This window comes from Pundamilia nyererei, unplaced genomic scaffold (genome assembly GCF_000239375.1).
Source record: "Pundamilia nyererei isolate P.nyererei 1_Seehausen unplaced genomic scaffold, PunNye1.0 scaffold00024, whole genome shotgun sequence".
NCBI classification, from domain to species: Eukaryota; Metazoa; Chordata; class Actinopteri; order Cichliformes; family Cichlidae; genus Pundamilia; species Pundamilia nyererei.
Window position 1 is genome coordinate 5,119,223 of NW_005187425.1, and position 70,464 is coordinate 5,189,686.

Consider the following 70,464-nt stretch of genomic DNA (forward strand, 5'->3'; position numbering starts at 1 on the left):
TCCACTTAGCATGGCCCCAGAAAGTAGACGATTCCCTCTAAGGACCTTCTTGCTGTAAGGCAAGAGTGCTAATCACACTTTATTTATTTTTGGCCCAGTTGATCTAAAGTTGCTAATACTTCTTAGCTTAGCTTGTTTTGGTTCATGCAGTTTGTTTTGTAGACTATTACACTTAGAGCATTTACTTATCTCTTATAACTGTGCAATTGACACTGCTGTCTCTTCCAAAGAGGAGCTTAAATGAAAGTGAATGATATTTAATAGATTTAACATGCACTAGCTTAATCTACAATGGACACTAAAGGTCCCCTAAAGGTCAACACTATAAAGATAGCTTGCTATTTAGAAGAGCAAATCCTTTAATGCTTAACTGTCCTTGTAATGTTTAGCTGAAATTGCCCATATAGAGTGGCTCTTGTGACCACAGTGATTTTGACACAGACATTATCAACATTTAAAAAGCCTTTTAATCAGCGGCCATTTTTCCAGGTGCATTGCTGATGGTGACAACGGATACAAGGTTAGGTGGCCAACCGACCTTTGTCAATATTAACTTGGGAATCAGGTTTATATTGACAAATCCTTGTAGGTGCAAGAGGTACTGTGCCCAGTATGTAATAAAGTAGGACAAATGCCATTATGGAAATGCCAGAAAACATTAAATATGTCCTATAGTTATAATAGGTCCAGGCAGCACGACTATTTTTTTAGGTTGTATGTAAAACACCCATAGGCCTGAAAGGTGAAACTAATGTCGATATGCCTTAGACTTCTGTTCTTTGTAATGACCAGTATGAAAAAGTTTTTCTGGCTGAATGTGTATACAGCACTATGCAGCAGTTTTGAGTGACTACTAATTTCTTCATATTTTGCTAGGAAAATAGGGGAAAGGAAAATTTATTGAAATGTGCAAAGACATCTAAAAAAAAAGACAAAAACAGAATCTGTACAATTCAAACAAGCTTGAAAATCAGCATTGAAAATGGCCACTTTATTCTTCAATATCACCTAAATTGGCTCAGGCAAGCTTTCTTATCATTTCTTTAAGAAGTCTTCAGAAAAAATTCTCTGAGCTTACTGAATGACTTCTTTGGATGCTGACTTTTGTTCTGTTCTCTGTCAAGATGATCACACACTACTCCAATAATGTTGAGGTCAAAGCTCTGGGGGAGACTATATTGTGTGTTTGTCTATCTAGGCATGCTTTTACTGCACTGGCTCCATGTGTCATATCATTGTTATACTAAAATTAAGCCTTTGCCTTTCAGAAGCTTTAAAAAAGGTATTGCATGGTGGATCAGTAGCTGATGGCACTTTCTGTGTTTGTAATTCCATCAGTTTTGACAAGATCCCCAACCACTGGGTGAAAAACAGTTCCAAACCATGACAGAACATCCACTGTCTGTTTCTGGTGAGCAGTATATGTATCAATTGAAGAGTCAGATGCATCTCTCAGATCTTAGTCTGGTCCTTGTTGTTTTTTTCTTTTTCTTAAGGTCGTGGCTTTTAGTGGCTCTCCCTCTGCTGTAGATAGTCATTTTTAGATCGCCCACCTCTTCTATTGTCCTCCACTTGTCTGTTTTTCTCAATTTTTTAGGGACACTGCACACCATGCTGAGATATCCTGAGTGGTCACTTAATGGGACCTTCTTCTAAAAATAGTATTTCATGTCTGTCAAACTCTTTGTCTTTGTTAGCTTTGTTATTTTTCATATATTCTACTAATGAAATGGGAGAAAATGATGTGTTTTTAACACAGGCTGCTAGTAAGAACTTATTCCTGAGAATGGTCAGGTTCAAGAACTGGGCCGAAAATGAGTGAAAAAGCATAGTTCAAAGAAATAACTTCACAATGCCACGTTTTTCTTTTATGACATCAGCAGATACTTTCCTGTGTTTTGGGTTATAGTCACTTGTTTCAACTCTTATTTAACATAATACTTTAATTTTGTAAAGTCTGATAGCTTTTTAAATAAAGTCTATTTAGAAAAAAAGCATGGTATGTTTTAGGATATGGTTATCTTGATTGACAAGTCACTACCCTTTGAGTGTACATTATCCTCAGATTTCTCAATCAGATTCTTATGTGACATTTACTACAAAAATCCAAGATGCCAACAGCAAAAATGCTCAAATCCAGCCTTCAAAACATGACTTCACAAAGCAGTGAGTTAAATCACAGAGGCTACATCCATCTTTTATATACAGACAGTAGGGTTACCAGGGTGACGAGTTCCACCCCATCTAATATCAGATTGTTTCCTTTACAAGAAATGTCAGTAGAAAAGAAAGGCCAAAAATAGCAAATACACATCAATCACTTATTGTTGTTAAATGTCACAAACTTAAATAATAACATAACATTTAGCTACATGGAAATGTAATTTTTAAGGAGCCGTGCTGGCTATTTCACACTTTTCAGCTCTTCTTGGTATCATTCACTGTACATCTCTACATACCCACAGGACCGATAAAAGTACCCATATGCATTATTTATACCAACTCAGAAAATATACGGGAGTATAAGGTTTGTACTCACTCTCACAGTTGGAGGAATAGCACATTAAGTATTCATTATAGCCCTTGTGCGTCAGTGTGGTGGTTACCAACATGACCAAAAATAAATCTCACTAAACTTTATTCTCTATCAAACAAATTTACTTGGATGCTGGAAGGCTGCCAAGGAAGATATTGTCTTTTAGCCCCTCACTGCTTCTATGTCTATAAATGAAAACAAGCTGTGAAGTATTCCAATCTTTAATATTTAAAACTTTCGCTGTGATAAAGAATACATTCAATAATAGCACAGGCAACTGAGGGACACATAGAAAAAAATGCAGCATGGTAAACAAAAATAGCCTTTGTTTCCAGTTTCTTATAGTTTATTACCATCAGGAAATATAACATGTACTGTTCTACAAATAAGCATGCAATATATTGATTGTTGTAGCGGAAATGATGAAAAGAATGTATCTTTACACTCAGCAGACATGGAAATATGTCTTTGTTGGGTTATTCAGTTGTTAAAATGAACTTTGCTCAATGTTCAATACTTAGATATACTTAAATGGCATGGAATTTGTAATTTCATGGAATTTATAAAATGTGCACTTATACACACACACACACACACACACACACACACACATATACACACAGTAAAAATGGTATTTGGTATTTTAAAATTGGTGTCAACACTTATTTGATTTTGTTCAGAACTTATACAAGTAATACCAAGATAAGCATTTTGGATGGGGCAGTTAGGGCAGCAGCAGCTATTATTCACATGTTTTCAGTGTAATATAGTGTATACAGATGAGACAATAATCTACAATGCACAGTTAATACCCACAGTATGAACAGCACAACGATCACATTCTCATAATGCAGAAATACTGTAGGTATTTGGAATATATATGGAACTGCCTAATGGCCCAGTAGTCAGTTCAGTGGTTCCGTGCGGTTCGTGAAGCTTGGACAGTTTCCATAATCTGAGCACAAGATTTGATGTCCAAATCTCAGCAGTCTACTACAGAGACCCAAATGTCAGTAATATTTAGTTTGACAATTTTTCTCTTCACCTTAGGTGAATGCATTCAATTTCCTCTGTTACTGGCAAGGAGGAAGTTCTCACATCCATCTCCTCGACAGTCTTACTAGGGGTATAAGTTGACTTCCAGCGCAACAGTACAATCTTCTTCAGGTACTTAACTGTGTTGTTCTTGACACTAACAAAACAGAAGGTATTTATCATGCTATTGCTCATGGCAATACACTCAATAATGTAAAAAGCCACCAGTGAGTTCTTCTGGCGGGAGATAAGTGTCGGGTGGAAGTCTCTCAGAATGGTGAATCCAAAATACGGTGCCCAGCACAGGATGTATGCGGTCAAGATTCCGATCAGGACCATCACTGTCTTACGGCGACAGCGCAGCCTCTTCCGTATTTGCTCTGTCTGAAAACCTGGGACATTTTTGAACCACAGCTCGCGGGAAATTCGGGCATAACACATTGCCATGGCAATCACAGGGCCAACAAATTCCACAGCAAAGACAAACAGGAAATATGACTGGTAGTACACTTGCTGGTCCACAGGCCATATTTGGGCACAAAAGACTTTGTGAGTGTTTGAGGTGGCGCCTCCATGAGGGTACATGGTCTCAGAGGCAAAATAGGCAGAGGGAATTGATATCAGAATGGGAACAATCCAGACTCCTGTTATCAGACAGTAGGCAGTTTGGTACTTCATACGAGGCCTCAGAGGATGGACTATGGCCATATACCTGGAAGAAAAACAAGACAACTGTTATGCAATATTAAACAGCATATTTAGCAATCTGAGTGTTATGGAAGTGCCATAGTTACAAAGAATTATATCTAAAATTGTATGAAAATATAAAATTATATTGGCAGAAGTCATTTTAGTATGGAAACACAGATAAAAGAAATATGTATGTCCATATGTAAAGGAAGACAGAGGCAGTAAAATGTTTATTGCTACAAATAATTACTTTTTAAAAATAATTTATATTATAATTATTCCTCTAGACACAGCTAAAAGTTTAATATTTACACATTTAAATAAAAAATGCTTATATATTGATGTATGACAGCCCTGGTTTTACATCAAACAGATGATGAAGACCCAAAAATTGTGCTACCCCTTGTCCCCGATGTGAACGAGAGCATTATCAGTATGGTGACCACTATTACATCACAGAAATGTTGCATCATACATTAAAGGTGATTTCAGGGAAACTTTGTATTGATTAACGGCGATCCTTCCCTCATAGTGGAAAAGTAGATAAAAACCATGATGGCAATATGGCCCCACGGCTTTAACAGCGCCACCAGCTTCCCTTAGGCCAACCACCAATTAAAGTATGTAATCATATTGCAATAGTTTTAAGGATGGGTAAATTTTGTGTGTGTCTGTTTGTGTTATTTCCAAGGGCCTTTTTAACATGAAAATGGAAAAAAAAACCCTTTTCACTGCAGCTGTTCTGATACGACAAAATAAGAGACATTTAGTATGGTTCTGTTGTGTTCTGACCTACTGAGGGACCACAAATGGAACGGTCCCTATATGGCACTTTCCTGTTTGACCACTTCATACAACATGCCTCATTCACCCATTCAGGACACCTAAATGCTTTCTATCTAACAGCCACACACATTCATACTCTGACGAACACATCGGAAAGCAAATTGGGGTTCAGTATGTTGCTCAGTGATACTTTGGCAAACAGACTTAAGCTGCCAGTTATCAAACCAACAACCTTCTGATTAGTAGGTGCCCTGCTCTACGTCATGAGCTACAGTCACCACAATGCAACCCTGAAATAAAAGCAGCTAAATGAAATTCATTCGTCATTATTTTTTATTTCTTACACCTGTGCTTTCCCACACGTCAAATTCATTATCTGCTATAAAAAAAAGGCTTTTAAACAGCTTCTGTTTAATTGAGCACTCACAATGATTGCACCTGTGGCCTAATAGCGTATTCTTAAAAGCCCCTCAAGCATATAAGTCTGAAGGGGACAGAAATGGCTACACTTTGCATCCTCCAGAGAGGTTTTTTTTGTCCTTTCCTATTTACTCACCAAATATAATATTGCTGATATGCTCACTTGCCATGTTTCATGTTATTCTTTTTTACATTTGAAGACGGTCTTTACCTAACATTTACCAAATACCTTATATTTAACTTAAAGATGGCCCCTTTGGGACCGTGGAGAGTTACAAATATCTCTGAAGTTAATATACATCATTTTTCAGATGTTATAGGGATGAGAATTGTCAATTATTTAGAAACAAGTTTATCATCATACCAGTAAGATGAATATTGAGTTTCTTTAAGCACGGCTCCTGTTTTTTACTTAAAAATTTTCCAGCTGCTATGTAACATATCTCGTGCCTTCATTGCCAAATATTTTATTATGTTCACCAGTTAGTCACTTACGGCATCTGCTGATGATGCAAGGAAGATATATTGCTATCTGAAAATACTATTGATATCTACTTTAAGATAAAGTACTGCTAGTGAGAGACTGATCTACTTGACTACTAGTCAAAAATGTTCATGTTTTGAAATGCATTTTTTAGTAGGATGACCTTTCTGCTGAGCCAATGTTGAATGTTTGATATGTAAGTATTTCCTGCTCATTTCATTTGTATGCTGTAGTATAGCATGCGTATGATGTGCCAGAAAACTGAATAGATAATATCACTAGGACAGATGGAGATGGACATGAAAAAGATTCATCATAGCAGAATATCTACCTGCTGCATGCTAAACAGAATATTAAGCGGATCTGTTTATACTGAGCTTCTTCAGATAATGAGCAGTCAAAAATGAATTAACCAATGTTACTAATGTGCTCTTTAAAGCACTAGTGATAGAGTGAACAAATATTTTTTCCTTATTGACAATGTACTACCACTTGAAAATAAATCTGAGCCATGGTTAACTTTTGCACAAAGGTACAAGACTATACTATATAGAGCAGTGTTTCCCAACCTCTGCACATAGGTGTGCCGTGGAAGATTATCTGGTTACACCTGCTGCATCCGGCCTGAGTAACGGGCAGAACAATTACATTCTCTTCCACTAGAGGGCAGTACAACTACCTGCTCTAATTAAATGGTTTGCAAACTGCCCAGTAAAACAGAAGAAGAGGAAGAAGAAATTAAATAATAGCCATGCTTTGAGTGAGACAAGCAGCAATAGCAATGGATAAATATTTGAAAAGAAGAAGTAGTCAATCTGACCTGTGTCCTGGAGAGAATTCCGACCTAGATGACCCTAGCATGAGTAGTGGTCAGAAGAGAGCAAAAAAGGCATACTGGGCACATACTGAGTCAATTCCGCTATGCCTGGTGCGCAGGGAAAAATTATCAATATGCTTTTTGTGACATTTATTTTGGTGGTCTGACAATCTGATAATGTTAACCAAATTGTCAGTTTGGTCAAGAACCAAATAGCATGCAACAACGTGCCTGATACCGTCAAAGCACAACCCACATGACACACATACTCACTGAACGCCTTCTTCAGATCTAAAAAACACATATAGACTGGCTAAGCAAACTTCTGTGTTCCTTCAAAAATGGGTGGTCTACTGTTTAATGGCTAGGGAGGGAACAACATTGTTCCTCTTAAATCCAGCAGTTGGACTTTGCTCTCCTGTAGGAGGTCAAAGTGTTTCTCAGGAAGTCTGAAGCACGTGATTCCCCTGAAGTGGAAACCCACCATCTACCTGATGTTGCAGAGGCAACCAGGGTACCCCCCGCAATGTCCAGATCCTAAAGGAAACTGGCTTTTGACTTGTCTGATGGTTTGACAGAATCATTTTGAAGCCAACCAAAGGCCTGACCAAACCATGACCTCTACAAACACCTCCCACAGTTCTTCAGCAAATGCCAGATGTGTGTTCCTTTTGCCTTAAGGGCTAAACAAGCGAACCAAACTTAATAGGATCATTACTTCAACTTGACAGTTCCTTCCATAATGTCACAGTTCTGGGTCAGTTTCGACCCAGTATTTTGAGTTTTGATTGTTAGTTTATTTTTGGATGATTGTTGTGGTTTTGGGCGCTATGAGTATTATTATTATAATGATGATTATTATTAGAATTCTATGTTTCTGTTTATTCATGTTAAGGATTTGTTCTCGGTTGTATCTCACGTTTAGTTTAGTTCAGGTTCCATGTGTCATTCTCTGTCTGTCTGTCTCTCAGTGTCAGGTCTGCGTCTTGGTGTAGTGTTCTCGTTTCCTGTTTTATTGTGAAGGTCTGTGTCTCATGTGAGTGTGTCCAGTTTTACCTCTGTCTTGTCTTGTTGATTATTCCCAGCTGTGTCCACCACCTGTGTGTAATTCCCCCTGTGTTTTTCTGTGTGTATTTAAGTCGTGTCCTCTGTCATTGTAGGTGCTGGTCCGTCTGTGTATTCACCATGTTTCATCCATGTGTTCCCTGCTGTCTACCATTGTCTGCCTCTGCTCGCCCTCCTTCTTGTTCGTGTTCTGGTTTCTGCGCTGTAGTTCAGTTGTTTTCCAGTATAGTTTAGTTTGTCTTCATTTGCCATTTTTCCTTTGCCATTTATTCAATAAACCACCTTCACACCTTCACGACTGCCTGCGCTTGGATCCTCCTTCATTTCTTCCACACGGCTCTTCTCACTCGCCGTGACACATAATTTGGTTTGAGAATTGCCACTAGGAAGCAACAGCCACAATTCCTTGCAGTGGAGGAGCAGAACATGATTCATTGAGACGGTGTCCCTAGCCTACATCAGAATGCTGCCCAAGTTCTGCCAGAGGTGAAGATTTCCCACCTCTGCAACAGATGAGATAAAGATCTCCCACCTATGAGCTCCAAGATGGCCAAGGTCTCTGAACTGCCATTTGATTTGTGAGCACAAACAAAAGCTGGGATCTGTTCCCCTGTCCAAAGGCAGAAGAAAGCAACTCTGAGGAATACTGCACTGAGCAGGGTGGGATATAAGTATACTGGCTTGGCTCATTGCCCTCCCCACTCTGGACAGCTCCAGAGTTCAGCTTCTCTGCAGGAGACTAGCTCCAGAACCCAAGCTGCTCATTGAGGCAAGCATGGCAATATATCGGTGGTAACACCTCAATCACTAGCTCAGGTTACTTCCCCACCACAGCAATAACATTCCATATCCCAAGAACCTGTTTCAACAACTGGGGATGAGACCAAGCCTCTGCCTTTGACTACCTGATTCACATGGCCAGATTTGGTAGTCTTAGAATCTCATATCTGCCTTTTGCAAATTATGTCTTTCTGTTGGCTTCATCAAATGATGGCCTGCAGCTTACATTGAGGTGGTTGAGAAGTGAAACTAAACTAGCTAATACCTCCAAATCTGAGGACATGGTTTTCTGGCAGAAAAAGGCTGCATGCCCACTCCATGTTGGGAATGAGTTGCTGCCCAAAGTGAAGTTCAAGTATCGTGAGGCCTTGTTCAAGAATGAAGAAAGGAGAGAGCCAGGGAATGAGACATGTATTGGTGCAGCATCTGAAGTAATGTAGATGCTGTACCTGTCTGTGATAATGAAGAGAACATGAAAGCAAAGCTGTATATTAACTGTCCATCCACATTTCCACCATCACCCATAGTCACTTGCTGTGGTTAGTGAATGGAAGAAAAAGATCACAGTTGCAAAACTAAAAAAATGCTTCCTGTGAAGGGTGGCTGACTCTACCTTAGATATAGGATGAGAAGCTTGGTCATTTGCAAGGAGCTCAAAGTAAACCTGCTACTCTTCCAAATAGGGACCAACTGGTGTGATTCAGGCAACTTACTGATCCTTGTTTTTGTATTTATGCTTTTTCCCTGTTGGATTATGCTTGCAGACTTCTTTAAACAGCCCAATAAAGACTCTCATTTTTTGTTATTAAGCATATCTGTATTTTTCTTTTGGGTTGATACCTCTGCATTCAAACACTCATCATAAGCTCTTGGCTCTATCACTCAGAGAAACATACTATGTTGTTTTCAAGTGAAGTAAAGACCTCAAGTTCAAAAGACAAAGACAAAGAATTGCACAGAGTTTTCATATATCCCATTACAGCTGAATAAAGCAGTGTACAGTTTTCAAAGTTTTCCAAGTTATATAATCTCTATACACTTTATACACAAAAATGAAATATTTTTTTCAAATAAAAAGAACTGAATCTAATTGCACACCCATGCAGACTCACTCACAGACATACAGACAAATGAAAAGATTGAGAAACTCACCTGTCAACTGCAATGGCAAGCAATGCGTTTGTCGACACGTAGAGTGACACAGTACGGAGATAGTTCACAGAGGCACAGAGCACCAATCCATGATCCCAGGAAAGCTGCTTAACCACGTAGTAGTCCACCAAGAATGGGCAACAAACGACTGCCACAATGAAGTCGGAGATGGCCAAATTAGCAATGAGCAGGTTGGTTAGATTTCTGAGTTTTTTGTATCTTGTCAGTGTGGCAATGAATATGAAGTTTCCCAATCCACAAACAAGCATGATGCAGACAAGGACCACACCGATAACAATGGTGGCAACAAAGAAGGCTTGACCCTGTGTGGTATCGGGGATCTCATCTGGAGGGATGCCATAGTCCATGTCATAGTTGTCCATGTAATGATCCAGCTTGCCTTCTCTGACATTTTCCTGCATCTCTCTAGAAGGTCCTACCACAAGGCTGATATTTGACTCCCCCATATCTTAGCAGAAAATCCTTCTTTCTTTGGGTTTGTTTGGTTTTTAAATTGAGAACAACTTGATCCAATAAATTAGGTATTAAATGTTCATACTTTGTGGTACATAATGCATTCCAGAGCTAAGATGTTTGCGTGAAGATAAAGTATTTCAGCATGCTGCGTCTTCTTTGGAAACAAAAGGACATCTTCACCTGGAAAAGACATTTCCCAACTCAGCATTACTCATGCAGGGTCACATTCATGGCAACAAGATATGATCACAACAAATTACATGATCGCAATGTTTCACGCTTAATCGTGTTGGCAAGTGTGACATGTCTTTGATTTTTTCCTGATGAATATGTGTGTGGGTAAAGACATCTACTCGGTGATTTTATGTGATTTATTAGGACCTTGTCACTTTACTGCAAACCAACATAACAGACAAGGCTGATCCTGATGACAGTGCCCTTTATTTCTTGCAAAATTTATCACTTTAATGCCCCTGCACATGAGGTAAGAAACACTAAATATGGCAACCCATCGCAGGAAAAAGGGCACATTTTAACAGGATAAAAACGGATTTGTAGTGATAAGCTAGTGCAATGCAATTAACCCGACTGACCCAAAACAGCGCACAATATAATGTGAGAGAAAGCAGGGAGAATGATACAAAAAAGTAGAATGAAATTTTTTTCTAATAAGAACCATACAAATCAATTCATAGGAGCGTTACTTATTGCTGTCATTGGAAAAAAAAGAGCCCCCCCCCCCCCCCCCCCCGAAAAAAGCAGAAATATATAGATGAAATTCAGCGTGAAATTGAAATAATATTTCAGGCACTTACCAGCAAACATTGATAAATGTTCCGTGTTTTTAAAGTTTAGGATAAAAGAATAAATAAACAAAGTTTAATTACCCGCTCTTAGTGAGGTGTGAGCGCAAGCTGAAAGTGGTTGTTAACGGACAATCCAGCCGGTGGAGACGCAAGGTCTCAGCTTTGCTGCTCACTGATTAAACTGTGCGTGCTGATGTGACGACTGCTTCTCTGTCCTTCGGCACTTCTTCACAAGGAAAAGTTGCGTCTGGTTCTCCTCAGCTCCAAGTGATAAATCTGACGAGGAGGCGCAGTGAGGAAACCACACTCGTCTTTCGGGCGGAGTGAAAAAAGGGGGTGGGTGTCAGTGTATGTATGTGTGAATTATACCTGAAAGTTTACCAGTTTAATAGACGTCCATAAATGCGCAGCTTGGCATAGATAGGATGTTTATCTAAGCTAACATTTAATATAAGACTAAATGGTTAAAAAAGAAAATAGATACGGTGAGGCTTTAGGCATCACACCATACAGAACAGAGAGTCCCTTCACCTTTTGTGTGTTGTGTTGTTCATCGCGCCACACTGTGGTTTATACAGATGATTAACTCCCGACTGAATCTCACTCAAAATGCGTGATTTTCCTCCCGTGGGAGGAAGGGTTAGCTCATGCATATTTAGTAAGTTGGAAAAATAATTGTAGTGAACTTGTCTGCAAACAGTTGCTACATACACATCCAGTATGACTTTCCTTTTCTGGTGCTGCTGCTCTAGGGTGGATACCAGTTAATTAGTTAATTTGGTGCAAGATTGGTTTTATGCAACAGTTTATTCTTCTTCCTTTTCTTTTTCTTTTCTGGCTGGCAGGGTTTTAGGCACGCAAGTCAGTGACACCACACAGAACAGAGCCATTATATTAGATAAAGAGAGTAGCTATGTGGTTTTCTGCTCAGAGTTTGGCTTTGACCCTATGCTGACCTTTTGAAAGCAAAGCCCACCACCTTTGACACTTCTAACCCACAGCAAATTTATATATTTATTTATTTGGTTATGAACATGTTCTTTCCCAAGTCTCGGGTGTGGTGACATCATGTCTACTTATCTTCAAATCACATCACCAATTTATGACATTGTTGCAAGCTGCATTTTAATTTGCATGTATTGTAATATAGAGGAAGAACAGAGAAAAGAAGGGATTCCAGAAAATAAAATAATAATGCTTTGCTTTGCAGAAAGGATTTAAATTCAGCTAACCTAAAGTTTAGCTAAAGACTAGCCTACAGCCTTTTTTTTTGTCAGTTTTTCAACAACATATTGCAAATTTATGCTGTGCACCACTCGCTGGGTCTTACTTGCAACAGTGTAAATTTAAAGCTTGATTTAAAATAGCTGCTTCACTTCTAACCTTATAGTAGTATATCACAATATATTGGTTAATACTAAGTTGCTCCATAAAATGTAATAAGCTGTCATTGTCTGTCTTTCTCAGAATGCTTATGCAATACCTAGTATTCTTCCAGTGTAGAGCTATGCTGTGTTCTCATTTCCATAGTTCTTTCATCCACACAGCTGGTCCAGTATTAATTTTTCTTTTCTGCATTTCAGTAAAAGTAAATTGTTCAAGATTAAATAGCTCATAGTCTATAATGATTAGTTCAGATTTACTTGTGATGGCAGCACAATGCACAAATCATACACAAGCACAAATAAACTCTATGATGCTTCCCATTATGGTGAAGGCTCTGTAGGTATTCAGTGCAGGACCAAAAAAACTTCCATACAGAATGGAAGAAAAATTAATGTTGCTTATCTCTTAACTCCAAGAATTAGACAACTCTAGTGTTCTGGCAGTTAGCATTGCTCATTAAATGTTCACAAATCCCACCATTATTCTGATGCATGGTATTGTCTTTGTGATATAGCAGAACCTAGAAAAATTCACTGAAAGCACTTTTGAAATATTCTGATTGGTCTGTTCATTAACAAGTATGCAGATGAGTCAGGGTATCTGTAATAGCAGCACGTTTTGGTTTTGTGTTATTGCTTTGCTGCTTGTGTTAAAGACCGTGTTTCACTTGTAGTGTTGTCAAATTTTTTGAGGGGTCGAGAGAAGCTATAAATATGATTCGAACCTTATATAAACAGTCTGATTAGACTGTATGACGTTTCTGATTAATTCTATGTATGATCTGCTTTGTAGAATGTCAATACCTGAAAACGTTCACTGAACACACTATTCCGCTATTTGACTGATGAAACTCTGCCTTCTTCTGTGCAGTTGTACACACACACACACACACACACGCACGCACACACACCTACAAACACAATTCATGTTTTGCATTCAATCACATGTTTACTATTGACAATAACAACTTGGTACAGTTTGGGAAACCAGACACAAACACAAACACACAAACAGACAAACAATACTTTGAGCACTGTTTGTCTGTGATCAGCCATCCTGAACTCAGATGAATACACGCAGACAGCAGCACTGTTGACTTTTAAGGCTCAAGGCTGCTGTTGCTTACAATACCTCTGACAATCATATTTCCGTAGCCTCAAAATGCCTTTTGGTATCCTCTCCCACTGAACGTAGCCAGTTGGCAACTACAAGTGCATTTTAAACCTAAGAATGGATAACAAAGACACAAGTGAAACAGCAGACACCTACTCCTGTTATAGACTTTTCTTTTTTTGAACAACACTACATCTACACTCCTGTTCACCTGAGATGAAAGAACTGTCTTTGCATGTTCCTATTAGTTTTTATTACCCTCTAAATATTAGCCACTTGCTCTGCCTTGCTGTGTAACCCAGGAGGCTTGACCAGCAGGATAAACACCAAGCTTTCATTTCCAGCTAAGGGCAGCTCTATAATCTCACCCAGGCCCCAGATTTATTGCTTCTCGTAACCAGAGAAAATAGATAGAAAAGAGAACAAGGAGAACCTGCTTTTCTCTCCTCAGCCATGAATAATATGCACAAGACCTTTAATCTGTGGTTTCTACATGTAGGTGGACGGATTGGAAATAATCTTTATTGGTTACAGTGTTTTCAGGGAATAAACAGCAAATGAATCAGAATGCATATAAATATATTTCAGGGGTTTTGAATTGGAACAGAAGCTGTTTGTTAAAAATGTTGGTTCTGTCAAGGACAACGGAACACATTTACAAGTCCCTTCATTGGCCTGGCATAGGTAGTTTTCTGTTTCCTTCTCAGTCATTCATTATCTCTATGTGTGAAGTTGTGTGTAAACAAGTTATTAGATGTCCAGTTGTCTTTCTTTGCTTATGCAGGAAACAGGTTGTATTGATCTGCTAGTAGGAGTCCCTCTTACAATGCTGATTGTAGGAAAGAAACAAACTTTCTAAATGAGGTCTAAATGAGCTTTGTTTAACAGGCAACATGTTAGGGTGCCCTTTAATGTCAGTGAACATTTGTTGTAGTGCTACAGTTCAGTATGTGGAAAAGACAATTTCACAATCTAATCTCAGTGACTTTTGTTTGAAAGAGAAAAAATATATATATATATATATTTATATATGTTGACATATGCAATAGTCTTTTCTACATTATGTATGAAGACCCTGATGAAGACCCTGGAGCAGCTGGTCCTGGCTCAGCTTCGGCACCTGGTGAGCTCATCATTGGACCCACTTCAGTTTGCCTACCAGCCTGGCATTGGTGCGGATGATGCCGTCATTCACCTCGTGCGTCATTCCCTCGCTCACCTGGAGACCACTGGAAGCACTATGAGAATCGTGTTCTTTGATTTCACCAGTGCCTTCAACACTATTCTTCCCACAGTCCTGAAGGACAAGCTGGAGAACTCTGGAGTGGACCATCACCTCACTACCTGGATTTTGGACTACCTCACCGACCGACCACAGTATGTGAGAACTCAGGGCTGTGTGTCGGACAGGGTCGTCTGCAGTACGGGGGCCCCACAGGGAACGGTTCTGGCTCCATTCCTTTTCACCATCTACACTGCAGACTTCTCCCACAACTCCACCCAGTGCTTCCTGCAGAAGTTATCTGATGACTCTGCAATAGTCGGCCTATTCACTGATGGGGACGACAAGGAGTACAGAGAACTGACACAAGACTTTGTGGACTGGTGCCAGCTGAACTACCTCCAGATTAACACCAGTAAAATCAAGGAGCTGGTGGTAGACTTTTGCAGGCACAAACATCCTCCACTGCAACCATTGAACATCCAAGGTATGGACACTGAGGCTGTGGACAGCTACAGGTACCTTGGTGTTCATCTGAACAACAAACTGGACTGGTCTCATAATTCAGACGCCCTCTACAGGAAGGGTCAGAGCAGGCTGTACCTGCTGCGGAGACTCAGATCTTTTGGAATGGAGGGCCCACTCCTGAAGACCTTCTATGACTCTGTTGTGGCCTCAGCCATCTTTTATGGTGTGGTCTGCTGGGGTGGCAGCATCTCTGCTGGGAACAGGAAGAGACTGAACAGGCTGATCCGCAGGGCCAGCTCTGTTCTAGGATGCCCTCTGAACCCAGTGGAGGTGATGAGTGACAGGAGAATGGTGGCTAAGTTGTCATCCCTGTTGGACAACATCTCCCACCCCATGCAGCAGACTCTGACAGCACTGAGCAGCTTCTTTAGTGGCAGGCTGCGGCACCCACGGTGTGGGACGGAGAGATTTCGCAGGTCTTTCCTCCCTACTGCTGTCAGACTCTACAACAAAAACGTCAACTGATCAAACACACACAAACCCACACATGTGCAATAAAACTAAGTGCAATATTCTTTTCTGACAAAGTTGTATTTTTACTCAGTTGTATATAGAATTTGTATTCTATTTTTATCCTATTGTATATTTTATTCTATTTTATTCTACTGTATATAGTAGGCCTATTTTATTTTATTCTATTCTGTACAGTTGTGTACTGTATTTATTCTTATTATATTCTAATTTTTTGCTATATAACTTTTGCACTGTCCACTTCCTGCTGTGACAAAACAAATTTCCCACGTGTGGGACTAATAAAGGTTATCTTATCTATCTTATCTATCTTATCTTATCTTATCTTATGTAGTGATGTAATGTAAAAAAATAAATAAAAAGGAAATTGCTTTAAAAAAAACATTTCTTTGAAACGCTGCCTACAGATAAAGATGGAATACTAAAACAGATCATACATAAAACCGACATACTGTAGTCATGTTTATCATGTCAAATTGTAATCAGTGAAATAAAACCCCTGGAGTCAAAGGGAGTGGAAAATATTGAAATAAGTCACCCTATTGTCAATCATTTGATGCAAACAATAAATCTCTAAGAACACTGCAAGTATTTCTTGCAGCACAAATTGCACAAATTTAACTTCCAAGAGAAATGTGCCCGGCAAAGCTTCTGCTGTCCGAAAGAAAGCCAGAGGAAAACTAATGTGTTTGAGTGAACATAAAAGCAAACACTATGCCTTCAAGAAACATTTATTCTGGACATCTGAATCCTTTTATTGCTTGCTTATAATAGCAGTAGACATGGTTGACTAAAGACTGCTTCCCAGGAGAACTCACAGCAAGTGTGAAATATGGTGGCTGAAGTTTTCAGACTTTAGTCTTTGGTTGAGGTTACTCTCAGCCTAAACCTCTCAGCTACATGGAAGCTTCCAGAGTGCTTGGCATATGCTTGTTGTAAGCATATGTTTGTTAAGGTTATTACAAGAGACTGGACAATTTTCTGCATTGTGTTTGAGAATAAAATAACGCTGTCTTTATAGCTAGAGTTGTACCTTTCAGCAGGATGGTGATCCTAAGCACATGGCTGAAATTTACATACTGATGCCAGCATGCTAGAATGGTGTACTATGAAGTAAAGGTGAAATGAAACAACAACAAAGGTGAAGCCAAAAAACAACCACTGGTGATAATAGGTATCACAACAGTGATTATCAACTGTCTTTGCCGACCAAGACTTTCTGCTTGAGGCAAAAATGATGAATTTTCTGCTTCATTTGATTTGTTTTTTGGTGAAAATGGATCAATTGAGTGCCACCTGCTACTGCCAGAGACAATATGAGACACAGGTGTTAGAGACACATAAAGAATATAAAAAATATAACAAAAGGCAACCATTGTTGCTGCAAATATGGAATGGGAGAACTGCATCACAAAATCATCAGTCTTGTGAATTCATACGTTAGTATATTGATTTATCCGCTCAGTAAGCTCTTAGCTCTGCCATTCATTTCTAAAAAAAAGCAGATATGACACAAAAACGAATTCAATTAAATTATTAATTTTCCAGATTATTTGGGGACAAAACTGAATTACCTCGTAATCTACATCTCCAGAACAAATATTTTGCACAGTCTTTACGAGGTTTTGATAATGCTTTAAAAACTCAAATATGCTTGAGCAGCCTTTACCCCTGGGACTATTACTGGATGTCGTGTATGGGAAATTAAACGTTTCCTCAACATTTTGGTGAAAAAGAATTTATAATAATAATTTATGTAGTTAATATTAATTATTATAAGAGATTGAGTGATTGATTGGTTGATCATTTATTTGGATCATATGTATACATGTATACAAAATATACATATGTACATATATACATATATATAAAATAGACTGGGGGCCCACTACTGACCCTTAGGGGACTCCACAAGCAATTTCCATGTACCCAAATCTAAATTCTCTGTGTGACACAAATTGTCACACATACTGTGTGACAATATGTGTGAATAGAAGAGTGATGATACAGGAAAGAGTAATAAACTAGAGACTTTAATTTGTATTACTAAAACCTTGGACGAATTTTCCTGGAGAGACTCTATATATCAGGTATCATAGTTTTCAGCGTTCTCTGTTAAGCCAGGCTTTCTGTGTGTATCTCTGTGTGTGTATTCAGATGAAGGGGGGGATTCATGCCTCATATGACTCATCTTGTGCACAATGTGATGCTTTTGAGCGCTGCCTACTCCACTAGAGACATTATCACATCACAATGGTAAAATGGCGATAAAAGTCTATAAAGACCATTTGCAACACTGTTGCAAATAAGACAGGAAATAATACTGTCGAAAAATTATTAATTTGGGGATTTAGCGCACAGAGAGGAAAAATAAACATTTTAATTTGAGTTATTTTATTGCTGAGTGCATTCTCAGTGCTGCTGTTTATTTCTGCCACAATGGATGCACATTAGAGCTCTGAAAGTTTAAACTGCACGCATTTAAACATTAAATGTTACCGTCTCATAGCCTAACAGAGACATGGAAATCACTTTAGTTTGTCAGCAGATCATAGTGAAATTATACTGAACGAATAAGAATTCTTGGGGTGTGTTTGCAATTGCGGCACTTTAATTAAAACAAACTTAGCAGCAGATTAGAATCAAATATAAAAACAACCAACATTTTCCACATTACCAAATTAACACATGCATGTTTCAGTGACAATGAAATGCACAGTTTGCACTGCTGTAATTTTACAATTGTGGTTCACTGGCGAAGTACAACTTACTGTAACAAGTTGGACATAAAAAGCTCTGCTAAATATCACAATAAGTGCATGAGAAAGAATCGAATTTTAAAGCGGACAGGGGCTTTCATTTCATTAATAGCAAATTGTCATGTTTCTGCTTCAGAGCCATCTTTTCAGCAAAACACAGAGATTCTACTTTACTTTTCACTTGACTGAGCTCTGCAATTTGATTTGAAGTTAAAACAAATAACACAATGTGCAAGTACAACATTAAAAGAAAAGTTGTATGTGGTTAGGTCAGGACTTATTTCAGTTATGTCATGGTTCTTGTATTTATTGCTTCTATTGGAAATTAATAAAAACCCATTATTAACAACCTTTTGCGAGGAACCTAGGAGTGATTTTTGACTCTAATCTAACGTTTGACAAACAGATTAATGCTGTAATCAAGACCAGTTTCCTTAACCGTTGGCTACTTGCTAAAGTGAAGCCATTTCTCTATTTTAGAGACTTTGAAAGAGCTATCCATGGCTTCATTTCATCTCGCCTCGACTACTGTAATAGTCTTCACTCTGAAGTTAGTCTGTCATCAATTAGCCATCTGCATCATGATTACTAACTGGCACATGCAAGCGAGGCCACATATCCCCCATACTGGCATCATTACACTGGCTGCCAGTTAGTTTTAGAATTAATTTTAAGATTTTATTATTTATTTTTAAGGCGTTGCACGGGTTAGCACCCTCATACCTTTCTGATCTTTTAAATTGGTACACTCCAATGTAGCTTGCCATCACCAATGTGTGAATGTGTGCGTGAATGGGTGAATGACTGAATGTAGTGTAAAGCACTTTGGGGTCCTTAGGGACTAAGTAAAGTGTTATACAAATAAAGGCCAATTACTCCTGCAAGATCACTGAGGTCTGCGGATCAATTGCTCCTGCCTGTCCCGAGGTCCAGATTTAAGCACAGAGGAGATCGGGCCTTTGCTGCTCCTAAATTGCGGAACAAACTTCCCCTTCACATCAGGACCTCACCAACATTGGACACTTTTAAAACCTGTCTGAAAACCCACTTTTACTCCATGACTTTTAAATCAGAATAAGTTTGTATTACTTTTATTTATCTTACTTCTTACTCAAATCTTTTAATTTTATGATTCTTTTTCTTAACTTTTATCATGTCTGTGTATGTTTTTATTTCTTTTGATTATCTTAATTGTACAGCACCTTGGTCAACATTTGTTGTTTTAAATGTGCTATATAAATAAATTTGACTTTGACTTTGAACAATTGACTATACTGGATATCTCTGTATCTACTCACATGGCTGCTGTAATTGCGTGAATGTTAATACATTTGTTGTGCAATACCTTTGAGGTTATAAACAAAAACAGAATCAATACCAACTTGTAAATATAAACATAAGCAGAATGAGTATCAACAAGTAGCCACTTTCGGCAGGAATTGTTCTCCACACCTCCCACAAACTGCACTACATGAAATTTCCCCTGTGTCCTGTGGTGTGCCAATATCCACGCTGCCAGGGATCTAGAAAGCAGCTGACTAAGAACCAAAACAATGGTATGTGACATCCCAGTGCTTTCGTGGGCTGGCCATTTGTGTTTTCTTTGTGGTTTTGCTTTGTCATCAACAGTATTGCTTTTCTACTTTCTGCCACAAAGGCAACAATAATCTCTGGAAGCCCCCAGGATCAAAGCATGCATGGCAACAGCCAGAGGGTGGTTTGGGGGGCTATTTCGCCATCAGCCACTACTGTGCAGCGCTCAGTCTAGCATGAGACAGCCAAGGGTGAGCAACCAAGTTTTCACACATTAAAGGTGCTAAGGTGGACCAAGCACTCCGGGAATACCACCAGCCCACGGGAGAGAAGCGTGCCATCATGTTTAAGACAAGCTACCGGCATGAGGTGCACAAGGAAAAGTATGAGCGCTCGGATATCTTTGAGGATGATGCTGAAGAATCTGCAGGTATCTCAGCCATCCAGGGCTGGGAGAGCCTCCAGGAGCTCAACAGCCGTTTTGCCCGGTACATCAACAGGGCAAGAGTCTTAGAGCAGCGCAATGCCGTGTTCCGCAAGCAGCTGGAGACACTGCAGCGAATGGAAGAGGCCAGCGGCTTGGAGGAAGCCTTCACAGAGCAGATTGAAGTCAACAGGCAGCGCATTCGAGAGCTGTTCTCCGACCATGCCAAGCTGCAGCGGGAGCTGAAGGATGCTTGCCGCATGCTGGATGAATATACCAACAAGTAAGAGAGTGGGTAGTGGCTGGTGTTTTATGTGCGTAAGGAGTCAAACTTCTTCCTCAGATATGGAGTAATGAGAAAAATGTCGTTACTATAGAAATGTCATTAAAATGCTAATGAACCCAATACTAAGATGATGATGACAATTGTTGCAAGAAGCGTGGCATTTTAAAAAAAAGCCTTCAAATGATCCTATTCTATAAGCAAGAATTGGAATACGGCAGTCAGGAAAATTTGTTATAAATGGTTTAAATCATATGTGCTATACTGTGTCACTAGTAATTATAAAACACAATGTTAGACATTAAATTGTGATAATGCCGCGAACTGTATAAAGGAATCAGATTATATACTTTTATATACTTTTTTTCTTTTACCCATAACAAAAAAGCAACACAAGCAAATATCCATCCACCCATTTTCTAATGCTTATCCACTCCAGGGTCATAAGGAAAAGTCTCAAATGTTTGTGAAGTAAAGCCCGAAGTATATCCATGGCTCCAGTATACTATTAGGAAAACAAGGGGGAGGGAGAGAGCGAGATATTTCTTTTGTAAATAAGGTGAATCAGTTGATTAATTGGAACTGTCTAGAAAGGCCTTGTAATCATTTATCTGCAGGCAGTCTTGCTGCATTATGGATCAGTTAAGAATAACATTAACCAGCTTTGGTTGAATTAGCAGATAAAGGCAGGTGGATTTCAGCATGTATAATCGGGATTTTTTTACTCTGAAACATTACAAATACAACAGAGTTTGTTCAGCTATCCCTTCTCACTGTGAGCTTACCATGTCAGCAGGGCATTATATATAAATAATGTGGTGGTATATAGTGTAATCACTGCACTCTGGCTTTATATGAACACATAAATGAGTTCTTTTGTCATTCAGATACAGAAATGAATGTGATTATCAGGAGCAGCTTCGAGGCACACTGGAACAGTTAAACAAGGTAATATCTATAGTTAAAGCTATGTTTGTTTAAGCACCCCTACAAAAGGACATTTATGACTGCGTTTCAGTAAATGTGCACTGTTACTCTCTAACATTTAAGTGTGGAGCATGTGTAAGTAAAAATATAAAAACCTTCGCTGATGATATTTTGGAAAAATTAAAGTTTGCCTTTTTTCCAATGCATTCTTCTGTATTTTAAAAATTGACGAAAAGCAGAACCACAATGAAAAGATATTTCATCTGAAAAAAAAAATCAGTATAAAGGATCAGATATAATTCATTTAGATTGAAAATACCAGAGCGCTACCACTATGACACTTTGTGGGACAGTAGAGAATTTTCTTCATTGTTATTTGAATGCAGTCTGCCACTGATGTTTTTGTTAAAGAAAAAAAAATAACATTGTGGCACTCAATTATTTTTTCCTCTCTTGGGTCCTTTTACCTGCAGGAGGCTGACAGCGCTCTGCTGAGAAACCTGGAGTACCAGATCCAGTCTCAGTTTCTGCAGGATGACATCAGTTCCACCAGAGACAGACACAAGAAGGTCAGTACTCTAATGGAAAATGATCAAAGTTAACATAAACCAAAAAAAGGAAATTACTTATTGAGCTTTGCTAACTACTAATCCTCTTAAGATCTTATTTAATCATACATGAAGTATTCTCAGCAAGAAGGCAGTAAGAGCTCACTGAGATCTGACTTCTATCCTGGCAGTGAATAGTATTAACAGCCATCATAGCGACATAGCAATGAAGCATGTTTGCCTAAGTCACCAAGATTACTATATTCTATTTCATATTTATCTCCTTTTTTATATACATGGCAATATCTTTTCTAGACAGATCTTGATTGAATACTATGATTGCTACTTGAAAGATTTACAGCGCACCAGATTCTCCTGAGGCTAAATGTAGTCTGCAAAAGCACTACTTTATTAAACATTACTAGAATAACATGGACTTTTTTCTGCATATTTACACGAGATTATCATGACCTAACTCGTGTTTAGGGTTCATAATTAGCAATGCTAATACTTTAGTTGCTATCAGCAGATATTATACTGCTGAAAAAAAGAAAACGTAGAAAAAAGGCAAAGTCATTGTTGTGCTTTGTGCAAGTTTCCTTCAAAACTCATTTGCAGTAACAAATTATGCAAATTCAAAGGGAAAATAAGCAAATGCTGTAATGACGTGGATTAGAGGTTTCTCTAAAAATGCTCTGCTTGTTTATGCCATGTGTCTTTAAAACATCGATTAAAATGGTTAAAACTCTATAAAACACAATTTTTTTTATCAACTACAAACAAAGAGCGCTCACATAATAACCCCCTTTCAGTGTTTAATTACGCTCTGGCATCTTGAAATTGTTTTTTGACAACATAAATAAACTCAAGAGAGTTTTTTTGGTCTCGATTTATTGCCTATTCCCCACTCAGTCCTGTTCCTTTTGACCAGGCAGCCCACCTCAGGCTGCAACTCTTTGTTGTGACTCAAATCCTTGAAATTATTGCCAGTGGATATATTATGATGTTCCTGGGGATTTGTGAATTTACTGTCGGTGATGTGAGCGCGGAAAGTATTGCTCAGAAAATGCTCATCATATGACTGCAAAGCACATAGAAAAAATAAAAATAGACCCTCTTTTGTGATGTAGCAATAGCTAGAAGGTCCAAAACAATGGGTGCAAAAACACTGAAACAAAACAAAACAGCATACTTTGCACAGAATTTCATGCCTAAGCATTTTCTCTCCTTTTTACTTTCACCCAGTTTGGTAATGAATTAATACATGACTCTGCAATACTGAGATCATGAGCAGATCAATGGGCACTACTGTCAGTGTATTATGTCAGAAATAATAGAGTCCTCTCACATGAATATTGGGCTTGTGGTCTCGAGCTTTGAAGTATCCTTGTGGAAAGACTCTGAGCTCAGCCTATTACAAAAGGATTTGGACAGAAAGTCTCGGCCATGCTCGAAGTAAATGTTGTGCCATTTATAAATACATTTCAGCTAAATGAAAGCCTTTTATCAAAAATTTCATTTTCAGCTGATTTTCAATAGATTGTGATAAAGAAAAGAGAAAGGTTTGTTAGCTGAAGATTTTAGTCTACAAAATGGAAGAGTTACAGATTTATTATTTTTATTTTCATTCTACTTTTGCATAGTTTTCTTACTAAAACTTTCCTTTTATATTGTCTTTCTCTCCATAGAACCTCGCAGAGATCCAAACCTATGTAAACATTTTAAAGCAAATCAACCAGACGCTCCCCCTTGTTCCCAATGTGTCAGTTGGCATCTCCGAGGTGAGGTCACTAATGCTGTCATTGTGTGTGTGTGTGTGAGTGTGCATGGCCCTCCCTGGGGGAGAAGATGGTGTTTGCATGTGTGCCAGCCCCGGCTACATGTCTGGGGTTGATGAGGTTACTGGCTTCTCTGTCCAATTGGTTGCCTGTGACTGCATCTGTTTTTGTATACGTGTGTGAGTGCATGTGCAGAAAGCACAGGAGAGAGACAGTCACAGTGCCATCCAGACACATTGACAAGCCTGCAGTATGAGAGTGTCAGGGCACATAATGAAGCAAATGCTGTGAAGAACGGCTGTGCATGCTAATTTTCTAGTAGCGGCGCCACAGTGACAAGCGTTTGTGTGGCAAATTGGAGATTTATTTATATAAACATTTCTCAGAGGCATGTTGACTCTAAATGCAGAAATTGTTTAATTGGTTGGATTAAGTCTCTGCGGGTACTAACAAAGAGCCACAACTCTTGGCTCTGCTGTGCTGAGCTGACATCCAGTGGAAAATAAAGTGTAAGCAAGTGGGCATGACTTGTGCATGTGTGGCAGTTCCAGATGTTTCCACAAAAGACAAAGGAGGACACTGATTGCTGATGAAAATGGAAACTGTGTGGCCTTTGGAATTGACAGACCACTTTGAATTGCTAGATATAATTTTGTTGCACATGTACAATGACAATAAAGGGGTGTTTTATTTTATTCTACACTCTAGTCTAGTCTATTATATTTAACTGGGTTGAAATGGGGGTATTCTTTCTTCTGAAAAAGATAAATGAGGGTATTCTTTGGGGTATAGTCACCCTACAGGGAGGTTTCAAGAACATCAAATACATATATACTGCAGATTACTGAAACTACCAGTTTGCCCAGTAAGACTTTAATATGTCACATTGTATTTATGTTGTCTTTCATGTCATCTTGAGCTCTAGAACTCAAAGCATGTCTTTTCAGAGAAATATTTGCATGGCCATTTTTTGAGAAAATTGTGAGACATCACTTCTCCTCAACAAAACTTTAATAATATTTATTGGTAGCAGTAATTAGTTTAAAGTACATGTGAAGTGTTTTGTATGTTTCTTGGTTTCTTTTTAGTTGTTTTGAATGGAAAAAATGAAATAAACGTATTTCTCTAAACCTTTAAGCTATATAATAACAATTAAGCTATTTCAGTCTTATAAATGGATGCCTTTTAAAGGACAGAGAAGCACACCAGCTTGTGACTTCAGTGATGCAGATGTGACTGTCTCTATCTTTCAGGCAAGATTAAAAAAAAAAACCCATTCTGGGCACATTGTGAGCCAAGCTGATCTCTGTATACTGTATTTGACTAACTGACCTGCCAGCTGTTTGAATGCCTTGCCATGAATGTAATGTGAGTAACTATGAACATTTATCAGATCCCAATTTATCTTTATTTCTACTTGCAGCCTTTAGTTTAAGATGACCTAAAAAGTGTAAATTTCAGAAACGTCCTCTTAGCTTAACCTTTTATTGACAGCAGAACAGCCGTACGTATTACAGATTGTCAGAGTAGTACAGACTTTTACTGCAGTAGCTGATGATACGTTTCAAGTATGGATTGGAAAAAAATGTACAAATGTTAATAATGTCACTTTCAACGACAACAGCAGAAAAGCCAGTAAGTATTGAAAATTACAAACTGTTAGATCTAAAAGGAATGCATTTCAAATTAACATAAAAAGCCACAAAATTTATTGAAAATTCCTTACTTCGGGAAGAGAGACCTTACTGCTGGCTAAGTATGTGTGGTATTACCTTCATTTTGTAGAGACACACTGCATTTGTCTGCATGTCTTCACTGATTTGTGCTCCATGTGTGAAGGAGCAGGAGAAGCTGCTGGCCCAAAAAAAAGTACCAGTGCTACAGAGTCAGCTGGAGGAATACAAGAGTGCCCTCTGCCAGCTGCAGGCCCAGAAACAGCGACTACAGACTGAGGTGGGTCACCATGACAACAGGAGGTTTCGCCTTAATTACATCATGTTTTTTCTTTTTTCTTTTATTTCCTTTGCTCTTTTTTTTTATTGCCAAGCTGATATTTATAGAAGCACACAAAAGGATTTCTCAAAGGAGCCAAGAGTGTTTTTATTAGAGGAAAACTATATTCCACAAAGACCAGTCCAAACTCCCAGTGGCTGCTGTAACTAAGCTCACTTTTAGAGTTAACTGATGATTCATTTGGTCTAATTCTGCAAACATTATTCAGTTGCAAAATACACATCTGAAAGACTACAATATCACACTGCTCATTATTTGATTTTTCTCAGACCAAAATTCCAAAATCAGAATTTATTCTGATATCTTTGCACATTTGAAAAGCTGCATTTTGTGTGCTTTTGTGCTGCGTATGTATTTCCTTGTCTAATTAATCAATCCTTTCCATTCTAATGCATAGAGTGGGCTGTTATACAATTTATTTACAATAGTTTGCATTTTTCAGTATATATATATCAATCCACTGTTCTATAAATTGTGTTTCAGTCTTTTTTTTTCTAGACTTGGATCTGTAAGATATCCATATCAGTGGACATCCTTAGATATACATACAACTCTCGCTTTAAGTGCAAAATGAGAAATTTTGCACTGAGAAATAAGGATCCTTTAAAGCTATTCTAGTAAAATTCAAAAGTTGAAACACGAAGCTTGAAATGGAGGTAACAGGTTCCCTTTAAATAGGTTTTCACCTAACAGCATCATTATGTCACAGCAAAAGATGCCGCAAATGTGCCAGTAGGTGTCAGCAACGGCCCTGCTATGGAAGATTAATAAGCTAAAAGGTAGAGTTTTGTCAAAGTAGTGTGTCCTTTCATGAAAGAGAAACACAGCAGTGCTTTATTTCAATAGCACAGATAACTCAAAAATAAATATATTGTCTGCACTGATTTCAAAGCACATGTTCTTTCATCTGGCTGCATTGCTTTTGATATAAAACCTCTGCTATATGCACAAATAACAATCTTCAGTCAGCTTTCGTTATGCACTTTACATACCTGTCTATTTGATCCTGCAGGTATAATAAAGATGCATACAGTGGCATTTAGTTCATTCTCAATATTTCTTAGACACATTGCATTACCGCCATTAACGTGAATTTCTCCTTGAAATCACCCTTGTCTATTCTTCTCTGCCTCTTTCTATTCTATCAGAGTACAATGTTGGAGCAAGCCATCAAAAACACCCAGGAGAGCTATGACGATGAGATCCAAATGTACAATGAGAAAATCGAATCTCTGCGGAAAGAGATTGAGGAAACTGAGAGGTCCTTGGAGAAGTACACCAACGAATGTCGCCACCTGGCAATGTATCAGACATCCCTTGAGAATGAGCTGGAGAGGTACAAGAGGATCATTGAGAATGAAGATAACAGGTAAGCTAACACCACTTTGCTTCTATTACACCTAAAGACACACTCGCACACACCTGAATGAGAACATTAGTTGCTCACTTCACTGAGTGATCACTAACAGGAATGTCACATACTGCTGGCGCCCAGTAAATCTGATACAGAGCAGTAAATTCATTTAAACGAACAAATTATCACATGGCTAAAAAGGTTTAATCACACAGTCAGCGTGAGCATAGTCTTGCAGCAGCTAAAATAAATGTAATTTTAAAAAATAATAATAAATTTAAAAAATAAATTAATTTTCTGAGATCAGCATAGATTCAGGCAGTGCACACTTCTGTAAATATGATCTCTCTTAGGACCCTACAATAATAGAGAGAAACAATCAGAGAGCCCTCTATGAGAAAGCCTTTGGCAATGGAGCTGTTTTTATTAACAGGCTGAGAAGTGATGGGAAAAAGAAAAGAAAAAATAGAACACATTCAAAACATAACAAAATTGATGTACATCTTGCAAAATATCCTTTTAATTGTGTGTAAAAACTTCAAAATGTAAAACATTAATACTGTCATGGGTAATTTGTAATTGGACAAGTATTTTTATGTATCACCTTTGTGGCTTTTTTGACACTTAAAGCCAAAACTGCCAGCATAACTTCCAGGGTCACTTTCTTGAAAGACCTTTGGTCACTTGGCCTAAGGCGTCGAAGGAGGTTAGATTTGCTCCTTGTGACACTCAGTAGGTTTATTTTCTCTGCACAATCCACCAACAGATGGCACCGTGTGACAACAAATGTGTCCTTCCTTACCAGCTCAAGGCTTTTTGTTTTCATGTAAGATTGCCTATATTTAGGTCATTTTATGTGTTATGTGTTATTTCATACTTTGAATCATATGAATGATCAGGTTCCTCTGCACAGGAAAACTGTTCAGAACATCACTGTGTAACAATTTACTGCTCCCTTTCCTGTAGGTTGAATTCAGCAATAATTGGCACTCCCATTACCCTGCTTACCCCTAATTACCGCTACACTCCCAGATCTACTGCATCAAGCAGAGGGAGAGGTAAGATCACCAAGAACATAAAACATAAAACAGCTAGTTTCAGTCGCAGTCGTTATAGTTGAGACACCAACATGTGTCCAATTTCCTTATAATATTTAGAATGAACAAAGATTTAATAGTGCTGGTGTATACATTTTAAAATTTTATTTATTTATATCTAGTTGACCTAAACCTCATTTGTGTCTAGATATCACACAGGCTATTCAGGAGATCACCAGTATCAAGCCACGACAGAAGATAATGGTTAAGAAGGGCCTGAAGAAGAAGGATCTGACCCCAAAAGATGTGATGGATAGTGGCCAGGAGGAAGAAAACAGAGCCAGTGGAGAGGGTCCAAATGAAGAAACGAAGGGGGTCAAGTCTGAGGAGGTGCAAGAGGAGGGGGTGAAGAGAGAAGAGCAGAGACCTGCTTTCAGTGGAGTGTCTCCACAGGATGTTCCAGATGGAGCTCAGATTAGCAAAGCCTTTGACACTCTCTGTAACATTGTCAGAGAAAGAATGAGGAAATACAAGAAGCCTGAACCAATCGCTGATTTCTACACCAAGGGTCGTTATGTGCTTGTCACCGGTGACGGAAGCTACCTAGATCCCTGCTTCTACACCTCCACACCATCAGCTGGCCACATCTTTGTTACTATCAGAGATGGAATGATGGCTCCCTATGAACCTTATGGGCGTGACACACCATCCCCTCCACCTCCTCAACCCATGATAGATCCAAGGCCTCTCAGTCCAACCGTGCCCACCTCTGGAGGAGAAGGAAAGGAGGATAAAAAGGGTGGAATACAAAAGGATAACGGAGAAAAAGGTAAAGACAACAATAGAGAGCCTCAACCTCACTCAAAGGAGCCAAGACCAGTATCTCCACCCTCTGGCCCAAGCTCTGGCCCCAAAGATCCCACCCCAGGTGCTAAACATCCCAAGAAAACTAGGGATGACAACGGTCCAAGCGGGCCCACTCCAAAGCCTGCACCTCGTGGTGCCAGCACCAGCTCCAGTTCAAGTTCCAGCACTAGCACCAGCACCAGCTCGACTAGCTTTACTCCAGATGCCATGACTTACGAGAAGGTGGAGGTTGTGGAGTCTGTGGAAAAGTTCGCCAATGGCCGCAAGATTAAAGGTTATGAGGAAACTTCCGTGGTGGTGGAGACCATGATTGAGAAGTCCAGCAAGAAGAAACACTGAAACCATGTCACCTGACATAAAGGGTCAGAAAACCAGGACCCTACATGAGACAGGTTCTCTAGCTGGAAGATAATATTGATACACTCGGACTTCATAACCACCACTGTTTCTAAAACTACTGTTTTAACTCTAATGTTCTTGTCTCTTAGGGAGACCATCCACACATAAAGAGCAACTAGACATTCCTGCTTTGATAAACATTGCTCTTCCATTTGCTTGCAGTCTCTGGTCTTGCGTCCAGAATATGTTTTGCTGGTTCCATAAGTACTGCTGTTGTTGTTCGAGATATTCACCCATACTCATGCTGAGTCCTTTACTGTCTGAAAACTTGGAACAATGAAAAAAAACAAAGCGCCACCTATAAAAAGAGAGAAAAAACACAAAAAACTGAAAACAAAATGCTGGGCCACCCTTTTTCAAACTATGTCTTAGAACTCTGACCTTCCCCTTTTTAGCTCAATTGTTCAATTGGATGCCACTGCCTGCCCTCAGCACAATTTTGCTGTGTATTAATTTGCTTTGATATATTTAATAATAAAAAAGACCCAAACATCAATTGATACATTGTTGTATTTGCCTTCACATAACCAACATGTAGCAAGCACCTTATACGTTCTATTAATATATGATAAAAGTCTTTTTTACTGGACATTGTAGGTGCCTTTGAACATTTACAAGTGGCTTAGAAGGTCTTACTGCAAAGGCTGCAGCAAAAAGAATAATAATGGGATTTTTTCTAATGTGACCTTACCTTGTTCATAATGTAAGACAATTGTAGGAGACAAATATGATACAGAGTATGTAAAACACTTCAGAGAAGATTTCTAAGACGTATTTGAACAGATTAGTCTGAAATCTCACTTTATAAAAATTTATATATTACTTGGATTACTGCTATTAATTGTGCTAACTTATTTGAGTAAGATTGAATAATGGCTGAGATAATTAAAAGTCTCCATGCTAGTAATGGTCTTTTTCCACATTCTCTCCTCATACATGAACACTGATTAAAATTTCTGCCCAACAGAGGAAGTGGAAGTAAGCTGTAAAAGCAATTTACTGACATTAGATTTTAAGAGCAACAGTTGCTTACTTACATACCGAACTGCACACTGAAATTAGCACAGGCATTAGCATTCATTTTGGATTATGAGGCAGCCTGATGAATGCATATCTGATATTCACATTGCTTTTAGTTCGGGTTGCATCTGGGTAGCTAGTTCAGACAATTGCTAACTTTCTGCTCTTTGCTGCTGCTCATTTTTCATCCTGAAAGAGTTTGTTTTGTAGGAAAGTAAGTGTTTTAGCTCTCTTTAGACGATCCTTATTTACATCCTAAAACATATGTCCAGAAAACACTTTATTTACTGAGTGAAGCCTCTTTGTTTTAAATAGTTACAGTCAATAGGCTGTAAATAATTTATATGACAGTGATTTATTGGTGCTACATTTTGCTTCTATAAATAAAGGAAGTGTCTATAGTACCTAGGCAAGGAGCCTTTTAGGGGGGTTATTCTGTTTATTGAACAGCACAATACAGAATGAAAGAAGCCTGGGAAAGATTAGACGATTTCACTTGTTGATGTGTTTTACAGTAGGGTGACTGCTATCCCACGGTGATCCTGCCTGTGCTCCAGTTTTAGTGGAGCACAGGCAGCATCATGTAACCGAGAATGGCTGGTTTTCTACATGCATTCACTGTATTTCAAATCACTCAAGTGCTTTAATAAACAGCTGAATAGATTTATTATAGTCCATCAAAGATTATGAAATATGAACTGATGACTACAGGCTGCAAAATGAATTACACATTCTTTCCATGTTTATATAAACAGTGCATGTCACAAAAATATAAACAGAAAGAAATAGCACTGCTCTGTTTGCAAGATATTAAACTTTAAGTAGAATGGCACAGAAAATCATTTACAGTCACAAACTGTACAACATTTGGCAGAAGAGAGGTGTAGGGCAGTTAAAGCAAGAGCATGAAAGAGTGGCTTGTGTTTGCTTTATGTACAGTTCTGTAGAGTGTAAAAACCCAAGTGATATAGTTTGTTTTCTCTCTATAGAATAGATTATTGAAGGTTACACTTTTATCATGACTGGATTACAAGAAACATTCATCGAAGGGGCTAATTTTAACATCTGATAACAAAAATCAGAGACAGGAGAGGAACGGAGGTAGACCAAAGGGAGGATAACAAGGGACTTAGGAGAACTTAAGAGATGCAGTGAAATTTTAGAGAAGGACAGAGCGAGACTGCAGAAGGAAGATAGGTGATAGGTGAGCTGGCAACATGCAGATGGGATTCTAGTTGTTTTTACTGAGCAAACTCTTCAGACTTCTCTCTACAGCCTCATCCAGCTCCTCCTCCAGCTCCTCCTTTTTGGACATGGCCAGTTTGGACTGATAATCACGTACTATCTGGTCTATATAAGGGGCACTTTGTGTTCCGTGCAGCATGAGAGTCCACTCCTTCAGGACCCCTCGCTGTGGCTCGTCACCCTGAAAGCCCACCTCAAGGACCCAGGTCCCACGGGGGTCCTCTCCCCAGGTATGCGTGGTCATGAAGGGCCACTTGTCAAAGCCCACCTTGGAGTCATCATCACGGGGCCTTCGGCTCAACAGTATGGATTTTGTGCCCATTGGTGAGGTCATGTTGATGTTGAGGTCACCACGGCGGCTGGCATTGACAGTGACTACAGTCTGAACATGCTCCAGGTAGCGGACAAAGTTGTCCTTTCCCTGACAGGCTTCAGTGGTTATGGCCAGCACCAGCTTGTTACCAGACTGGATTTTACTGGGGAAGAAGAATCAGATTGGAGAAATGAAAACTACATGTTAGAGAAACATAGCAAAGTAACATAACAGCTATAAAAGAGAATGATGAAACAAGACCATGTAGTATGTGTAGTAAGTATTATATGGCCCTGGACAATGGCACTGGGAATCCCTGAATGTAATCGTGAGAGAACAGGTGAAAGAACCGTTACCTTTTACCTGCTCTTATTTTAATGTTCCAGTAAATACAGCACCTGACCTATTTTTTCAAGAGAACCAGCCAACCCTGGCAAAAAAAGGAAGCGCCTTTTTTTCTTGTTCCCTCATTGCACAAAAGCATTCATGACTGTCATGTCTGATTAATTTACTCTGTACTTTTTTTGTTGCAGTGAGAATAATATGCTCTTTGGTCAACACTAAAAGACCACATACTTGATATTCTAGAAGTAACCAGTTTGCAATGAGTCTAAAGCTTGTTTTCCAAAATTTAAAGCACAGATGTGATAATTTCTTCTTACTCAGTAATTTCACAGGTGTTCCCTATTTGCTAAATTGACTGGTAGTTGCATAGCACCTTTTTACTACAAGTCTCACACAGTGCTTTTATTCTAATAGACGTCTATTATTGCATATGATCAAAATTTCTACTGATTTCTAGGCTCATCGTGAGATTTGCTGTTTGCTATGATAGCTGGTTTCTCAAGTGTTGTCGCTTTTTGGTTGGTAAGACATACTTTTATAACTCCCTGGGTGATGGGAAGAAAGAGTGGGAACACAGCAGGGTAGGGGTGGTGGCCAAAGGCTGTGAAGAGGCTTAATAACATTATTAGAGGCTAAGGCCACATCACAGCAGTGGGAAATGGGCCTGGTTTAGGGGGTGAAGAGAGGGAAGCAGAGAAGAAACACAGAAACTGAGAGAGAGAGACGCATGGAACAGCATTCAGTTTGAAAAATGATTAATAGGGCGCTATGCAGAGCACAGCGAGGTGAGTGCAGTGGTGAGCTGATGAAGTAAATTGCTATTCCCAGAAAAACAGAACAGCTCGTAGCGCAGTACTGCACAACAAGTTACACCCTGTGATAAGAAATTTGACATAGCCAAATATAAGAGCTTTGTTTTTTCTCCATCAACATTAGAAGTGTTATATGTAAAAAGCCCATACTGTAAAGAAGAAACACTTCTTTAAAAACATGTAGTTAATGTCTGGATGTACTACAACAGCTTTTCTTGGCATCTTCATTTTTAAAAGCATTATTCTTGGGGAGTTAACTCGTGATTTTTTTTTTTATTACAGCGTGTGCATATGAACCTAAAAAGGGGATCTTGTATGCAGCAGCTGCATTGTGCCTATCAGTTAACATGCAAGAGTAATTACAGAAGTCGGCCGTGGAGCAGGGACAGAGATGCCTCTGAAGGGCAGGACCAGTGGAGATTAAAAACAAACCTGCCACACAGCGTGGCACTGTGTGCCAGCTCCACTGATAATGAGAAGTTCTCCTCCAGCAAAGTAAGCTGCAGCGAGCCCGAGCAGCTATCAGATCAGTGCTGAGAGTGTGTTTGCTAGAATGGCGATGTTAGTGTTTATTGCTTTTCTCCGCTGATACAATATCATCAGAGGTGGGCTTGTTGTAATTATAGCTCTACCACAATAGAGGCAGCAAAAACCCTGCAGTGCTGCTTTGGAAACAGTGAACTGATGAAAAATATGGCACAGCCAGTATAGCTTTCAACACACCACTCAAAAGAAGAGAGAGGTTTCTTTTGGAGCTTCTTACCTATGAACATCACCCGCTACTCATTTTTCCCTGAGATATGCAAACCTTTTTCATGTCAGTGTAAAAAATAGGTTATTTTTTGTTTGGGGGTTTTGTTTTGTTTTTGCACTGGAAGCTTAAATATCCAGATAATAATGCCAGTGTAAAGTCACCAGCACTCTGTATAAGAGAGCAGGTTCTTTCCACCATTTGCATGTGGTCTCTCCAGGGATGCAATAAAAGCTGTACCATGCTCTTTTTTTTTTATCTGTCACTGAACTCAGGGGAGGGACACACAGACACACAGACACACGCAAGCACACAAAGGAACATTTTCACACCATGTTGTCGTGACTGAATCGTCTGTGAAGCTCTGATTAGAGACCGAAATAAGGTACTGTGGGTGTTGATGGTGGAAGAAAATACAAAGACGGACTGCATTCACTCAGCTTTTTATCTTCACCCACACACTGACACTTTCACAATGCATGTTAAAGCATTACTTTAGGTCACACACATCTACACAAACGTACACCTCCGCCAGGATTGATGGCATTTCCAGGGAACTCCAAGCCTACTTGTGTTGCTCTAATTAGAGCAAATAAGAGGGATGGAGGAAACCACCAGGCATCGCACACTTAAGCTCAAAGCCTTACGATATGACAGATGAATGGATACCAGAACCCTTGTGACTGGTGCAGTGGTGGGGACAGGGGAATCAGAGGAAGGAATCAAGACAGAGATGGAGACAGTGAAGTGAAAGCAAGGCTGTAGATGGACAAAATACAGGGAGAGGTAATGTACTAATGTAGTGAGGATAAGACGAGAAGGAGGACGCATTAACTACAGCTGCATCTGTGAAATATGAGGGCAGAGACTGAAGCTGCCAGAGCTCAAACTGATGTAGTTAACATTATTTCATGTGAGAAATGCATCATGTTTAGAATGATATAGTAATTTTAAAGGAATCCCATCCAAAAAACTATATTGCCTCCTTCCCGCCAACTCCCGATGTAGCTACAACTTGATTACGCACTCAGACATATGACTCATAAAGGTCACTTGTAACAGGCATGCAGTTTTAAGCATGTTACATATTCCCTTCTGTGCTTTAGTAATTCTGTTGCTAAAGATGCTCCCCAGACATTTTGTAGACATAGATTTCTTGTGAGTGCACACTGGGAAACAACAATAGTAATGGTAAATGGCCTGTATTTGTATAGCGCTTTCCTAGTCCCTAAGGACCCCAAAGCGCTTTACACAACCAGTCATCCACCCATTCACACACACATTCACACACTGGTTAATGGTAACATTAGCAAATTAAAGGAAAACCAACAAAATTTTAAAGGTCTCATGAAATCTCGTGGAGACAAGGACCAAAGCTGTTGTTTTAATGGTGGTGGAGTATTGACATCCTGGAAGAGACCACTCCCAGCAGAACAGAGGTGTTCCATCATAGGATAAATATAATTATCATCCATAGCAACTTTGTATTGATTTGTAGGAAAGCTTCGCACATATGACACATCTGGACCCAAACCATGCCAGCAGTTCCCCTACCCCACATCCTCACGGCTTTAGAGAACAACCATATCACCTTTCTCCGTAGGCGATTGCAGGCTTTTCCTTTATTTTTTCCCCTATCTGTAGTTGTATTGACACAAAATCCTTCTGGTAAGTGCAGACTTCATGATGTGCACTCAGTCACTTCCCTTTAACAGATAAATTAGTCATCTGATAAACTGAGCGCATACGTCATTCTTCGCGATGAAGGTCAAACATCCCAGGGAAGTAAAATTAGCAAAACTGTCACTATCAATCAAAACAAGACAACACTAGACAAAATGCTCAAATCTATATGACCACTTTAGATGTTTAATTTAAGATGAAATTTAGAAATGTAATTCCTCCTCTACCAGGGTATTCAATGTTGATCTTTTAGAGGTTCAAGACCAGCAGAGACTGATGACCCAATCCAAACATTACAGCATCATGAAGTAGACACTCCCTTTGCAATGTTTTAATCAATTGGGCCATACTGGGTTTACCCAGTAATTAGTTGAGTGTGTCTTTTGCACTCAGCAGGGTTTCACTTTTAAACTTTTGGGTAAAAAAGCAGTTTGAGATCGTGGACTATACAGCGTACATATGTAATATGCAGCATTTGGGGCACAAGAAAATGCAGAATAAGTAGAAATGTGACTCACTGGACTTCCTGAATGGATCCAGCTACACAATGAAAACGCTCAGGCACAGTTTTCCATTCCTTTGCCATTTTCACCATGCCACCAGCATCCAGCACGCCATAGCCGAAAAGGTGATTGAACTCGAGTCCCACGCCATTCCTTCGCCACTGGTGAACTTCGTCATGGAGCTGGTTTCTCTTAGAAGTTAGGACTGACAGGTGCTGCATGTCTCTCCATGTCAGGTTAGGGCTGTGGATTGACAGTCATGAGCACACATATGACAAAGGCAAGGGGGGAAAAAAAAGAGTGACAGAGAAGAGACAGCATTGTAGGTTAGCTGTGGTAGGGCTAACTAGAAAAACACGGAAAGCTTAGTTACAAGTGGTAAAAGCAAAAGAAAACAAATGTTACATTTGTAAACATTTCTGATTCGTGGGTTTGCTAAAATTAATTCAATTATCTAAAACATCATAGAGTCTATGCTTGGAGGCAGAAGGTTGCTTTTGTCTGTGTCTCCCTCCATTATATTGGCTGTGTGTAGTGACAGCTTTGTTCTGGCTGACTCACTGACTCCTGCTGCTGCACGATTCAAGTGTGTTTGGGCAGTAAAAAGGCTCGTGGGTTATTTGCTGCCGGACAGGGTGAGCATCCGCTCCTCCCAACAGCAACATCATTATTGTGTGTGCAAAGCAAACACCATTTCTTTACTCAACTTCACTATCTGGTGTTAGTTAAAGGCAAGAGAATCTTGTCACCCTTTAACGTGAGAAATGAAGCATCTGAGAAAAGGAAACGTCTCCCCTCGAGGATTATAGAAGCTGTAATTCTCCAGGTTTCATAATAATGTGTGGGTGGGTTTGCTTAAGTGTAAATGTTTTCAATTACTTTCTGATCCACAAGGATCCTTTTCTTTAGAACTAATGAAACTCATAAAGTGAATTCTATCTTGTAATGGAGTGTAAATGGCATGATTGACAGATTTAGTACGACACATCAAGAATGGAATCCATAGATTGCAAAGATTAGCCTCCAGACAGAAATATTTTCAGCAAGCTAAGATAATAAGTGTTGTTTTATTTGTTTGGTTTTTTTTGGTATCATCTGACATATATGGGAAAGTACTGAGACCTCTTAAAAGAAAATGAACTGAATTTCTTTTAGCCTTGCACTAAGGTATAAAGAGCATTGATCCAGGGTTATTTGTGCCGTTGGTACAAACATACATTGAGTCTGTGCTCTGTGGGCGTTAGAGTGAGTGCAGTTTTTCCTTTTCACAGTTGTGATAAATAAGCAACTCTGTGAAAAGTGGAGAGATTATTTGTGCTCTCAAGGAGTTTAGATGCACACAGACAGAGGACGTTAAAGCCATTACTTCAGAAATACACAAAAGCTCGAGGTTGTACTTAAAAACAAACTGAAGATTGTCCAGATCTAATGGTTAAAATTATACCTTGTGATTATCACTTTCTCCAGCAGAGTGAAGTGGAATAAGGAAACCTAATTATGTTTTTATACAGACAGTCTGTCTAAATCAATAATCGCAATTATTATAGCACTTTGAAAGGACCAGTAGAGTACATACTTAGCCTCAAGAGCCAGAGCAAAGACACCAGCTGCCTCTGGCGCTGCTGCTGAGGTTCCCGAGTGACGCAGTGTGCAGTTCCCGTACAGATCTGTAGTAGCCTAAAATAATCACAAAAAGGCAACTTTATACGTAGAATCAATCAACATTTTTTATTGTTTAAATTTGTTTTTAGAAGGCACTCTTCAAGTACAAGTGAAAAAATTATATATATCAAAGTAATTTTAATCTTTATTTTGTGTAGTTGATTTTGCCATTGTTGCAAATATGCAAAAAGATGTAACGTTATAATCAAAATTTCATTATAGTAAGTCAGTAATATGTTATAACAATTGTTGTATTAAATCAGATAACTCAATATGCATAAAGAAAATCCAATATTTCTTCATATACGGTACAGAATTTCTTTAAAGGACTTTGTGAAATACAAATAAATGTTGTGGACACAGGGAACAAGGACAAAAAAATTGTATGAAATAACAGTGATTTCAGTCTGAAATAGACACAGTTGTGCATGTGCTTAGCAAGACGTCTGAAAGCCACAACTCCAGACCTGTTACTGATCCATTACAAAGTTTAAAAAGCAAACGTTAAGCCAAAAATGGGAAAAATTACAAGTGACACGTGATGCAAGCTAGGGGCAAACATGCTGTTGTCCTATTTGGAACCATATTGCTCGCATCAAATTAAAAACAAGCACAAAGTTTTAAAAGAATATATACATTCATGCATTCAATTTTTTGCACTTGACGTGTTGTATTTATACTATTTTCAATGAAATCCTTTATTTAACGTGTTTTCATTGTCTTTGCATATATTATAATTATGTTAGTGAGAGTGCACAAGATACAAAACAACCTTTTTATTATGTTTCTGCACAAACATGAAAACACATAGAGAGATGTGCATGACCAGGGTGCTTTGGCTGAATAGCTGTGCACACACATTGAGAAAATGTTTATGTCTCTGGATAAACAGTGTTTTCAATTTTAATTTGTGCTTAATTAGAAATGATAACAGACTGACATTAATTAGAGGGGAAACCCTTGGGAAGATCCATGACTTTGTCAACAGCCAAAAGTGATTTGCATAATCGCTTATGCTGCCTTTGCATGCTTCATTCACAAGCATGTTATATAGGATGTTGATCAATTTATGTGCATACGAAGACAGAAGAGCAATTATTATTATATATTATTATCCTGGGATTATCCTAAAACAACCCAAGATGTCATGTATTTGTTCTTCACGTAAATGTGCAGATAGGCTTGAGCCAGCTGTACTTACACACACTCACACAAACACACAGACATCCATTATGCAATTAAATGCTGGGCTGTACGTCACAATGAGGAGCAATTCTTCCATCAGAAACTGACAGCTTCATAAGTTACATTCATAGTATCTTCTGACTGCAGGGCGAATTGAAAAGCTATTTACAGTTCCATCTATGAATCAGAAGAGCCATCGTTTAAAGGCATTTAACATCACAAACAAGCCTTGAGTCATCTTTGAATGGAAAAAGATCAGGGACCCTGAACTATCAAAACATTTGATAGACATTACGGCAAACATTTGAGGTTGTTTCTTCTTTCAGAACTGTGTTGCACATTGAGATCAAATAAAACACAAGCACACTCACCACTCCAGCCTCTGGGTTCCTCTTCCGTCCATTACTGAATGTAGATGCCAGGGTGGATGAGCAGCTCTCGTCATACAGAGCAGTGCGCCCATCGTTGATGGCAGAGTTGATGGAGATTGTCCACATACTTGAGGCATAACCATCGCAGTTACAGTCATCATAGCTACCACCATCTCCTGAGGCCCAGACATAGATGCTGCCTTTCCCTCCGCGCCCCTAAAACAACATTATCATCATGATCCCAGTGAAATGAAAGTGTGTCACAGTTCTTGTCTTTTTCGCTGGAATTCATTTGGGTGAAATGAAAATTGGAAATCTGAGAGTTTATGATGCATATCAATGCGTGATACTTTGCTTAGAACTTTAAATGATTGAATAACAGGACTCCTGTGTATATTTCTCAATTACTCACTGACAACAGGCCAGTCAGACCTCCCTTGTCACAGGTGGTGGTTTCCTATTTGGAATCATTTCTTTTAGTCACTTCGGGCGTGCTCTTTAGAAGAAACTGCTTAATCACCCACTGCCCACTGAAAGCTGGCAAAACTCTGCTGTCTTTTGGCAGGTGGGTTTTTTTTTTATTTGTTTAATTATTTGTCTTCTTTATTATTTCGTGAAGTAGAAAGAAGGATCTGGGGAAAACTGGCAGGGAGTAAATGAACAATCTTACATTATTAAAGGATCGACACAGAGGATAGCATTTAAGCAAAACACATAAACTCCACTGGCCCACGCTGTCCAGCCCACTGGTATTAAAATAAATTGATTTCTAGAGCTAAATAAATGTTATTGTGATATTCTGTGCCTGTAAGCATGCAAAGCAGGCAGATCTCATCAGAAGGTCGTAATATTAAAAAAGACACAATGCTATTGATGAAAAACTTTGTGATCGCACAAATGATAGCAACAAGAAAAAAGAAAGCACTCAAAAGAATTCAGTGAAATTTCTATTGTGTACCGGAACTGGCAACTCACACAGGCACACAAGCCTGTTTTGTCCTGTCTCTTATTTTTCCATTACAGCATGTAAATTGGCATTGCTACAGTCGAGGAAGGTAAAGTGACAGCATTTTTTTGTCTTTTTTTTCTACACCTCATTCTGCAAATTTAAACACAGTAAAATGACATCTTTGTTACCGATAGAGTGCCTTGAAACATGAAACAACTGACTGTGGCTCCACGCAGAGAGCATCCTCCTCACCAAATGCTGCACCTGTTCTACAAAAGGCCGACCATTTCCCCACAGAACAAAGGATCAAGTGGAGGAGGAGTGCCATGTCCTACCTTTCATGATGCTTATTTATCTCTTTTTATTTGAAATGCAAAAAGAGATTTGAGTGTTGTTGAGCACACCTATGTGCTTTAGGCCTTCTGCAATCTGTCTCCTGCACTATCCAAACAAAGTGCTTTCATTTGGAACAGCACCCAGTGTATTTAATTCCATTAAAGCCGTGCTGCCTTACTCAGCTGTTAATATGAAATAATGTGCTTCTTAATTTTAAATGTTTCCCTTTGTGCACAATGCACATCATGTTCGGCCTACACAATAGCTTACATAAGTGATCATTAGAATCTAAGTGGCAGATCGCAGAGTGGCTGCTTGATTAGTTGTGTTTACATGATCAGACATTACAGTGAGCTTTGCTCCCGCTCACCTACCCTGCCTACGACAGGGTCGTTTCAGACCAACCCACACCTGGCTACATGATGATTAATCAGGCAAGCAACTGGCAGTGGCACTACTAGCGTGACGGCTGTGTGAGTGTTTGTGTGTGTGTTTGGTCCAGACACTGCTGATGTTGTCTGGCCCTAAATTGAAAAATTATTTATTTTCAAGGTCAGAGTAATGGTTAGTAGTAGATGTTAGGTTAGAGTAAGTCTCTAGGAAGTGAATATGGAGTGTGTTCATGCATGCTCAGTCGTCCAGTAAGGAAATCCCAGAAAGGTGATTATGTTTAACTGGAGAAAGGCATCCTGGACAGGGAGGAATGCTGGTTTGAGTCAAGGAGGGAAGACCATCCCTTTAGGGGGCCGAAGGGTTCATCTTTCACCATCTTCCAATGCTTTGATTGCAGCCATTCCCCAACTTTGTGTGAATGGTACTCATGGCCACTGATCAATGGTCGTTGACAGTTTGTATATTAATAATCAGGAAACTGACCACACGGCCCATTGTTAGTCAGTGGTCTTAGGTTCAGTCACTATGCAAATGTGCTGTTCATAAGGGTTGGAGAAATCTGCAGTCAGCTGAGACTGAAGAAGTCACTTGGATGAGTGAAAAAATCTACACTGATCTACACTGGCTGTAGTTCAGCATCAGTGTACTGTAGAGCGCATGGTACCCTGAAGGTATCACCTTTTCATCTTTGCGTTAGTATAGTAGTTACTTGTGCCTCACCATCCGCAAAGAGTAATTTGGCTCATGAGCATCACTCAAGCAAAACATGACAAAGAGTGTGAGGCCTCTATGAGTCTGCATTGTAATCTACATGCTTTAAGCTTTGCTAAAATGCTCATAAGTACAATGCTGTCATATTAAAGTTGAGCGATAGATTGTCCACAGTTGCACTTGTTTAACTACATTTGCCTACATTTGATAACTGGCACAAAACACAAAGTATATTTGAGGGTAATTGGGATTGTTACGTACATGCAAATGCTTTGACTTTGACTAAAACTAGATTAAAAACTAAAGCTAAACATTTTAATTAATGGAAATAAAATAAATATTAAACTTAAAAACAGAAATAAGTGCACTCACAAATCTGAGATAAAACAAAAACAAATCATACAGCATTTTGTTGAACAAGGTGTGTATTGAGTCTTTAGACTACCTACATGATAGTGAGTCAATTAAAGGTAATTAAATATATTTGTATTCTAATGTCTCTTATGAACATGTAAAACATAAGCACCTGACAAATCACCTCATTCTAGAAGAATAGTAATAAAAAAGAAAATGTAATAAAACTAAACACAATAAAAAGAATATGAAATCATACTCTAGAAACTAATTGAAACATTAAATTAAAAACAAAATGAAAAGAAAATCTTATGGTAACCACAACCCATTTACAGTTTTGAACAGGTGACTTTACTCAATTTCTCAAAACCCTACAGCTGGTGTAATAAAAGACCCTGTGTACTTGTTAGTGCCACTTCAAGGGTGAGTAAAACCTTCACAGGGGGCGGCACTAAAAAAATGAAGATTTCATTCAAGAGATTTAAAGATAAATTTCCATCACAGGTTAAAGCTCACAGCACAAGGTGAAGGTGCGCCTTTACCTTGTTCACGCCGTCTGCCATAGCCTGCAATGTGAGCTCTCTGGGTCCATCCACTGTCTTGCCATCATCAGTTGGTCCCCAGCTAGCACTGTAGATGTCAATAATCTGGGGCATGTGACTGATGGATGATGCCTCAATGATGTCAGTCATAAATGGCTGGTCCAGCATTCTGATACCTGAAAGAGTAAAAGTCTGACTCCAGTTTTGTGGTACAACCAGATGCCGTCAAGTTGATACCAAAAAGTAAGTATAAGTTACTAATTTACTTGCTAATTAAAGAAAGCATAGGTTTTGCATATCCATAGTGTGCAAAAAGTATGATGCATTCATGCATGTAAACCCTAAACAATGTTTAAAGCAAATCTTTATGTTAGCTTTGTAGCAGAACATAAATCAAGCTGTCAGTACTGATTTTCTTATTTCTAATTTGTTACTCAAAAAGCGAAAAAATCAAAATCAAAATCAAAATGAAACAAAAACTGGACTCTTGTCCTGTTTTTCAGTTGAAGCTAAATCTTCCTACTTCTGTGAGTAGAGAAATACCATTTTAACATGTTTCAGCAACATGTAACTCTACTCTTCAATAATGCCCTACAGTATATTTTATAGGTGAAGCATTTAGTATCTCCCTTGCTGAATCACCCTCCCAGCTTTCACCACATCACCATCATCGTGTTTAACATTGCTGTCCCCTCATTGTTATTCCTCTGTTGAAACTGCAAGCTTATTATAACACACACCTGCCACCTTGGAGTTGTAGGCGACTCCCACACCACAGATGTTGTTGTTGGCTGCCGCAGAAACCTCTCCAGCACATCTTGTGCCGTGACTTGTGACAGCGGAAAGCAAAGAAAGCGCTTAAAATGATTTGCATTCATTTACATACATTTGAAAATGATATATTGTGGTTTAGGTCTGAGCTAAGCATTCACACATTCATTGTACCCCTTGTCATTGTTGCCTTTGTGTGTGTCTAGAATGAGGATATTGATAACAGCATGGGTAGATTTAGCCATAAATCTATTATAATTAACAGAATGGATCTGCCTGAGGAAAAGCAACATTTCCATCCATTTTCAGAGCATTTATATGAGTCTGAGTACGACTGCACATATCAGCGTTTTGTGTTCGTCATGTGATGCGTGTCTATGTCTCCATCCCGTTACTCCCCACAGGGACACTGCAGTCAACCCTTCTTTCCCAGCATGCTTTGCTACAGACAGGCAGCTATTTATAACAACCAGCCGATTAACCAGCAAGTATTGCCCGGCAGTCAGCAACTGCTTCAGTACCAGACTCAAATACCCGCTTCTCTATGTAACAGACACTTGCACATATGTAGATATAGCTGAGCAGATGGAGGTACAGAAGGAGAGATAGAGAAAGAATATAGTTCCCTTTGCTCCTTTGCTCCATATGTGTTGTAGTGGTAGTGGATCCCCTGGTGTGATTGGGAGGCAGATAAGACGTTATCAGACAGAAGGTCACCACCATGAACACTTGTCCCTGAGAGGAGACTAGACTTGTGGTTGTCCACCTTTATCCACCTTATCTCCTCCAAGTGAGAAGCTAAAAATAGCCATTGTGTTTTCTATTCTCTTGTGTTGGACAACAGCTCTGTTTATACCACACCATTATGTCTTAATGGAACTATGTGGAGAGAAAATCAATAGAAGAGAGCTGCCAGACTCTAGGGAGAGCACACACGTGCACACAAAAACACACTGAGTATGTGTATATAGAAATAGGCAATGTCTGGGCGAGCTTTACCTGTTAAACCAGTCATCTGTGTAGCGCGGAAATGGGAACGGGTCATTGCTGCTGAAGTCGTAGCTGGCATCGGCATTCTGAAAGGACCGAATGGATGCATTTACGAAAACAACATAGAGACAGAAAAACAGCAGGAGAGACGACAGGGCAGAGCATTTCACAGTCAAGTGCTGACCTTATCACAGTCTGTTCTGTCATCCTTATGCACCGGTCAGGGGTGATTTTGAATTCTAAGCTTGCTAGTGCGAAAGCTAATCAGGTAAATCTAGCCACCCAACCTGCAGCTCAGGGAAAATTTAGGCAGTTTTAGAAATGTTTTCATTCACTTTTTTTTGCCAAAACTACAGCATGAAGCAGCAGTGAAGGCAGGCTACATCTAGTCTGATATTGTTTTTGTTAAAAAACAAAACAAAACAAAAAAACAATTTCTTTGCACATTCCTCTATATGTTGCATGGAAAATGGAAAATAGGTGAAGCAGTCTTTTGGAGCATTTGCAATCATACATGAAAACAGAATATATAAGACAATAGTCATTATTTGGTCTGACCACCTTTATTTACACAGCTTGAACTCTCTTAGGTTTTCTGGGAATTCTTTAAAGTTGTCTTCAGAAATAACTCTCTGAGTTTCTTGAAGGGCATTCAAAGCTTTTCTTTTTGTGTTGGTTGAGTTTTCCTCCATTGCGTGTCAAGATGATCACACTGCTACAATGCTGAGGTCCAGGCTCTGGGGAGGCCAGTCCATGAATGATAGTGTCCATTATGTGTTTTTCTATCTTTTATGCTTTTATATTTGACCTCATTGCCATGCTGAACAATGCAGTCATTGCCAATTAGAGTATTTCCAGACATGCTACAGCATGGTGTGTTGGACCAAAATACTTTTCCGTGATCATAATTTCCACAATTGTGAAAAGATTTCCAACACCAGTGCCTGAAATGCCACCTTAAACTATACCAGACCCACCACTGTGTTTCACAGATGACTTCAACTCTCACTGTTTTACCTGACCTCTTTCATACATACTGATATTTGAATCAAAGATGGATTTATCATTCAGTTCATACCTGCCAGTTCTTGTGTAATTTGGCATACCTCAACCTGTTTCCCTACCTGAAGAATGACTCAGTCCTTGACAGCCACACTTTTATTGAGATCATTTCTGTTAAGACTTCAGAAAAAAGTCGATGAATCAACTGAAATGACAGATGCATCTCTCAGGTCTTCTGGCAGGTCTTTTGTTTGTTTTCCTATTTTTGAGTACATGACTTTCAAATACTGTTCAACTGTAGTAGTTTTTTAAGCCTAGTACTTCCTCTTTTGTCCTCCGCTTGTCCAGTTTCTTCAATTCTTCTTAAGGACACACTGCACACTATGCCAAGACTTGCCTAGGTTTTCATTTAATAGCTATTTTTTTTCACCTTACTGAAAAAAAAATATTTCATGCAAGTCAAACTGTGTTATCTTTGACATTTTTCACAGATTCAGCTAAGAAAATTGGAACAAATTGGTTCTTTGCCAAGTTGTCACCTTAGAACAAATGTTATCTAGACAATACTGATTCATCCTTTAAGATATATGCCTTTTTATGTTTGAAAGATTGATAGGTCAGTGCTAAGTGGCTAAAACAAATAAACAAAAAAAAAACAATTCCTCTGAAATTAAAAAGATAAGACTCAGTAAAGAAGCAGTCAATGTCCAAAGAAAAACACTGAAAGACCTTTAGAAAGCCTGGAGAATTGTTGGCCTAGATCACTTTAAAAAGTCTGGCCTGGTTCTTTGGAAGCAAAATATAAAGAAATGAGTGAGACTTTTGCACAATACCTTAGAGCAGCATAGAAAAGCTTACATCAGCATTGAACATTATTGTCTAACCTTCATAAAGACATGATTTATTGTAGTGCAGAATTGTATTCGACTGTATTAGATTTAGCTAGCTTATCCTAATAAACTTACAGTATGGTTTATACATTAAAACTCATTTGAACACCTTCATGCAACACTTAACTACCAATATTTAATCTGCGGCAATACTAAAGTAATGTGTGGTCACAGTGGGGATTTCAAACTGAGAAAGTAATGGCCAAATCACTGCCAACATTTAATTCCACATGGCCAAAAGTAATATGATCAGAGCAAACAGCAACGGAAAAGCAAGAGAAAGAAAATGCAGGAGACAGACACACATCCGCTGACAGATAGTAACCCAGTCAACAGAATTATCAGAATAACCATGTCTGGAAGATATTCACACACAGTAAGACATCCTCGGGTCAACACTACACTTGTTCTTACTTTAATACAAAATGACCTATTGACTTATTGCAGCAGGTGAAGTCTCTCCTTTACTTGTCACTCTTGTCACTTGGAGTGCATCCTGTTTTGAGCTGTGTATTTAGTCCCTATAACATGCCGCTTTGTGTGGTCACGGAGAAAACACAGCACTGTTCATTAGCTACAGACCCAAATACATCAGATCATTCTTGGAGGCTGTTTCCATGCTGCAGATTGTGAGCTGTGTAGGCTGGCATTTGGAGGAGATGACTCAGTCAGCAACAATGGAAGAAGAAAAACGACAATAGCTTAGTGACCCAATGGAGAAACACTGTAATTATCACAATGTGGAGCAGACAACTAGAGGACAGTACAAATACTTAGAGCCACTAGGGTTACGTGATGGAGATCACTTCATAACTATGTAATTGTTTAAAGAGAAGGGGTAATAAACAGAAAGGTGAAAGCTACCTAAAGTATTTGTGACATTTGGTTTCCTCTTTTCGTGCTCTAAGTAGGTATGATACCACACAAAAATTACATATAACATATGGCTCAAAAAAAGCAAAGTTAGAAAGTTTTGTCTTTAAATGTTAATACTCAGAGCAGAAACATTTGAAACTAGAACATGCCGTTCCCAAATAGATTTTGAGTCCACGTCAGACGCAGGAGTGTGTCCTTGTTGTCTTTTATTAAATGAAGTGAAAAGTCCTGAGCCCTAGTAATAAATGACACCAAGCCTGTCGATGAATGACTTTCTGTGCTTCTCAAGCTCTTCTTCTGCTATCAATCAGGCTCTACTCTTTCTCTGCTGTCCTGTGCACAGCAACAGTCGGAATAATGGATTCTGCCGAGCCTCAGCCTCGTCAGCTTTCCCCAGCAACCACTAGCTGTTCACTGTCACATGAGCTTATGGTACTTAAGTGAACAATGAAGCAAACTTGTCATCCATCCATGCTCATTTGGTAGTGAGGCAAGTATTTTTTTTTTCTAGAGTCAGCTATAGTAACAATTAGATCACACGAGTAAACAGCTCATTCACTCAATTGACAGCCGCAAAGTAAGGTTGTGCAACTGTACAACTGTACAACTTCGTTTACTCCATATTTCTGTCAGCTTTTTGGCTTATCGGGCCAAAAGGAGAAGATGTATCCGGACAGGGCTCTTGCCACATTTACACTAAGCCTTTTTAAGATATCCTGTCAAAGAGATATTTCACCTTTAAATTTTACTATGGCTTTATTTAAACACTACTTTTAACTTTTTAACCTGAAGTGGTAAAAGTACTGAAAATACTGAAAACATTTAAGAAGAGCTTAAAGATGTTAATCTAACCCTCTCCTTATTTTACAAATCATGTTGTTTTGTCCGGCCCAACATGGGAATGACTGGACCAAGTCAGTGTAATACGACATATTAGTGGGACCCCTGAGAAATTGCTCTAAGTAGTTAAAATTTGTTTTATTTCCTAGGGTATGTTGGTGATGAAGGGGAAAACTCAGACAAAACTTTCTTATGTATCTCTCCCAGAACCATTTATCATGTTATCAGGACAGATTTCAACAGGCCACTAGTGCTGATAAGCAAATTTATAATGTAGGAAAGTTAATGCACGATTTCTTGGAAGCCCTTGGCAAAACACTTTAACTATAGTACAAGGTCCCAACCAATTTCAGGGAGTTTACACTGCCTATTCTCAGTTTTAGTGGACATAATCTTAGGCCACATAATTCCCTTTAAAATCTTTTAAAAAGTCTTTGTGAAGACATCTCTCCATTACAGAAAACAACATGACATTCCTCAGAAAGGACCTAAAACTCAATATTACAACCTTTCACAAAGTTCAATTTAAAAGAGAAAAGACAAATGTTATATCCTCTAAAGCGAATAACAAATAACACCATTGATCAAGTTGCATGCACTTGTCTCAGAACTATGGCCCCTATAAATAAGCAGTCTCTTTCTTGTGCCATATCGCTCATGCAACTTTTGACTAAAAAAAAAAGAAAGAAAATTGCTCTGACAACCATACACAGCAATCTGTAGTGGTCACTGAAATCAGCCAGTAATTAAATTTTCATTTAATAAAAATCTAGAATATGTCCATGAATCAGCACAGTTTGAAATACGCTCACATTTCAATCCTTATGTCTCAAAATACTATTAGTGTCTTAATCTGTTTACAGTCTTATGCAGATTTCAACCTTTTTGGTGCTAAGGTCACACCCCTAGAAACACCATAATAATTGTAAATAATTAAATTATCCTTAAATGTTATCAAACACAAAAGTTAGAGATCTCATACTTTGAGATCTCATACATGGCATATCTTTGCATATCTGATAATTTAGCGATACATGAAAACATTTGCAAGAGTGTACGCACAAGAGTGTTTGTGTGCCGTTTGATTTGAAGTAGCAAAAGCTAAAGAAACGCATCCATGCCCATATAAGTAACAAACTAAATTAACAAGCGGCATCACTGTGGTATTTTAAAATGCCATCTCATCAGCCTGAAACACATTGGCTTCTTCAAAATGCCTTGGTTGTTTCATGGCACGCCACTCATTCAACACGCAGTGCAGCCGATTACTTAACGTTATAGAGAAATCATTTACAGGTGGATACAAGTGCCAAAATCAGTATTTATACTCTTATGATTACTTTCTTGAGAAAGCTCATTAGTCATTTGAAAACCAAGATGATTGTCATTTTCAGTATAAAGAATCTAAAAGATTCTAAAATGCTTTTACAACCACAGACATTCAACAATATAGAAGTTGAATTTAGAAGTCAGAGTCATTAGTTATTTAGACCTTTGAACCCCACATATCTCCTGAGACATCCATGTGGGCTCACGTGTCTGTGAGTGTTGAAATTGTGTCTGTGGATCCAGTTTGCAGTGTAAAAAAGGATTTGAGTGTTACGTGAGAGTAGAAGGGCATTATATAAACCAGGAGAGGATAGAACAAAGAGAACACTAACTGACAGCATTAAATACTATACGTAATGTAGTTAGATTAGTTATATCAGTGTATCAGCACAGAGCTACCGGTCACCTCACAGTAAGAAGGTTCTGTGTTTGAGTCTGTCCAAAGACGGGCTTACCAGGTTAACTGGTGGTTCTAAAGTGGCTGCTGGTGTAGTTATCTGTCTATCGGTGTTAGTGTTACCCTGTTAATAACAATGATAATAACAATAATAAATTGATGACAAGACATAGAAGAGCTGAGCCATGGGTAAAGAAGTCTTCATGCATTAAATACACGAATTTCACTGAACTTCAGGGGGATAAATGGGCCATGTTTGAATTAAATTGGTTTTCCTATGGTAGAATGCAGATAAATCAAAAGTTAAATGCTGAAATTTATCCAGTGGTTGAATTTCTGTAGTGAAGTAGTTGTTTCCTAGGAAGGGAATGACTGCCCAACTGCAACATTCCTAAATTTCACCCGGCTAATGGGACTTTTCAAACTAATGGCTGCAGAGGAAGAAGCGAGCAAACTCTCATGTATGTATCCACTTTTGAAAAATTGTTTCAGTTATCTGCTGCCTCATGCTGTTTCACTAGAACCATGCTAAATATAGTGAAGTGTCACTGTGGTATTTTAGCATACTGTTTCATCAGCCTGGAATACAAAGGCTTCCTCAAAATACCTGGCAGCTCAGAACAGCTGGTCCAACATACAGTAAAGCTTAGTGCTAAGCTTTCAGCTGAAACAGCTCTTCATTGCAGCTATGGGACTTCACCTTTTGTCACATCTTGTGCATCCTTTTGGAGAGGGACCTGTTACTACTTCACTCTTTCTGGCTGTTGTGCTGGTTAATTTCGACTATAATTCACTGTTTTTAACAACTGCTGATAACTGAACAATACTTAACCTTCTACGTGAGCTATGCTAACCTTTGTTAACAGGCGATGTCCTTTTGTTTGCTTTCTCTCCCTCTTCTTGCTTTCTTTTCTGTGTGGATACAGTGGCTCACGGTCCCCAAGGTAGAATAAATAAAATATTATCAGTGCTGTAAAGGGCAGTCCTGGTATGGGGTGGACCAAATCATTTTGTTTCATTTGTAAGGGGTGAGAGTTGGTATTTTAGGCAATCAAGCTCAAATCACACAGTCAGTTTATTCAGGCAATTATGTCATTGTTATTTAGAAATTGAAAAAAGCGAAATAAAATGACCTTTTCATTCCAGGCTTGCAAGGGTCACCAACACCATTGGGTCCTGTGTTCAGCATTTTACTATAACTACAAGGCCCATGCAGATTGTCTGCATGCTGAGATACAAAGAAAGATCAACTCCATACTCATCTGTAGGAATTAAATCAGATTCAATGTCTGTTATTTTGCCTGTGATTTTTACTACTATTATTTTATATTCAGTTCTTTAATTTTTTGGATGGTAGTAAAAACAATATATAGAACTTGTTAGAATATAGTGAAAGACTTGAATTGTGAGATGTGTCTTTTTGTGAATCTTGTGAAGCACTATTACTCTTGCACTTGCAAATAAAACACAGCCTGGCATTTTATTTGTCATATCAAAATGTATCTCGTAAACTGTAGCATTATGATCTTGAAAAACAAGCAGCCTAAAACCCTTGCATGAGCTGACATTTGTCTCCTCAAAGCAGCTCTACCACATGATCAATTCAAAGTAACGACTCGAGATCAACTCAAAATGGTTTTTAATGTTTTCTTTGTTTTGTTTCGGGGGAGTTTTCTAGGTATGTCTAGGTCTATAAAAAAGCACAACAACAATAGCACCACAGGATTACATACACGGTGCCACGCACACAGACACACACTTTGGATCTATGCACAGCATGATCCATCAATCCAGCGGAGGATGCTCCCGCATCAACACAGCTGAGGCTGTGTTATTTTTGGGCCACAGCTCATCTCTGTTCACAGGCAAGACATGCAAAGGCAGGCAAAAATGGATACATGCATGACAGGGGGAAAAAACAAGCCACATTTAATGCGCAATAGCTACAGCAGACAAGTACAAACAGAAAGCCCTTTGCATCAGGATAATCTCCTGGAAACAAAACATAAGCAAACAGCTGAAAAAAGAGCCAAAACTCTTGGCATTTTTAGATAAAAGCCTAAAATACCATAAACATCAGTTTTCAAGTAGGAGGATTTTGAACTCAACAAAGCATTAGAGTTTCTTTAGAAGGTTTGCATTTGTTCATCCCTAGATTGAAGAAGACACCACAATGCAGACACACTGATGAAACTGCACAAGTTATAGTGTAATCAGACTGAACCTTCAAGGCCGTGTTCCATTTAGCAATCCCTCTTGTCCTTTAAGGTTTTATCAGTATTCTGGAGATAGAGCATCACATTATGCAGCACCAACTACCCTGGCATTATCTCTGCTTGTGACAGATCGGTCTGCCATTGTGCCTGCTACAGTGCAGTGTGCATTAACATTAAACAGCTTGGCTGGCCGTCTGCCTGCCTCTGCGTCCTCCGGGAACACAAGGAGACTCAGCAGCCATGAAGGCAACTTGGAAAGCACCTGTCACTGGCAATGACAAACCACACGAAGCCCATGAAATCCTCGACCTAAACTCCTGCTTTGTTTATTAACAGCACTTTACGCAAATGAAGGAAAGTATGACATTAAAAGAAAATGTATGTACTCACATAATTTGATGCCAGGTCTGGATGTAGATAATCAATACCTGAAATGGGACTTTTTTAAATTAATATTGAGTCATATAGCATGCATCACAGAGGATAGCAAAATATCTTACCATTTTTATATCATGGTTTCCTTTTTGCTTTATTATATTCTGAATGCTTGATAATGAGGATAATGATGAATGATATTATTCTGACACAACTTTTCACAAATTTGCAAATGACTCAAATTGCGCAATTCAATTTAGATGATTAACGAACTGGGAAAAGAAAAAAATTACATGTTAACAATCTCTAAAATTAATATTCCACAATCACAGGGCCCAGCGTCTCAAATATAATGAAATCAAATGCAGTTGTATCTTTGGACTTTAAACTAGAAAATCGAGCCTGTCAGCTTGGATTCAACAGTTGTAATGGTAATATTCAATATATACAAAAATGATTAAATGCTTCTTTGTGTGTATAAAAAAAAAACAGAATGCATACTAAAGGAGAAAGAGGTTTCTGGGTTTTTTTATTGCACAATGACATGCGGCTGTTTGAAAACCTGTTCAGTAAATCCTGATTTCATGCTGTGAGTCCCCTCAAACAGGGAGACAAATTAATCAGAACCAAGATACATTCTTTATTAAGTTCAACATATACAAATAAATCGGCTCGATGGATATTTGGAGGTGTGATTAAGTGCTTCCAGACAGTGCTCCTGGTTATAAATTAAGGATTTTATACTCACCGTCATCCATGATTGCGATGGTAACTCCTTTGCCTGTGTAGCCCAGTTGCCAAGCTTCAGCCACATTAAGATCCAGCCCAGGGGTCCCGTCTGCCTGGCCTGTGTTTATCTAATCACTCAGACAATATGGAGAACGTCCATGACTCATGGCACCCAGGTGAGCCACCATTAGGAAATTAGTCAACATGCAGAATGTGTGTATGTGCAGGATGTTATGGATAAGGACTGCTTGAGGGTGATTTTGAAAGGAAGGGGAAGTAAATGTCAGCACATTCATCTGACATGCCAGATGAATGAAAGCGAGCTTGCTACAGCATCAAATTCATGCTCACCGGTTAATGTAAACGAGGGGAAACTAGGCAACATGAATGCAGAGATGAGATGGCATGATATTTGCCAGGCTAATTTAACAAAGAATAACAATGTTCATACAGAAGGCGGTAGGGAATATGGTCGGTCTCTGAGTAATTAAGGTGGAAAAAATGTGGGCTGGTGCTAAAGGTCAGGCTTCACGCAGACAGCTAGCTGGCTTATTACTCACCAGATACCACTGCTTGGTGAATAGAGGGTCACTCATGTTAACTTCAATATCGTTGATATTTCTGTAGCCTCGCTTCTGACGACTGAATCCCTCCTGTTCGATGACATTCTTCACCTGCGGGGGAAAGGGAAAAAAGAAAAAAAAAAGTCAGGTCAATGTCAGTTTAAAATCAACAATGATCTCACGCACATTTTGAAAAGAATCATACAAAGAGCCAAATGAAACCCAGGTGTGTTTATGCTGGAGCACAGAAGCAATAAGATTCTGCTTGATATGACGCTTGAGATGTTGCCTGGGATTGCTCTGTGCACAGGAAATCACAAAACCCAGCTGTGCTCTACTGTACCGTGAAGGCAGAACATCACCTAAATGAAAGAGGCTATTTTTTTTCTCCTAATAAGAGTGGCTGCAGCTGGAGCCGGGGGCTCCCAAACTCACCTTGTCAGTATGCTCAAAAGCCACAGCAATTACACTCGCAAACACGCTTGTGTTTCTCTGAATCATCAAAGAAATCTCAGCAGATGAACAGCTCTGATTTGGATTACAAATGCTTACTGAATGCTGCCACAATAACCATTATCGAGCTCAGAAAGATAACATAGGACAGAACAAATAAATGATTGGGATGAAATGTAGTTGCTTGATTAGCTGGTGGTTGGCATGAAAATGACTGGTTGTCTTTGATAGCGATGTTGTATTTAATTTCTGCTCACACTTCAAATCATAGAGCTAAGAAAACACTCCCATTATTCCGCTGCCTTCATCTCTGTCAGCAAATGAGGACAGGAGTAATAATAACCTATCAATTTAGTCATTCTAATTGGGAACTGCACCCCATCTCCTGTGACAGTTTAACTTTTCTCTCTCTCTCTCTCTCTAAAATACTGTACCCATATTCAGTCATTTGGAAAAGCTGAATATGTGAAGTAGAGGCAAAGGAACAACAAGCCACTTAATCTTTTAGAGTCTGGCACTGGCTAAACCAAGCCTGAAGAGAAGCTCTCAATTTGAAATTTATTGCCAACACTCTGCTTGTCTTGAAGGTCATATGGACAATGATTTCATTTGAAGGTTTTGGGTCAGTTTCTGATTCTCTCTATTTCTCTGTGCGGTTGTACGTGAGAAACTAAATGTGTTTTTCACAATTTCAAAGCTTCATTTTCAAAAGAGGTCTCCAGCTAAATGTTCCTCTTATGTTTACCCTTCACAAATTCCCTCTAGTGTGTCACAAAGAAACAGGCATTGTCTGGCGTGTTTACCCGCAAAGATAAGAGAGCGGAGCAGCACTTAAATGTGTCCTTCTAAAATGGCCAAAGCCTATTCAGCTGGCTCTCCTGTTATGGTATACCCTACACAATCATGAGGCAAAGAAACTGTAAATAAGCACACAAATCAGCTAAACAGAAACTAGCTCTGTAAAGTAAGATCTCTTGCTTAAAGTAAGATCGCTGTTTTAGCCTTATATTACTTTTGTTTTCACAAAATTGCATTCATATTCAGAGCGGCTAGCGGCAATATCTATATTATCCTGGCATTTCCTCGTCTTCTTTCCATCCATCAGCAGTTTATTCCTTTACTTGGCAGGAGAGTTGGTATTTCCCTTGAGACAGCATGTCATACTGCCCACTCACAACATCAAACAGTGCCCATGCACTGCCATCACTCTCCGCCTTTGCCACTGCCTGCTCACAATGCTTCAGTTCACTCCAAATCAAAGAGCAGTGCTGGCTGTCTCCTTTCTCACTGCCCTCATTTCCCTCCTGGCTTTTCCATGCGTGCATCTTTCGGGGTCAGGGGATGCTGCTCACTCACAACATTTTTTTTAATGTTCTACATTCCACCTTTGTTCCATTCCCACTTTTTAATATAGCCTTTTAATCTCTATTAAAAGGCTATATTATATTATCTATGTCTCATTAAAAAAAAGTGTATTTCAGGAATTATGGATGGACGGATCAGTGGAGAAACTGGGAAAAAGCAGGGAAGTATAGACAGGTATGCACAGAGAGAAATGCAAAGGAGAGATACAAGTAGATTATTTGGGTCGGAAGTGGGTCAACACGCTCCACTAATAGAATCTGAGGAATAACAGGGTTCTTGGGACACCACCCAGTTCCATCAATACTGCTACTCAATTAGACTGCATGTTAAATGAGTGTTTAATGACTCAGTTACAGGTAAAAAAAGAGGTTTAACAGAATATAATATCTATTAAATACAATGCTTCTTTATTTAGGGCTGTGGAATACAATTTCCACCAATTAGATCTTTCTTTTATGTTCACAGAGCTGAGAGATATTGCTGTAGGTTGGGAAATGACAGAAAGATACGTCAAAATTATAAACACAGAATATAAAATCAGACTTGTTGACCTCATAGGTTCTGGAAATCCAAAGAAAGCAAAAGCCTTGGTGTCACACGTGAGCATGTCAAGCAGCTGATTAAAACCTGGAATGTGGACCTGCCCATGTTCGTGCTGTCTCACTTCCATTTGCAGAATTAGCTCGTCAGAGTGGCTCGCATTTATTTTCATTAGCACCTCTCACAAACGCAATTAGAGAGGTTAGTTGATTGTCTGCAGCAGGACCTCCACTTTCACTGCATCCAACAGTGGACAGAGCTGAACACACACAGCTCAGCACACAACAGTACTGAGCTTCAAGATGCGGCGCATACGTGGTTTTTATATAAGAAAAAACAGCTGAAACAATTTGTGAGTGAGTCCAGTGTCATGACTGTCATGAGATTACCATAATTTACACTTGCTTTATAATTGATTGAATTATTTTTCAAGCAAAAAGGGCAAATATTTACTGCCATAAATGTAAGAGTTGATACTTTTCTTCATTACTGTAAACTGATTATATTTTGGGGTATTGGACAGTTGGTCAGACAAAAAAATAAACATGATTGTGAGACTTTGTCTTACACGACAAGTAGCAGTTAATTGACATTAAAACATCAGTGAAAGTGGGCGACTTGTAGCAGTGACAGGGGAAATAACCACTGGCAACCCAAAGTGGGCGAGTCAGGTCAAAACTAATCTCTACTTTGAGGTTGTCATAGGCCATTAGCTACAAAGCAATCCCCAAGAAAGGCATTGCTTTATGTGTGTAAGGCCTTATGAGCGGAAAAATTGTGGTAAATGGGTAGACTTATTAAATATTAACCCAAACAATAAGAAGATTACTTGAAAATGAGAATAATGTTTACTTACAGCTATTGTTTGTCAAGAGGTAACAAACTGTATGTGGAAATCGATCATTGCACGACTTATTACCCAATCCAAACATTTAAGATCCCAAAATTAATGATTACATACTTAACCAAGTGCAACATAAACGTCACCAGACTTTGTAAGAAAGTATATTTTTATTAGAAAAGCAAATGTCAGAAGACAAAAAAAGCCACTTTTTCTCATTAATATAGCTCAGCTTTTACTACTGCAAATGCAGAACCACTGAAGCGCCGACTAATCCAAGAAATGGCCCTGTTTATTATTGTGTGCAATCAAAATGTTTCTGAGGAAAATGCTAATCATAAAATACAAAAATGAAATAAAACAAGGAATTAGATTCACTGCAACATTATGAAAAATAAAATCTAAAATAACGTCCAAAAACAAGTGTATTACGTTTTAGCATGTTATTTAGTGCTGGGTTTGGAATTGCTTGCATTCTATTTGGCTCTGATGGGAAAAACAAGTTTTCTTTTTTTTGTTTATCTGAAAAATAAACAGAAAAAAAGTCAGAACGACGACCAGTTAATCTTAGGCTGAGCCACAGCTTATCATAGTGTTACTGCATAATTACCCTGTAGTTGCGTAAGGACTGCAATTTCTCATTGAGAACTGGTGGTAAAACTGCTATGACTATATACACAATAAAGCACTAAACGTGGAGCCAAAGGATTTTGCTTCAGTAGCTCATTGGAAGTTTCAGTTTGATGAAATGAGGGTGATTGTGTAGTAGTTTATTTCATTTCTTAGAATTTCTTTAGCCTGCTGTTTGCCAAGTGGTTTGTGAAATCCCGTCCTTGTGAGAGTTTATATCTATGTATTGTCTTTATTTAGAATGTTTCTTGGAACCTGCACCTTGCTTTTTTGTAACAAGCACTGTTTAAGTTAAATCTCTTATTTAGGACTTTTTACATATAGAAAAAAGACGCATGTATACACAGTATATTGTTTCATTGTCATATGCATTCTTACCCTTTTGTCTTTTTGGAGCTGCTGTCTCCTACGGGGACTGCGTTTGCTCCGCCTCTTCGAAGTATCCTGAGGGTAGAGGTGAAAGAGCCCTTCTCCGAAGGGAAGCTGGAAAGAAAAGAAAAGAAGCACAAGACAGGGAAATGGATCAGGGGCAGAAATACAGATGGGAGGGTTGAGGCAGCAATCATAAAGTTTGAATGACAAATCAAAATACAATAGTTCATAAAGGAAAGAGGATAGCAGGTTATCTTCCAGATGGAAACAAGGGCACTGACTCCCTGGCTTTCACAGACGGTTAAGCCTGGAGAACAGCATTGGGATCAACCATAATAAGTCACATGGGGAGGGAAATGAGATGCATCATCCAGAGCGTTCCCTCCAGCACTGTGCACAGATTAAAGACCCCCTTATGCTTTAGTAACAGTCAGGGCACAGGTCAATCCTCAAAATAAATGGTTTCAGATGCGGCTGTCAGATCTAATGTGAAAATGTAACACTTATCAAAAGATTCTCCTTATCTGCCAATGCTCTTTTATTTGAACATTTTTGTCAGATTGAAATGTTCTCATAGTATTACAATATGTGTTATTATTATGGTGGCGATGATTAAGAGTAGTAGCAGTATCATTATCATTGCTTTACATTGGCTGATCACAGATCTGTTTTGCTGTCTTTCTTTTGCCACTCTTTAGGCTTACATTTGTATGTGTGTCCCCTGTCTGTATCCCAGTCTAGTTAATTAAGCTACAAAAGAAGAGAATTCAAACAACACAGACATTGTTTAATGGCGCATATCCCATTAAGACAAATATAGCTGCAGATTACATAACCTGGGAGGCAGTAGACGGAGGGGATGATCTATTGCCTACAAGAAAGCGAGCAAGCCATAGCAGAAATAGCAATGCTGCACAACTACCACAAGGATGTTATCAGATTATGATGATGAGATACAAATCAAACACTTTTCTTTATTATTATTATTACTGTGGAGGTGAGAGGAGAAAAAACACACATCCTCATTCAGAGCTGTGCAGACACCCCTCCGTTCACTGCTACGCCTCACTGACTAAGGCTCCAGCCAATTTCACCCACACATTTATTTTGACATGTGACAAGGAACACACACTGCTGGGGAATTATTTCTATCAGTCTGCCATAAACGCCTTGTTAAGTCTTCTGACATGTTGAAAGGCATCCGAAATTTGTCGAGCTATCTGATTTGTCTCAGGTGAGACAAAGGAGGGCCATGAATGTGAATACACTATGTGCTCTGCAAAAGACAAATAATAAAGAGGTGTTTTATATTTTATTGGAAAATGTGTTTTTCTATGTCAGTCTCTGACAAAGAGGGCATCCAACAAGGTATCCAAGTAAATTTGCTGTTTTTTGATGTGAAGCATTAAAAAAAGGGGAGGGGGTGTCCAAAACTGTGAGGATTATATCAAACCAGAACTTCGTGTGATGTTTTGTTCATGAAATGTTTTGTCTCTTCTTCAACAGCATCTTTCACAGATGGCTCCAGGTGCATCTTCCTTTTGCAGGACACTGAAATTTGATGCGTTTTTGAAATAGAATTTAGCCCACGGGCCGGTGGCAAACCTAATAAACAAGGCCTGCGGTTCAGTAAGAATGACGTCATCAAGTCAAGAAAAAGTGCAGTGAAGTCAAACCAGAAGAAAACCAGAAGAAGCTTCTCAATGTCTCCTCTACTGGATAGTTTCACTACGTGCAGTATGTCTGATTGTTTTAAAAGAGCGAGAATGACCACAAACGTTACTAAACAACCAGAAATATTTCGCGCTGACATTTTCATTTAATAATATTTATTCGTTTATCAATTGGTCGGTTTACTTAAGAAAGAAAGAAAGAAAAGAAAAAGAAAAACAGTTGCTGCCAGGATTGCGTGATGCTTTTTTAATCAGAGCATCCCTACCTTTCGGGCACTCTGGAACCCATGTTGTGTTGCAACTTGGTGCGCTTCATCCTGTGCGTCCTCATGCAACTGAACCAGAAAATGGTCCGTTAAGACTCCTTCTGCAGCCTGCGTCGCAAGCAGCAGCGCGTTCAGCAGCACTGTAAATCCCAAGGCTGTCCCATATCGGGGCGATCCAAGCATCGTGTCTGGCTTGTGTCAGTATGCCTTGTCTGCTTGCCCGTCAGAGTAAAATCAGTGTATGGGATGCTCCTCGTCAGAGAAGCGAAGAGGAGGAACAGGAGGAAGAACAGCGGGATGTAAAGGTGTCGAATCAACGCTTTTGCGAACGCATCTCCTCGTCGTCAGCTGATGGTGGCACTGGAAGTTGGATTTCACCGAGGTGTAGCCGCTCTTACCGTGTGCTTCGAGTTGGGGCGGTTGTGGACCAAACCTGCATCTTCAGCTTTCTAGCTCTCCTCCTCCTCCTCTTCCTCCTCTCATCTGTTATTCATCTACCTTCCTAGCTCGGGTAGTTTCTGCGCGTGACGTTGTACCAATGGCCTCGGCGGGTGTGTCCCGTCGTTTCCTCCCCCGGATGCGCTCGAGGGCACTTTTCAGCACCTTGGAGAATTCCTCCTATCGTCCTCAGAGTTGATGGGAATTCTATTGATGGGTAGGCTGTCTGGGGCTGGCCATCCAACTGGGGGGGAAAAACCGCTGAAAACTCATGTGACATATAGCGACCTTTAAATACAGCTTTCTATAGAAGTCCTACAGAAAGATTTTTATGACATGATTCTTCAATATATTTCTAAGGCTGAAGTTCTCTTGTTTTACCCTATATATGTGCAATGATCAACCTGACCGTTTCTGTGGAGTGGAATGAAAGCATAGTCCCACTGGACTATAATTGGTCATTTGGAGGTGAGCAGCATGTAGCAGCGAAAGGAGTGCTGGTACAAAGGTAGCTCATTAAAGGACTACCTGTCCTCCTGCTTTCTTGCTGCTGTAAACTAGAAGGTGGGCATACAGGGCTGCTGGGAGGTGATATGAGGGTGGTCTGCATGAATGAGAAAGTACAGCAAGATGGGGAAATGGTTGCTTGCTGTGATGCTACTAATTTCCTTTACACAGACAACATTCACCAAAGAGCATCATGAGTGCTTATTGCTGCGCAGTTATCTGTTGTTAATGCTATAGTCTTTTCAGTTCAGCCACAAGGACTCAATAGTGAGAAGCACTCATTGCAATTGCTGAATAAAAATGCCCCCAGAGCCCCCTTCATTCATGAGCCAGTTTCAAATTCAGCAAATTTTCCTTTAATGCAACTTTTCATGCATTTTTGAACATGAGCAACGGATTGAGAGCAGTACCAGTTTTGCATTCCTCAGTGTCCAGTAATAAGCAAAATATCATAATTACAAAAATACTCTTGTGCAAATCATTTCCTCCCCCACCAAATGTCAGTAAATGTCAAGAGGCAGCATCATTAAATCAAATATTTGTGGAACATAATTAGAACAGCCATACAAAATATGCAAAACCTCATTTTGTATTTAAAATGTTCCTCTCTGTTAACTCTGTATGTACTTGTTTGAAATATACTAATGTACTTATATAATGGCATACTGTCTGGCATAATGTTCACATTAAATTAATCTGAAAGGCGTGACGAGGGAGAATGATAGCACGGGGATCAGTTAGATGTCTAGAAAATAATGAAGGTGGATTTTCTATAAGTGGATCTGCTTTACTAATCACTGTTTCCATGCACCATGCGGACATCCTCCCACACTCCTGCTATTCTGTAGCCCAGTGATTATTTATTTAGCTTGGGCAAGCCCTTCTCTTCAGCATCAGTAAAAATTTCTTCCCTGCTGGGGCCACATGAGTGATCCACATGTATGTTTTGACTGCTGACTCACATGGACTGTATCCTGGCCCGCCTGCCTGCCTATGTGCCTGACGTGCTGTAGCATCTTCTGCTTTTAAAGAGCAACCTTGATTGTTTTTGGCAACTCAGTAACAGTTTTGTGAGAGACGTGGACATCAGCAGGATGTTGAAAATCTTCTCACTGTCTGAAGTGATGCTGACATGACACCTCTGTCTGCAGTTATTACAGAAAGAAAAAAAAATTCTTTGAAATGCAAGTAGTACAAACTGCTCACCTCTCACAATCAATATAAGTTACACAATAAATGAGGGTTTTAATTTTAATTTAATGTTAAAATTAATAATATATATAAGGATACTTTTATAATAATACATAAATACAATGCATTTACATCATGCTCTTTATCTGAGATTGCTGGCACTGCTTGCTGTGCAGCTCTGCATCTCCCAAATGATTCTTTTGAATTTCCCTTGAGTTTTATAACAGTTTGTATATAAGAGATCTGTTTGTAGCTTGTGGGTGGATGAATAAAGTCAGATTTTTAGAGGTTTCGAGTAAGTGCATGAAATCCTGAGAAAATGTGAAATAAATGAATGAATCATTTGAAGAAACATGTTTTAGCTCATATTAAGGAAGGCATCCTCTTAACTCAAGTTTGCTTGTTAACTCATGAAGTAGAAATTTGTTATCCATTCAATTTTAATTGATCCAATTCTCCACATCTCACTGCAGTGGTTGTTCTATGAAACATATTATAACAATAGCATTTTAAAGTTGAAATATTGCTGATGTTCAGCACTGGAAAGTTTTGTTTCCACAAGCATGTACTATCATAAGTTAATTAAAGAGCTCAACCTCTGGCAACCTTTGGATACAGGATAAGTTACAGTGGAATTTAATTTACAACTGGACAACCATCTATTAAAAAACTGGCTTTGCAGAGATGGCATTACATAAATAGAGTTGTTAAAAGGCATTGATGTGTATCTGCAGTAGTGTTGGAGGAGGTGCTGAGAATCATGGCTCTTTAATTTTTCATATTTGCCCAAGGCTGTAGAGAAAGCAGGGTGCCTGTCAGAGTTTGGGCAAGAGGTAGAGAGATTAGACTGACAGCTACAAGGTGATAAACGGCAGATAATCAAACACACACATACACACACACGGGCACTCACACACACACACACAATGAAACCCACTGATTGCTAAACCACAACAAAGCCTCTGCAGCCTTTACCAACCTTTCAACCAGACAAGAAAAAAAAACACTATTGATATTTCACGCTGAACTTTATATTGTGTTTCCAAAGATAAAATCAAATAAACACTGAAACAACCAAGACATTTACATCTGATTCCAGTTTCTTAATATATTTTGTGCACAGAAATCATAAATATTTTAAGACTATAGAGAAAATGCATTCCCTGTGACTTATTTAAATGTTGAGCCCACACTCTAGAAATTAAACATTCAGTAAGAGAGCAAGTGTGTCTCTTTTTTTTGGGGAAACCTGCAAAGCAAAACATTAATATATTGCAGTTCTCTTTGTTAGTGCTACATATGTTAGGAGCCACATGGAGAGCGAGGCAATGATAGAACTGACAGAAGCTTGTCTTATCTCCCTCAGTAGTTAAGCTGTCATTTCAGAGGCAATCCTCTAATGCTTCGGCAGTGCTGGCTAGTGTTGTGGGATGGGATGTCTCTGAGCGTGTTGGGGGTTATGGTTGCTATACTCACAATGATTGCAGATAGTTTCAGCAGCCTCATATTTGATGGTTTTGTTCGCTTTCTCTTCTGTCTCCTTCTGTATGTTTCTCTGTTCCACTCTACTTATGATATAAGCAGCTACTGCATGTCGATCTGCCCCTGTGACATAAGATGACGGCCTTTATGGGTAGACCTGGGTAGGCAGACATCAAAATTCAGACAACACTGGTCTTTCATGATTTCACGGAGGTTGCAAGTGATCATTACTTTACTGTCTCTTCCTTTAGATCATTCAGTTTGGCTTTGACTGCGGTTCAGGCATCGTGCAAACCAAATATAAATGATGCATAAGTTGACATATGTAAAATGGGATTTTTGGCAGATGTCATTGCTCTAAAAATTGAGAATAGTTCATTTTACAGACTCGAGACATGAATACAAGGATGTAAAACTGTATTGACCAGATCTATTATATTCCATCAGAGCAGCTGGAGAAGAGGTTAACAGGGAGCTGCAAGAAGAGGGATTATATGTTGGTCTTAATGTGCTATGAGGCAGACAGCACATGGCCAGCTCAGGTGCAAACACCAGCCTGATTTGTCATGGACCACTCAGCTCAGCACCGAGGAAGATTAAACTGAATTCATCACTCTCTCTATTCTTCCTGCAAAACACTGTATCATTTAACATTTCCTCCCCCACATCAAAGTTACTGAACTTGTCATGTTTCATTGTAAGTGCTGTTTACATCCCCTCAGTAGGTCTGAGGGAGTCTCAGGAAAGCCCGTTCTATCCTTGGGGAAACAGGTAATTCAAGTTACCACAGCCCACAGCTTTCATATGAAAAGTCCAAAGCTACACTGCTGTGATGTTTTGATTTTTCTCTCTGTGGGGCGCTAGCTAATATAGTGCTATTGATATTCCTGCCTGTGCTTCTGTTTAGCCTTGAGCTAATAATATAAACCATGAAATACTGTAATACATCTATCAATATAAGTGTAGGTGAGCCACATTCTACTTGTGTTTAATATGCAGCAACATGATGTAAACTGACTGGAGTAAAAACTCACTATATCCGTTTTAGTTGTATTGAAAGTATACTATGTTGTGCACATGTTTTCCACTGCTAAAATATCGGCACTTTTTCGATTGATGTATTGGCCAGCTGCCGATTGTGATTTTGCGAGCAAATCGATTTATTTCTCAAGCAGATGAAAAGAATAAGTCTGTTTTTTATTCTCCCCATTACACTTAGTGCACAATTTTTCCAAGTATCTCCTGAAAATGTAGTCAATTAAATACCAGGAATACAGGGAAAAGGAGAACTTTCAACTATTCCTTTACAAACGTTAAATATACATGGAAATACAGTGTATAAGGCAAAAACAGAGTTTGTAAAGTTTAATGAACTTGAAAGTCAATATTTGGTATGACCACGTTTAAGCTTTCTTATTATTTCTTTAAGTCGTAATAGCTTTGGGGAGGCTGTTGTGTGTTTTGTCTGTCCAGGCACTCTTGCTGCATTAGGAGTGTATTTAGGATCATTACCATGCTGAAAAATGCCAACTAGATGGTAGCTTTTGTTGCACCCTCAGAGAGACATGACTCCATTCTAACTTTTTGCAACTTTATTCTCCTCAGGTCAGGTTTGGAGTTTACAGGCAGCATAGTGCATCATCAGCAAAACATTGCTTTCACGTCTCAGACACTGTTTTTTTCCTTTTTTTCCTGCGCTTAATGATGACATCACTCATCTGAACTCTGACCTCCTGGAGCTAGTGAACTACAAAAATTAACTAGAAATGTGTCCCAAAATAAAACACAATTAAATAAGAATAGTATTTAGAGATTTTCCCAACGATTCAGAAAATGTAAGTTTTATAACTACTTTTAGAGCACAACACTTTTATATGTTGTTGAATGGTGAATCAAAATCTGAGTGATGAAAAAAATCTCCAACAATAAAATGGCTGAAATGTAGCCCCAAACCATGACAGAGATTCCACCATGTTTCACTGAGGTACAGCTGAGATACATTCACTGTTGTACATATTAATGACAATTTCACCCCAAAAATGTTAAATCTGGATTCATCACGCTTTAAGACCTGTTGTCATGTCTCATGTTCTGTGTCAAGTCTTTGCTGGATACTTTTTCATATTTCTTTAAGACATAGCTTTTAGATACTGTTCATCTGTTGTAGATAGATTTCTAAGCCTGCCACTTTTACTTTTGCGCTCCACTTGTCCAGTTTTCTTGGATGTTTTAACAAGACTCTGCAGACCATGCTGAAATATGCCAAGTTTTTCGCTAATAGCTCTTTGGAAGTCACCTTCTTGGTGCACAACATTTATTTTATGCCTGTCAAACTATGTTATCATTAGCATTTTTCATGGTTTCAACTAAATTAATGGAACACCTTGTGCGTTTTTGTGACAGGCTGCTAGTAGCAAAGTGCCCTAAGATCAGGGGCTAACCAGAATGATTAGGGCACTTTTGGTTAATGAGTAATTAAATCTCATAGGCAGGTTACTGCATATTACTAGTGAATGAGTTCATTTTTCCTGAGCTACAGCCTGTCACCGCTTCCAGTGACAGCAGAGAGATACTAGCTCAGTAATAACAAAATAATGACGTCCCACAGACTGCTTATAGTCTCATCGCACAGATTTTTCTTCTCATTTCTGTAATGTGTTCATGGTGCAGATGCAAAGTTGCTAAACAGTCAGTAATGACTATTCAGCACATGGAATTTAATAGTCTGAAAATGTCAATCTTACATGTGATGTGCTAAATAATTTTAGAGTTTTAAAATCAGATATTGAATCTCTACATTATGTTTTGGTTTTTGTGAAACATCTTGTAAAACTAACTCAAGTAATTACTGAAGCAATTCAAAGATTGCACAAACATATCAAGCAGTTTAATATAGCCTTTACAGTGATGAACTTTGGACTGGTTACACCTCGGGTATTGTTACTAGGTTACATCAAAGGCAGCAGACATTATTTTTTATTTAAGATGACGCAGAATAAATTCACTCACTGACTTCTACCTTTTATACAAGCTTTATATTCACAGTGTCAGTACAGCTTGCATAACATCTGCTTAGATCTTGTTGAATTGCGTTGGTTAAATCCACAAAGAGCAGTGAATAAATAGCAGAACAGGCCAGCTGATCATATTCCGTACACACACACACAAAAAAAAAAATCTACATTGTTATATGACTTGGAGACACAAATCCCCCGGGTGTAGCAGATCAGCCAAGTCACAGCTACCTGCTGTAGCATCCTCTTCTCAGTAAGGGAGCAGTGCTGTGCTGACTGTGTTGTATTGTGTTCTTCTTCACTCTCTTTTGTGACAAACTTACAAAAACAAAGTTGGAGGTTATTATTGTTATAAATAATGTACAAATGTACAAAGCAAATTATTTTGAATGTATTGCATGTCATTTATAAGCATACATTTGAGCTGAATGTCTTTACTTGAAATGACTGATGCTTTATTAAACATCACACAATTTGGTTTTGGTCTCTAGCATCCTTGTAGATTGAATCTAAATCGATGCCTGATTTAGCACTCTTTGTGTTTTTCACTATAGGTAAATTTATTATCCAATCAAAAAAGTGCTGTCTCAAGATACAATGCATTATAATTAACAGTCCATTAACAAGCATACCATAAAGCTAAAACTCTGGCTTAACTCTGACTATGATTACAAGTGTGTAAATATAATAGTAATTGATTGCCCTTAAGTTGCATTCATTTATTTAATCTGATTTATCCCCATTATTATATTTTTTTAGTGGCTGTGCCATTGTCTGTTTATCTGTGTTAGTCATACGACATACCTTGCCTCTATAATTTCTTCTCTTTAGCCAGACTTTTCTGTAAACCCAGAAATAACATGAACTCACTGGGCTTGTACAAAAGCTTAGTATCAAAAGGGGGAAACGGCCCTATATTATCAAAGATGTATTGCTTTCTCAGAAACTGGAAAAACAATACACCATTGTAGCCTGTAGCAATGCGGTTCTCACGCAGCTTTCTTCACAAACACCAGTGAAGGTGAGGCAAGAGCAGCCACCTGCTATGATATTCAGAGTGTGTTCTGAATATAAATTTAGTTTAATTGGAAAAGAAAAACAACTGTGCGAGCAAAGATTATGCATAATCACAATAATTATTTCCCTCTGTGTATTACTTATTTTGAGGTGTGCTTCCTAATGAAGGCACCACCTAGGAGGGAATAAAGGACATGCAAATTAGCGTTAGGGATGAATCACTTGGAGAGAGGGCTGAGGGCTGAAAAAAAAACATTAAATCTGATTTGATTAATTAACAAACTCACTTTTACTCTGAAGGAAATGGCATCTTTTACAATTTGCCTGAAAATATTAAGACAACAGTGTTTTCTTACTTTAAATGACCAAGTTGTGTCCACATTACATCAATCATTTGGGTTGATTTTCTTCTTCTTCTTAAACTACTGTGACACATTTGTTACTGGGATATCTGAATTTGATTCAAGCAATAATTTTCCTGTCTGCTCACACACTCCCTCCAAAGGTCTGGTTCCCTGCTTTGCTGCTATTTGAAAACAAAGTGATGCCTTTAAACTGCAGTCATTTTGGCTGTTGCCACTGCAGTAATGTCAGATCAGCAGTTTTAGATAGAAAAGTATACTACATTGCTGGCATTGTATTTCATGCCAGTCTCATTTGCGAGAAACTATTCAGTGACACATAATAAGATGATTTGTCAAAAGCACAACAGCAATCAGCTAAATGATACCAGTGGGTGCTTTATAGTTTACAGTAAGTTTGAGGATAAGTCATTCTCATCACTGTGACAAGCATTCATGCTCAGCATGCATTCAGAAATTATGTTGATGTTATGACTACAGCAGTTTAATTGCCATTAGTAGTGTATCATGCTGCGTGCCCCCAACATGCCAGATTCAAACACCATTTGCTGCTGATGATTTTGATTGGACACTGTGGAAAATATTACCTCAAAGTTAATTTTTACTAATCAAGCCTTCTGAGCTGGACCTAGTCCTCACCTACTCATAGCACTGCCAACTTTCCCATTTCCTTTCATGCGCTCATTAAGTCATCACAGAAATCAGCCACCTCCAATTGAAGGTGTCAGCAATTATTAGCTTTAGTCGAGCTGTGGTATTTGACAGTGACATTGCATGCCGTTTTAAAAAGCCTGCAGAAACACTTTGACCTTTGAACCACCAAAAACACTCATTCCCTGAGTATACATATGTCTCCAAAAAACAATGAGTCTCTAGAAAGTGGTAAAAATACCAAGAGAGGTCAACCTTCGGTTACGGACACTATAATATACCTGAATGAAGCTAAAAATAGCTAAACAAACCCAGCAAATATTGGAAATGAATGTAAAATGCTCAACATTTCCTAATCAGCTCCTGCAGTATGCCAGTTGCCTCAGTGGCTAATTTCTAATGTGTCTGTGACTACAGGAAGGGGACAGGCCTGGTGACCTTGGCAGGATATCATGACAAAGAGTTTGTATCACTCAAACAACATACACAGCAGTCTCTGTGTGTGGGCTCTGATGCTCTTTCCATTTTAAAAGGACATTAGAGCTAATGGTAATGGTATCTCAGAGGTTTCCAAGCCCCTTTCCAGTACTGTCCTACACGCACAGCCAAAGAGCATAGTCCATTAAGAAAGCAAACAATGTGGATATTTTTCATAGTCCACACAGGGCACAGAGTAAACATAGCTACAACCACAAGCAATTAAAGGCTAATCATGTGCTTTAGCTTTTTACCAGTTCTCAAAATCTTGAAATTATTCTTTAATAACACAAAAGGGTGTAAGAGTAAACATTTCCAGGAATCTGCCTGTAAACTTGCAGGCAACATCCCTTTTACGCATTAGGTACTGAGGGCAAAGTTTACGTGTGGAAAAAAAAATGTGTTGCTGAGCATTGTGCATGTGAATACAATTTTTTTTTCCACGTCGCCAAGCTGCAAAGGCTCATTACGATTATGTGCTTTATGTGTAAACAGAGTACACGTTAGCTATAGCCACGCTCATGGAAACATGGGGTTTGACACCTTTTGGCAGACTCTTAGCACAATTGTGAGAAGCTGCATTGTTTGATCCAGCCTGGGATTAGCAATGGCCACAGACTCCTTTGTAGTCCAGTAACTCCACTGAGTTTCCAGGAGCTAACCGATAAGGCTGCCATTCTGTGTACTGGCTGTGAAGTCAACACAGCTAATTATCAGTCCTCCTCTGGGCTGATTAATTTATTCAGTCTAGACTAATTTATTTAATCGGGTAAAGGTAATTCATTCGAATGGTATTTTCACACTTTCACTTCCCAACTTAAATAACCATAGCCACTTAATATTCTTTTTATTATCAAAAGCTGTTTGTAGCCAGTCGACTGTGGATGATGTGTATTGCTTCCTTGAACACCTTCTTAACATATCCATCATGTCATTCTAAAAACAGGCTGTGAGCAAAGTGTGTAAATAAACACTGCACTTGCTGCCCCAGGAGGGTCAATAAAACTACAAACAGAAATGCATTTAGAGATCCTCAATGAGAATCTCATTGTTCATTCCACCCCTGCAATTTGTGAGGATAGCCCAGCAAATCAATACAAGGACCATTAAGCTTAACAAACCTGGTTTGTCTATAAACTGCCTGCAGGCTCTTTAGGACAGCCTGCCTACCTGTAAAGGCTTAAAGGCAGGTGGTTTATATAAAGCAGAACGAAATTTGCCTCTGACACAGTGTATCCTGACATTTGCTTGTCACTTAATACCAAGAACCTTTCAGGTGTCATGTGGTGACGTAGATAACCCCTCACATAACACCACAAATGTATGCCCTTGCACGCGCTCA

At 38.9% G+C, this 70,464-nt stretch overlaps 3 protein-coding genes across 3 annotated transcripts; 1 reads left to right on the forward strand and 2 right to left on the reverse strand.

Annotated features, from left to right (window-relative positions):
• Positions 1–3,416: 3,416 nt before the first annotated feature.
• On the reverse strand, positions 3,417–11,304 carry prokr1b (prokineticin receptor 1b). Its single transcript, XM_005727495.1, has 3 exons — positions 11,130–11,304; positions 9,766–10,422; positions 3,417–4,283 (listed from the first exon to the last, which is right to left on the reverse strand). Exons 2-3 carry the CDS (start codon positions 10,230–10,232, stop codon positions 3,578–3,580), a joined length of 1,173 nt encoding a protein of 390 aa, XP_005727552.1. The 5' UTR covers positions 10,233–10,422; positions 11,130–11,304; the 3' UTR covers positions 3,417–3,577.
• A 9,098-nt stretch (positions 11,305–20,402) lies between these two features.
• Positions 20,403–29,630, forward strand: bfsp1 (beaded filament structural protein 1). Its single transcript, XM_005727520.1, has 8 exons — positions 20,403–20,767; positions 21,655–21,715; positions 22,168–22,263; positions 23,931–24,023; positions 25,866–25,973; positions 27,182–27,402; positions 28,354–28,445; positions 28,633–29,630. Exons 1-8 carry the CDS (start codon positions 20,403–20,405, stop codon positions 29,628–29,630), a joined length of 2,034 nt encoding a protein of 677 aa, XP_005727577.1.
• A 1,484-nt stretch (positions 29,631–31,114) lies between these two features.
• Positions 31,115–60,611, reverse strand: pcsk2 (proprotein convertase subtilisin/kexin type 2). The gene is made up of 12 exons (XM_005727496.1): positions 59,984–60,611; positions 58,051–58,155; positions 53,841–53,954; positions 53,300–53,408; positions 52,567–52,604; positions 44,636–44,712; positions 43,606–43,694; positions 42,866–43,041; positions 39,581–39,796; positions 37,939–38,039; positions 36,378–36,605; positions 31,115–32,431 (listed from the first exon to the last, which is right to left on the reverse strand). Exons 1-12 carry the CDS (start codon positions 60,164–60,166, stop codon positions 31,942–31,944), a joined length of 1,926 nt encoding a protein of 641 aa, XP_005727553.1. The 5' UTR covers positions 60,167–60,611; the 3' UTR covers positions 31,115–31,941.
• Positions 60,612–70,464: the final 9,853 nt, after the last annotated feature.

Bases quoted from the DNA above. Each gene is read 5' to 3' on its own strand.
- pcsk2 (XM_005727496.1), bottom strand. From the start codon at position 60,166: ATGCTTGGATCGCCCCGATATGGGACAGCCTTGGGATTTACAGTGCTG. The intron at 53,409-53,840 runs GTGAGTAATAAG...CTGAGTGATTAG, and splicing joins TCACCAAGCAGTGGTATCTG to ATAAACACAGGCCAGGCAGA. The intron at 44,713-52,566 runs GTGAGTACATAC...CGGTCCTTTCAG, and splicing joins CAGACCTGGCATCAAATTAT to AATGCCGATGCCAGCTACGA.
- prokr1b (XM_005727495.1), bottom strand. From the start codon at position 10,232: ATGGGGGAGTCAAATATCAGCCTTGTGGTAGGACCTTCTAGAGAGATG. The intron at 4,284-9,765 runs GTGAGTTTCTCA...TTTTTCTTCCAG, and splicing joins CTTGCCATTGCAGTTGACAG to GTATATGGCCATAGTCCATC.
- bfsp1 (XM_005727520.1), top strand. From the start codon at position 20,403: ATGTTTAAGACAAGCTACCGGCATGAGGTGCACAAGGAAAAGTATGAG. The intron at 21,716-22,167 runs GTAATATCTATA...TTTTACCTGCAG, and splicing joins CACTGGAACAGTTAAACAAG to GAGGCTGACAGCGCTCTGCT. The intron at 24,024-25,865 runs GTGAGGTCACTA...GTGAAGGAGCAG, and splicing joins TGTCAGTTGGCATCTCCGAG to GAGAAGCTGCTGGCCCAAAA.